Source organism: Triticum urartu, chromosome 6A, assembly GCF_056163025.1.
Source record: "Triticum urartu cultivar PI428250 chromosome 6A, HENAU_Tu73, whole genome shotgun sequence".
Taxonomy (NCBI): domain Eukaryota; kingdom Viridiplantae; phylum Streptophyta; class Magnoliopsida; order Poales; family Poaceae; genus Triticum; species Triticum urartu.
Window position 1 is genome coordinate 42040095 of NC_141878.1, and position 70651 is coordinate 42110745.

General features: G+C 46.5%; 7 protein-coding genes and 1 pseudogene across 8 annotated transcripts; 3 read left to right on the forward strand and 5 right to left on the reverse strand.

Annotated features, from left to right (window-relative positions):
• Positions 1-10483: 10483 nt before the first annotated feature.
• LOC147963706 (auxin-responsive protein SAUR71-like) lies at positions 10484-10795 on the reverse strand. Its single transcript, XM_087528735.1, has one exon. The coding sequence runs from the start codon at positions 10793-10795 to the stop codon at positions 10484-10486; it is 312 nt and encodes a 103-aa protein (XP_087384861.1).
• A 3467-nt stretch (positions 10796-14262) lies between these two features.
• LOC147963707 (putative F-box protein At2g02030) lies at positions 14263-15510 on the forward strand. The gene has a single exon (XM_087529669.1). The coding sequence runs from the start codon at positions 14263-14265 to the stop codon at positions 15508-15510; it is 1248 nt and encodes a 415-aa protein (XP_087385795.1).
• Positions 15511-20655: 5145 nt separating this feature from the next.
• On the forward strand, positions 20656-21438 carry LOC147963708 (uncharacterized). The gene has a single exon (XM_087529670.1). The coding sequence runs from the start codon at positions 20656-20658 to the stop codon at positions 21436-21438; it is 783 nt and encodes a 260-aa protein (XP_087385796.1).
• Positions 21439-32860: 11422 nt separating this feature from the next.
• On the reverse strand, positions 32861-40403 carry LOC147963709 (uncharacterized). The gene is made up of 8 exons (XM_087529671.1): positions 40364-40403; positions 34734-35647; positions 34487-34654; positions 34390-34425; positions 34177-34272; positions 34031-34095; positions 33507-33957; positions 32861-33151 (listed from the first exon to the last, which is right to left on the reverse strand). The coding sequence occupies exons 1-8, from the start codon at positions 40401-40403 to the stop codon at positions 32861-32863; spliced, it is 2061 nt and encodes a 686-aa protein (XP_087385797.1).
• On the reverse strand, positions 37625-37930 carry LOC147963710 (auxin-responsive protein SAUR40-like). The gene has a single exon (XM_087528749.1). The coding sequence runs from the start codon at positions 37928-37930 to the stop codon at positions 37625-37627; it is 306 nt and encodes a 101-aa protein (XP_087384875.1).
• Positions 40404-51311: 10908 nt separating the features above from the next.
• Positions 51312-51698, reverse strand: LOC147963711 (auxin-responsive protein SAUR71-like). Its single transcript, XM_087528249.1, has one exon. The coding sequence runs from the start codon at positions 51696-51698 to the stop codon at positions 51393-51395; it is 306 nt and encodes a 101-aa protein (XP_087384375.1). The 3' UTR covers positions 51312-51392.
• A 4660-nt stretch (positions 51699-56358) lies between these two features.
• Positions 56359-59403, forward strand: LOC125516469 (uncharacterized; annotated as a pseudogene).
• Positions 59404-60499: 1096 nt separating this feature from the next.
• LOC125515309 (protein NRT1/ PTR FAMILY 8.3) lies at positions 60500-65539 on the reverse strand. 2 transcript variants are annotated; one of them, XM_048680760.2, is made up of 3 exons: positions 65351-65539; positions 62327-62591; positions 60500-62233 (listed from the first exon to the last, which is right to left on the reverse strand). In XM_048680760.2, exons 1-3 carry the CDS (start codon positions 65456-65458, stop codon positions 60672-60674), a joined length of 1935 nt encoding a protein of 644 aa, XP_048536717.2. In that variant the 5' UTR covers positions 65459-65539; the 3' UTR covers positions 60500-60671. The 2 variants fall into 2 exon arrangements, with proteins under 2 accessions (XP_048536717.2, XP_048536715.2); XM_048680758.2 differs by lacking the exon at positions 65351-65539 and adding an exon at positions 63424-63753.
• Between the last annotated feature and the right edge of the window lie 5112 nt (positions 65540-70651).

Consider the following 70651-nt stretch of genomic DNA (forward strand, 5'->3'; position numbering starts at 1 on the left):
GCCCTAATGACTGCATCCTCTACCGCGGTGCATACAAGGATCTGAACGCATGCCCGGTATAAGATCAGACGAGATGACCCTGGTGATGTTGACGGCGAGCCCCTCAGGAAGAGGGTTCCTGCGAAGGTGATGTGGTATGCTCCTATAATACCACGGTTGAAACGTCTGTTTAGAAACGAAGAGCATGCCAAGTTGATGCGATGGCACAGTGAGAACCAAAAGAAAGATGGGAAGTTGAGAGCACCCGCTGACGGGTCGCAGTGGAGAAAAATCGAGAGAAAGTACTGGGATGAGTTTGCAAAGGACCCAAGGAATGTATGGTTTGCTTTAAGCGCGGATGGCATTAATCCTTTCGGGGAGCAGAGCAGCAATCACAGCACCTGTCCCGTGACTCTATGTATGTATAACCTTCCTCCTTGGATGTGCATGAAGCGGAAGTTCATTATGATGCCAGTTCTCATCCAAGGCCCTAAGCAACCCGGCAACGAAATTGATGTGTACCTAAGGCCATTAGTTGAAGAACTTTTATAGCTGTGGAATGGAAACGGTGTACGTACGTGGGATGAGCACAGACAGGAGGAATTTAACCTTAAGGCGTTTCTGTTCGTGACCATCAACGATTGGCCCGCTCTCAGTAACCTTTCAGGACAGACAAACAAAGGATACCACGCATGCACGCACTGTTTAGATGACACTGAAAGTATATACCTCGACAAATGCAGGAAGAATGTGTACCTGGGCCATCGTCGATTTCTTCCGACCAACCATCAATGTCGAAAGAAAGGCAAGCATTTCAAAGGCGAGGCAGATCACCGGAAGAAGCCCGCCATGCGCACCGGTGATCACGTGCTTGCTATGGTCAATGACTTACACTACGTAATCTTTGGAAAGGGTCCCGGTGGACTAGCTGTTCCGAATGATGCTGAGGGACACGCACCCATGTGGAAGAAGAAATCTATATTCTGGGACCTACCCTACTGGAAAGACCTAGAGGTCCGCTCCTCAATCGACGTGATGCACGTGACGAAGAACCTTTGCGTGAACCTGCTAGGCTTCTTGGGCGTGTATGGGAAGACAAAAGATACACCTGAGGCACGAGAGGACCTGCAACATTTGCACGAAAAAGACGGCATGCCTCCGAAGCAGTATAAAGGTCCTGCCAGCTACGCTCTTACGAAAGAAGAGAAAGAAATCTTCTTTGAATGCCTGCTCAGTATGAAGGTCACGAATGGCTTCTCGTCGAATATAAAGGGAATAATAAATATGCCAGAGAAAAAGTTTCAGAACCTAAAGTCTCATGACTGCCACGTGATTATGACGCAACTGCTTCTGGTTGCATTGAGGGGGCTTCTACCGGAAAACGTCCGATTAGCCATTGTGAAGCTATGTGCATTCCTCAATGCAATCTCTCAGAAGGTGATCGATCCAGGTTATGGTGTGGCACAGGTTATCTATGTGAAGGACATGTCTACCAAACCGAGAAAAAGATAAGATAAGGAAGCGAATACATCATACGATGAGCCAAAGCGCCACATAGTTCTTTCAGGAAAAAGGGACATCCTGGGAGTGGACGGCAAGACAGACATGTCTGAAGATTATGAAAAGTTTCATGAAATTCCTCCCTTCAATGTCAAGGCTGACCCAAGCATCCTGATAAACAATGAAGATTATCCATGGTTACGGCGCAATAAGCAAATGACACAAGCGAAGAAAAAGTGAAGACTTTCTCCCGCAACTATTATGATGATACCATGCCAAATTTGTAACAGACGAACATGCTACCATTGTCCGTTTTGTACATGCACATGCTATGTGGGTGAAATTATGATACCATCCCAACTTTCAACTTTTTCAGAGTTCATTTGAAATGCTTTCATGTCTTATGGTTTGAAACTTTGATACTTCGAAAGTGATTGTCCATTTTGTACACGAAGTGCATCAAGTTTTTGTCGTAACCCTCTCTACTTTTTGGAACAAACTATGTGGGTGAAATGATGATACCATGCCAACTTTCAACCTTTTCAGAGTTCATTTTGAAATGCTTTCCAATTTCAGAGTCATTTAGCTCACAGAATGAATTAATAGCAAACAGAATAAACTACAAAACTTTTATGAAAATAAAAACAATCAATTAAAATATTATGTTATGATCAACTAAAATAAAACTATAATATTCTTCAATAGCAAAAAGAATATAATTTTGTGACCTAAAATCAAACTATAAGTATTTAATTGTAAGTATAAATAAAAAATAAATAGCAAAGAAGAAAAAATTTCTAATTTTATAGTAAAGTTATCCATAAACTAGTGATTCACACAAATTTTTAAAAATTCAAATTTGAACTATTTAAAATTTAAAACTAATGGCACTAACAGAAAGTTTATAATTTTTGTGACCTAAAAGCAAAAAGAAATCACTAGAAAACTGTAAGTATTTAGTTGTAAGTAGAAATAAAAAATTAATAGAAAAAAAATTCTATTTTTATAGTAAAGTTATTCATAAACTAGTGATTCACACAAATTTTTAAAAATTCAGATTTAAACTATTTAAAATTTAAAACTAATGGCACTAACAGAAAGTTTATAATTTTTGTGACCTAAAAGCAAAAAGAAATCACTAAAAAACTGTAAGTATTTAGTTGTAAGTAGAAATAAAAAATAAATAGAAAACAATTCTATTTTTATAGTAAAGTTATTCATAAACTAGTGATTCACACAAATTTTTAAAAATTCAAATTTAAACTATTTAAAATTTAAAACTAATGGCACTAACAGAAAGTTTATAATTTTTGTGACCTAAAAGCAAAAAGAAATCACTAAAAAACTGTAAGTATTTAGTTTTAAGTAGAAATAAAAAAATAAAAAACCAAAAAAATATAGAAATAAAAAAGAAAAAACCAAAAAAATGCCTCCTACTGGGCCTCCATGGCCTGAATACGACTAGAAACCCTACATGGGCCAGGATTCAGGCCCGCAGAAGGCCCAATAGGCCCACAGGCAGTAGCAAGTTTAGGCCCGAAAGCCTGCATTAGAGAGGAGCTCGAATGGGTAGGAACACCAGCGCTTATAAACCAGTGCCGGCGCCCTTCAGCTAGTGATGTGGGACTAAACTTTTGGGCTCGGGGCAGCAAAGGGCATTGGTCCCGGTTGGTGGCACCAACCGGGACTAAAGGGGGCATTGGTCCCGGTTCGTGGCACCAACCGTGACGAATGCCCCCCTTTAGTCCCGGTTGGTGCCACCAACCGGGACCAAAGGCCGCCGCTTCCCGCCCTTTGGGCTGCCGAAAATTGGCCTTTGGTCCCGGTTGGTGGCACCAACCGGGACTAAAGGGTGCATTAGTCCCGGGTCGTAGCACCAACCGGGACCAATGCTTTTGGTATATAAGCTGGACTTGTGAAAATTTTACAACTTCACCGTCAGTTCGTGCCCGACGCCCCAGCGCTGCTCCTCGTCGCCGTCGCCATCATCGCCCCTGCCTCCGACGCCGTCGCCGCGCCGCCCTGCCCCCGACGCCGTCGCCGTGCCGCCCCTACCTCCGACGCCGTCGCCGCGCCGCCCCTGCCTCCGGTGCCGTCGTCGCGCCGCCCCTGCCGCCGACCACGTCGTCGCCGCGCCGGCCCCTGCCCCGCGGCCCGCCCCCGCCCGCCGACGCCGTCGCCATCATCGCCCCTGCCTCCCCCGCCGTCGCCATCGCCAGAGCCCCCGCTGTGAGCCGCCGCGCCCATCTGGCTCAAAGAATGTTTTTTATTAGATTAATTTCTTATTAGATTTATTACATTAATGTTTTTGTTCACAGCATGTTTTTGTTCATATATGTATTTTTTTGTTCATTTGTGTATTAATGTTTTTGTTGCATATATGTAATTTTTTTCAATGTATATATGTATGTGGTAGCTATATATGCATGATGAGGGGGGTGGGGGTCGATATACCCCCTCCACGATAATTTCAACATGAGCGGAGAGGTCGATATAGCCCCTCCCCGACAACATGAGAGAGGGACGAGGGGTCGAGAGAACTAAATAAGATGATGATGTTTATGATGTTTTTTTCCTGTTGATGATATGATGATGTTGATGATGTTTTTTTTCTGTTGATGATATATATGATGATGTTTTTTTTTCATATATGCATTTTTTCATATATATGATGATGTTAGTGGAGAGGAAAAAGTAAAATAAGGAAAAGGAAAATAAGTAGAGAAAGAAGGAGAAGAAGAAGGAGAAGACGAGGAGAGGAAGAAAAGGAAGAGGAGAAGAAGAAAGGAATAGAGGAGAAGAAGAGAAAATTAGAATATATATTCTATTTTCTCTTTTCTCCTCTATTCCTTTCTTCTTCTCTTCTTTTTTTTCTTCTTTTTTTTCTTCGACACATGGGGGGGGGGGGTCGAGAACGTCGGACATTCATGAGAGAGGTGAGGAAGAAGGGGAAGAAGAGGGAGAAGAAGAGGAGAGGAAGAAGAGGAAGTCTTCTCCTCTATTCTTTCTTTTCTTCTTTTTTCTTCTTCTTCTTCCTCTTTATTTTATCGGGAACGAGGGTCGTCGAGAGGTCGAGGAGCGGTAGAGGAGAAACCCTAAATAGAAAGTATCGTTGGTGTGAGATACATGTACCGTCGGTGTCGGACACTACATCCACATCCCACAAGTGGCGCGGGCTTCGACGCCCACGTAACTTGTGGGACGTGGATGTAGTGTCCGACACCGAAGGCCACATGTATCTCACACCCACGATACTTGCTAGCTATTTAGGGTTTCCTCTACCGAAAAGAAGAGGAGAAATAAATAAGAAGAAGAAAAAAGAAGAAAAAGAAGAGGAGAAGAAGAAAGGAATAGTGGAGAAGAAGAGAAAATAGAATATATTCTATTTTCTCTTTTCTCCACTATTCCTTTCTTCTTCTCCTCTTTTTTTTCTTCTTTTCTTCTTCTTCTTCTTCTTCTTCTTCTTCTTCTTCTTCTTCTTCTTCTTCTTCTTCTTCTTCTTCTTCTTCTTCTTCTTCTTCTTCTTCTTCTTCTTCTTCTTCTTCTTCTTCTTCTTCTTCTTATTCTTATTAGCCGGAAGTAGAGAGAGGTTTCCTAGTGTCAAAGTATTGAAGAAATCCATGCCTTCATCATTAGCCGGAAGTAACCAGGGCATGTTGGTACGATGTTCTGCAAAGTTGTTCTGGAATGGAGTCCCGGATAGAATAATCCGCATTTTGGTACGAATTCAGCAAAGGCCTTCCAAATAGAGATATTCGGAAGGCTCTTGCTGAACTTTGTACCAAAAAGCGAATTATCCTATCTGGGACTCCGTTCCAGAACAACTTTGAAGAGCTTCGTACCATCTTGCACATGTTACTTTCGCCTAATGATGAAGACATGGTTTTGTTGAATCCCTTGACACTAGGCAACCTCCCGACCCCTCGGCGATCCTATCGAACATGAGAGGAAGAAGAGGATAAAAAAAGAAGAGGAAGAAGAAAAATAAGAGGAGAAGAAAGAATAGAGGAGACTTCTCCTCTATTCTTTCTTCTCCTCTTATTTTTCTTCTTCTTCCTCTTTTTTTTATCGGGAACGAGGGTCGTCGAGGGACATAGATGTAGTGTCGTCGTTGTCGATATATACCCCCTCCCGATAGCTTACTATGATTAGGTAGCTAGTTCTACGTTTGGCACTAATATATCCATCTGTCATGTTTGAATAATAATTGCCATGTTGTAAATATTTGTAGAAACTATGGACACCGCCCTAGACGAAGTAACAAAAGAAGCGTTGTTGAGGGACATAATCGCAGAAGGAAGTGATGCCATCTCGTTGTTTCTCAACGAAACCGATGGTCTGGAAGGAGAGGGTGAACAAGCTGGCTACGGTGACCTAATGCCGGTGCAAGAAGAAGAACATGAGGACGGCTCCGGTGACCCAATGCCGGTGCAAGAAGGAGACCGTGATGACGGCTCCGGTGACCGAACCGAGTCCGGCCAGGTATATATATTAGTTAAGCCTATGCTGACTAGCTGATTGATGCATTCATTGTTTTGGTATGTACACATATTAATTAAGTCTTTGTTCTTTTTTCTAGCCCTCCGGATCGAGCACAACTTCGGTAAAGAGACGAGGCCCGAAGAAAAAGTTGAGCTCGGATGAAAAGTTTGAGATCATAGCAATCGCGCCCGACGGCCAACCTATTGAACCCCTCCGGACAAAGAGCGCATTTGTTGCTCAGTGCGGGGTTCTGGTTAGGGACAAGATCCCGATAAGCATCCAGCAATGGTTTAAGCCGGCTACAGAAGACCCTGAGGTCTCTTATGTCAATGATATGCAGAAAAATGATCTTTGGACTGAGCTGAAGTCAAATTTCACCCTACCGCCTGAGGATAATACAGAGAACCCAGTTAAAGAGAAATTAATCAAGTCTTTTGCTCTGAACAGGATGGCAGAACTATTCAGGAGGTGGAAGAAAGAGCTGAATAAGTTTGTCGAAAATAATGAGACACCAGAATTCAAGGGCAGATATGAGAAGATCAGAGATCATTGGCCCGCATTTGTGGCCCACAAGACATCGGAAAAGAGTAAGAAGATGTCGGCGACAAACAAGCAAAATGCTGTGAAGAAGAAGCTTCACCATCGCACGGGGTCAGGTGGCTACCTCGTAGCCCGGCCTAAGTGGTCCAAGACTGAGAATGATCTGGTTCATAAAGGGATCGAACCAGAGACAATTAACTGGCCAGACCGTTGCCGGACTTGGTTCTTCGGGGCTGGCGGAACACTGGACCCTGTAACAGGGAAGTGCATTTGGACGAACGATCAAATGGACATACCAGTCAGTAAGCTTAAGCAGTATATCGAAGCAGCACAGGAAGGGACGTTCTTTCCAGACAGAGAGAACGGCGAGCTCACAATGGCCCTCGGGAATCCTGAGCACCCTGGACGGACACGAGGCACGCCAGGCTCCATTCCGTGGAAGGTTGGGTTTCCGGACGCAGGCGGTTACAAATCCCATGAGAGGAGGAAAAAAGTGCAGCAGACCCAAATGCAGGCGCTGCAAGTAAGGGTAGACGCGATAGAGGAACGAGAAGCAAATCGCAGCAAACGTACTGCCGAAGCCTCCCCCGAAGCTACCCCGCCATCTCAGCGCAGAAGCAGCGTGGCTTCCACCGAGCTGCTTCAGCCGGAGCATGCCTTGACGGCTCCTGCCAGCTATCCCATGGATGCTATAACGGAGTCTCAAAATTGCCACCTTATGACGCAATGGATGAATTTGAAGGTCAAGGCGGCTGTTGGCTCTGTTTTTCCTACTGAACCCGGCACAACTTTTCACTGCCGGTCGATTCCAGAAGGATATGCTAGGGTGATGGTGGATGAGATAACGGAGGGATTTGAGGACCTCCAGCTTGACCACCCTACCGGTGAAGGGGAGACTCGGCTGGGGTCTGCTCTGAAGACTCCATGCCTATGGCGGAAGGAGCTCATCAACCTTCCGAACTGGACGCCACCGCCTCCTCCTCCTCCTCCGGCGAGTCAGGGCACTCCGCCTCCACCGTCTCCTCCTCCGGCGAGTGACGATCAGGGCCCACGGCCGGCTCCTTCTCCGGCGCGCGGCGGCACTCCGCCTCCTTCTCCGCCTGCGCCGACGCGCCCGAGCAGCCAGCCTCCTCCTTCTCCGCCTCGTCAGCAAGGGTGGAAGAGACCTGCCGCCGCTCCAGCTGCTCCGGCGCGTCGTAGTCCTTCTCCTCCGCCTCTTAAGCAAGTAAAGAAGACAACCGCTACGTCTGCTCGGTCGGCGTCTAGCAGTACAACCAGAGGCGAGAGGACATACAGATTTGGTCCTTCTCTGAAGACTCCAGAGAAGTTACCATATGAGAGGACCCTGGAGGAGAACGCCGAGATCGCGCGAGAAGAAGTGAGGAGCTTCTTTGAAGGGGTGAAAGCAAAGAAACATCCACCTCCGGAGGAGAAGGTAGATCGGGTGAAAGTGAAGCGCACTCTGGCTGCCTTGACAAAACCACCGAAGTCTGATCCGCCGAAAGGAAACTATGACCGCATTATTGGAAAGGAATTTGCCGAAGCCGAGCGGTCGGGAAGTACTGTCAGTGATCAAAGGCTGAAAGAACGACAAGCTGGGAAACAAATTGCCCAGCTCGGCGAACAAGCGAAGCAATCGTGCCCCCCGCTCAAGGTGCCTAGCCACAACGTCGATAATGATCCGAGGATGGTGCCCGGTTATAGCAATCTTGCAGATTACCTGCCCGACGAAGTACATTATGAACCCATGGAGGTGCAGATACAAAGATACGAGTACGGGAAGCCTCTCGTCAAAGATGAAAGATCTCTATCAACGATGATGCGAAGATTGCATGATTGGTACTTGAAAATCTGCAGAGACTCTGGGGGAAGGAGTACTTTGTATGTGAAAGTTAAAAAGGAGCATGACCTCGTTGGAATTGATCTGTTGCCTGTTCCATTTGAGGAGTTCTATCAGTTTTTCAATCAATTGGCCCTCGATAAAACAACGGTCGCCTGCTACTGTCCGTAAGTAGTACTCTTCTGTCATTAAGTTTCTCTATATAGCTTAGCTCTTTCATTGCATGTATTTATAATCATCCTCACTATATTATGCAGATTGAAGATCGCCGAATTGAAGAAAAGACAAGTCGGTGATATTGGGTTCATTAACACATATCTCATAGATGCAACTCAGGTTAAACTTCATGCCGCAGCTACCGAGGCCAGCTTGCTACGATCGTTCGTAATAAATCAAAACAAAGATATAATACTCTTTCCTTACAACTTCAGGTGAGTGTTACTGTCTTGTGCGTATTCGGTTTCCCTTATATATTAGTCAAGGTTATAGTAATGTAATTCATGAGTTATGCATGTGTGTGCAGTTTCCACTATATTCTCCTAAAGATTAAACTTGAGCAGGGAGTAGTAACCGTCTTGGACTCTAAACGAAAAGATCCCAAAGAGTATGCGGACATGACTGAAATCCTCAAGAAGTAAGTTAAATCGATCATTATCCACCATATCAGCAACTTTGTTCATTTCCTGATATCAAGTAATTGTTTTCTTTGTCCGGCAGGGTTTGGAGAAAATTCACCAAAACAGTTCCGGGACTGCCGAAGGAGCTGGAATTTAGACACCCGAAAGTAAGTACTATAGTAGCATGTTCCGCGCATCTCCTAGTGATTCAAGCGCTAGTTTCATCAATACCATTTAGCATTCTTGCTTATCAGTTTGATTGACCTCTATTTCTTGTAAAGTGGTTGTGGCAGGAACAAGGGAATGATTTCTGTGGATACTACATCTGCGAGTCCATCCGCCACACGACCTGTGAGCGGGGCGGGTACTCTAACGAACAATATGAAGTACGTAAATAACAACATTCACAATTTTATTTTATTACCATCATTTGTGTTGAGTTTCATTCATTTATATATATATGTATTGACCCCCTTCTTCAAATTAGATGTTTCGGAAGCGGGATGAACTGCTAGCACCAGCTCGCATGCGAGCAATTCAAGAGGAATTGGCGGCATTCTTTCTTGACCACGTGATCCCTGAAGACGGAGAATTCTATGTGGACCCTGAGTTCGTATGATTATATTTGTAAGAGATAATTATTGTATATATGTAGCCGGTAGTGTCAGATAGATATACGAGAACTTGTTGTTCGACCAATCTCTCGGAGAAGGAGAGGTGGTCGATATCACTTCTCTCTGTATATATGCATATATGTTCATGACGCTCTTCTGTTTCCTTCGTTTGCTTACTAGCTAGCTAGCGTGTCTAGTCCTCTCTATATACGTATGCATAGTACGTAGCGTCGACCAAACACGGACATAACAGAGGACACTTCTCTCTATTAATTATAACTAACACAATATATGAAACACCTAAAAATTAACCCCCCAAAACCCCCAACCCCCCCCCCCCCCCTTTCAAAAAAAATAAAACCCCAGCCACAGAAGTGCTGACGCGTGGATGCCTATTGGTCCCGGTTGGTGCCACCAATCGGGACCAAAGGGTCTCCTGACTGGGCTCTGCGCACTGCCCACGTGGAGGGCCTTAGAACTGGGACTAAAGGGGGGAGGTATTAGTACCGACACTTTAGTCCCAGTTCCGGAACCGGGACTAAAGGCCCTTACGAACCGGGACTATAGCCCTTTTTCTACCAGTGACCCTGTGCGAGAGTGCGCGCGCCTTCTATACTAGTCTACCCTTGAATCTGCATGGAGGCGGACACACAAACGTTCGACCTAGAACAAAACCAAAGTCAAACAATCAACGTAAAAGAGTAGCGAGTTCAATTTCAAACAAAAACTGCATATACAGAACCACCTCACTGAAAAAAAGACGGAATTCGTTGTCCATCAGCTATATGGAGAACACTACGAATTGTTCCTTCTCTATACCTAAATAGACCGGCCCAGAAACCATATCTAAACCGAGAGAACAATAGATTGGAAGATGGACGCACTGGCCACTAGGTCATAAAAAAACACAATCACCTAGCTATGTGGCTTTCCTCTTTGCTGCACATGGCCGCGACCATCAGTTGGAACTGCTGTGCGTCACAGGGGATCCTTAGGACGCCGGGCTGGCCGTAGCCGAACTGCTCCGCGGCCATCTCCAGCAGCGCCGCCATGCACGGCTCCTTGAGCCCGCCGATGCGCACCAGCACCCGCTCGTCGCCGTTCCCCTCCTCGCCCACCAGCGCCAGCGGGATGTACCCCTTTGGGACCTTCTTTCCTGTGTTGCCGGCATCAACGGCGAGGAAGTATGCTTCGGCCGTCTCCTTCCTTCGCCAGGCGGCCATTGCTGTTGCTATTCGGTGGGTTGTGCGTAGGTAGCTAGCACGGAGCTGAAGGTGCTAATGGTTTGATGACGGTCAATCGTGTGATGATGTCCAGATGATGATGCTGGAGAGATCCCTGCCATATGTTTTTATAGTGATGAGAGAGAAAGATCGTCCCGGGTTAATCGATCAGGATGTGGTTGTTGATCCAGCAGTAAGCGAGTTTGGAAAGGGGTTCAGTTAAGATAGTTAACGTAGGCTATGTGACAAGGTGTTGCGATGGTGACTGCGAGCGTGGACGATGGGCTCTGATTCCGGCCGTAGGTGATTACTAGTCATTAGTCAAACCATTTGCAAATGCTCCCAGTCAACAGAAAAAAAAGTACTACAATTCTCCCTCACATTAGTTGTACTATTACTAAAACTATACTACAATTTTGAGCAAAAAAAAAACTATACTACAATTAATATGGAGTGCGGCTTTGTTTTTTTTTTTTTTGAGGTGAAACTAGGGCTTTATTCATCAACCAAAACATGCGGAATACAAATGATGTCTGGTAAGTTACCTAGCCACACATGTCGACCAACAGGGAGTGTCGAGGCTGCCTTTGCCAAGGCATGTGCCTCAACATTTGCCTCCCTATTCTCAAAACGAAAAACAACTTTTTCAAAATCTAAAGTTCTAACTCTAATTTCGTCCAGAACAAAAGCATAAGAAGAAGATGCGCAGAACCATTAATATCTGAGACAACTTGCGAGCAATCCGAAGCTATTATCACATGTGGTTGTAGGAGATCTTGAGCAAGAGCGAGGGCCTCATTGCATGCTTGAACTTCCAAACTTGCTGCATCCACTAGGCCTTCAAATACCACCGCTGATGAGCCAATATAGCAGCCATTTTTATCCCTGCAAATTGCCGCGCTTGCCCCCGTCCTCCCTGAGCGGGAAACGGCTCCATCCACATTGATCTTTACCGCATCTTCACCGGCCGGAATCCATCTCCGGGCTCTTGGTTCTGCTGCACCTGCATGTGTTGTTGGTTCTCGCTTTGAAGCAATCTGAAGATCCTCGAGATACCTGTTAATAAAACACATAGTAGATAATGGACTCTGGAATTCATCATCATGGATCGCCCTTCTCCGCGCCCACCATATGGCCCACATGGTGATTAGAACCCTAGCAAGATCCTGCTGGTTCATAGATTCAAAAAGCCAGAAGAGCCATAGCCGTGCGTCTTCACTTCTGTTTGATATTATATGCTCAACAATTTCCTCATCACAGAGCGCCCATACACAGCGTGCCATTCTGCACTCAAACAGAGAGTGGCGCCACGAGTCATACTCCTCCTGGCAAAGGCCACACTCAGGGGACGTAGCCATATTGCGCTCATGACGGAGTGATCCAGTCGGTAGTGACATCTGGGCTAATCTCCAAACAAAGACCTTTACCTTTGACGGGATTTTCACTTTCCATAGTTGCGACCAGGACTTGCTTTCAGCTTCGGTATTAGAGTGAGTAGGCCTGTGCTCTAGCCAGTCCTCTCGCTGGTGTTTGATTCTGCTGATCATTCTATAAGCAGATTTAACCGTAAAGATTCCTCTTCTATCATAATGCCAGGCCCAGAAGTCGGGTTGCACCCTGAAACTCAGTGGTATGTTCTGAATAACAGTCACATCCGGTGCAATAAAATGCTCATTAAGCTTCTGTATGTTCCATGACCTGGATGTCTCGTCAATAAGCTCTGACACAAGCTGTGGGGGATCAACAGATAGAGGACATATGGAGTGCGGCTTTGTTTTACATGCTGATCTGGCGTGAGACGGGCTTTTGGGCTCGGCTCCGCCCAACAAGAACATAGGCCGAGCCGAGTTGATCTTATTTACTTTTTCTTAATCTTATTTATTACTTCTTTGTGCCTCCGAGACAAGCCCAGCTCGCCGCATTTGAACCCGTGCACTAATTAGATGAGCCGGCCTATGTAGCTATTTCTTTTCTTTCTGTTTTTCAGTGTTTTTCTTTTTGATTTGTTTCGTTTGTTCAGATTTTCTTTTTCATATTTTTCTTCTTCTTTTCTATTTTATGTTTTTAAAATGCTCCTTTTAAAATACATGAACACTTAAAAATGGCATTATAATTTATGAAAATGGGAACACTTTAATAAAATTAAATATTTTATAAAACCAGTAAATTTTTTTAAAAATAAATTTGTTTTGTAACATTGTGAACATTTTTAATATCCACAATAAAATTATTATTTGTAAATCCGCCAACGCTAAATCATTTTCTCCTAAACTAAAAACTGACGGGAAGACCGATGGAAAACCAGACAGAAGCCTAAAATGGGGTGGCTCATAATTGCTCGGGTGCTTGTGCCTATGCAATTTGTCTTAATTTGTCTTAGTATATTCTTAGCTTCTACGGATTTGGATGTAATTTTTATTATTTCTGGTGTTCGTTGTACTGTAATGTTTGAAGATGAATAGATTAAAAAAATTGTCGCAAAAAAAAGGTGGAGAATAGGATCACTCTGCTCACACCTTGCTAAGCACGAGCCACCTCACATGTTCTTCCCCGCACTCCTCACACGCGTCCTCCTCACTAGACTTGTGGTACCATTGCACCATCACACACCAACGTGTCGCCAACCCCCCTCCCGCCTTCCAATGTGGGCCCATGCTCACGCTCCACCACACGTTGCCCACGACGCGCACTGCAATCCTCACCACGCACACACTGTGCACCGGAACATGCCCAACACAGTGACACCTCTTTTGCTTCTTCTTTTGGCGAAGTGCTAGAGCACTGCCTCGGTGCATTTTCTTCCATGACGAGATACATGACTGGAAGTCAAAGACGACATGAAAAACTAGTTTGAACCACCTAAGAAATCAAATATATAACTTATTATCTTAATACATACATTTGGAAGCTTCAAGAAATGTATGTCGTCTAATTATTTGTCAACTAATCATTCAATATTGCTATCTCTGCTAACGTAGCTAAAAATCATGAATCCGTAACACCAACTTTGTTCAAATTTTATGAAACAATTTTTCATTTTATCACTTGTAGGAGAGGCATGTCGTGTGTGGCAAATTTGTTTCTACCAGGATTTTGAATTGAGTTATGTATATGGCATGTATCCAAACATGGGCCAGCCCGTTCCTCCGTGTGCAAGTTAGCTGCTCAAAGCCCAGTCGATTTTTCCAGCCCAGCAGTTCAGGAGGTTTTTATTTTTTTTGGCTAAAAAAAGAGGAGGTTTTTATTTTTTGCATTGAAGGAGTTCAGGAGTTTTGAGGTTGTGAAGGACTACAGAAGAGGAAACACAAACGTATTCCATTAGAATCTTATATAGAGATAAAGAAAGACAGAGATGAAATTGGTTTAAACCAACCAAAACTTGCCCTGTACTCCATCCAAGCATCTCCCCACGTTGTACGTACGTATTCAACGAGACGGCCTGCTTGCTGCTCAAACCAACGAGGATAATGGCGATGCTGCCGGAGGAGATGATTATGGAGGTGCTCGTGCGTCTGCCCGTGAAAGCCATCCTCAGATCCCGCGCCGTCTGCCGCCGCTGGGCCGCGCTGGTACCCTCCGAGGAGTTCTGCGCGGCGAAGGAGGCTGCCGGGTCGGCAACGGAGCCTGTTAAGCTGCTGTTCCTCTCACAGACCGCGAGATTCGACTCCACCGAGGTGCTCTCCAGCGACGACGACGGCGGCATGCCGCTGCTCACCCTCACCGGCATGCGCGGCGACAGCGCGCGCATAACGTCCACGCCGTGCCGCGGCCTCACCCTCCTGCACGACCCTGACAGCGGGTTCTACGTCCTGAATGCCACCACGCGAGCAGTCACCATGCTGCCGCCTTGCCAAGACAAGATCCTTCATTCGACAACGGCCGGCCTCGGCTTCGACGCCAAGACCAAGGAGTGCAAGGTCGTGCGGCTGTTTATCGGCGACGGTGAGACAACCCGGGAAGCATTTATCAGGGCCAGGTGCGAGGTGCACACCCTTGGGGGAGATCGCTGGAGGCCGATCTCTGTCGACGGCATGCCACGCAAGCTCGCCGGGGCCGCGCTGTTCGGGGGTGTGTGCCACAAACTGCCGGCGGTGTTCGCCGACGGGTGTCTGCACTGGCTCATCCACCCAAGATTTTATTTCGCCACAAGGCCGGCAGCCGCGGTGCTGTCTTTCTCCGTCGCGGACGAGACGTTCAGCTGGGTCCGGGCACCGCCCTTCGACTGGGAAGGAGCGCACCTGACGGAGCTTGACGGCGGGCTGTGCATGGTCCGGGAGGACCTCCTCCCTCGGGCTTCTGTTCTTAGTTGCCTGGAGATCTGGAAGGTCAGGGAAGATAATGGTGACTGGTCGCTGCAGCATCGCGTGGACTTGGTACGGCTTGGTTATAAAACAGGATATGTGCTGACTGTGCCACAGTATGTCAGAGTTGTTGGCAAACAAGGAAAGAAGATGATCCTTGCCACGTCCTTTGGCAGGGTTTTCGCCTATGATCTCATGTCTCAAACCCTAGAACTAATCCTTGGACTCGAAGGAATTTCTCGTTATGGAACTGAGCGACCTGTTGCAAGAATCTCTTTGTTTAAAGAGCGCCTTACTCCCGTGCAGAGGCACGGTGCTAAATTAACTGCAATGAATGCTGCACGGTATGAACAATCAACAACGGAACGTGTTGCCTATGCCTCGCCGGGCGGGACAAAGCCGGATCGGAGGTGATGGCAATCCGATTTCTGAGCTCTACGTGCGGTCTTAACTCCCCTTGCCTGGTGGAACTAGTCTTATTATTATTAGTATTAAGCATATAGGATTGGATCATGTTTAATTTGTTGCACGATGTCATAGCCGTGGAAAATATGAATCCCTAATATTCTTGTTGTGTCACTACTGTAATTTCTGAGTTTCCCGAGTACTAAGAAAACTCGGCAAAAGCCAATTCCCACTCGGCAACGTGTTTGCTGAGTGTACTTCTCGGCTCAGGGTATCCAACCCGAACCCTTCAGGCAAAATCCACTTTGGTGAGGACCACCCATCAGGGACTCGACAAATTCTACAGTTGTAATTTGAAGCCTAGATTTGTCAGCTCCACCAAATTTACAATTCGGAGTGAACTGTCATCAATTCCAGGTATACTACATCATTTATTTTCACCTTATTTTGGGAGAAGTTTTGAATGGCCATTTAAGGATTATATTATTCCATCAATACATCAAGTCTTTCCGCTTCATTCTTCCTAGATGTACATTGCCTGCAGATTGTCACATTCTCTCTAAGAGGAACTGTAAAGTGTTTGGAGCAAAGCTCTCACAGGAATTCCATCCTGATTACAGGTAAGCAAGGCTTTATATAGCCAGCCGGAAACAATGATAAAAGGAACAGGGCGACAAGTGAAATGGTGCAATAAAAGTACATAATGGTTCATTCAACAAGAGCATCGTGAGCAGTTGGTTCTTCTCGTGCGCATCAATCTTGGTTGTCCTTTAACTGAAGAATCGAACACTCCAGCTCCTTGTCGATGATCTCGTTGCAACTCAGGTCCACCGCCTTTGAGATTTCCATCTCCTCATCGATGATTGAGAACAAATTGATGGATCAACCTTGAAAAAAATCTGGTATAACAAGTAATTTATGTACTATTACAATTATCTAAACGGTATGTGTCATATGTGCTCGGATATAATATACTCCCTCCGTTCTGAATTACTTGTCGCAGGTATGGATGTATCTAGATGTATTTTAGTTCTAGATACATCCATTTCTGCGACGAGTAATTTGGAACGGAGGGAGTATTACACAATGTGGTAGGGAGGGGTGGGGGCATTGGCCCTCTACCTCTAACTTAGGGTGGCGGGTGGTAGGGCCCTGTACCCCTATCCTAACTAGCATATTTCATGATAGTCGCACATGCACACAGGGCCGGTCCTTTGGAGGGGCAGGGGGTGGCCGCCCCGGGCCCCCCAAGACCAGGGCCCCCTCCCAGGTTCGCTGGTAGCCCAAGGCACAAGGCCTGCTGGGGGCAGAGCACGCAAGCTCAGATCACACAGCAGCCAGCCTCATGGCCATTCCTAGTTTCTTTTCTTGCGATTGTAGAGGCCTCCTATGTACGAGTAGTAGCGAACAGCAGCCAGGCCGAGATAATGTGCTTGGCCCACTAGCGGCCTGTCTCGTTTTCCCCTCGTTTTATGCCCACGGAAAACTCCAGTCTCCAATCGCGGCAAGACCATTGGCACCGATGGGGCAGCGCCGAGGCAGCGGTGACTGAGAAGGAGTAAGCCTGTAGACTTGTCGTCAGGTTCGGGTAAGGATTGCTTTGCCTTTTCTTGACAGAATCCTGTGTCATGTGGGGATGTATGGATTTCGAGGTTTCTAGCCCTCCTTCCTTGCCCCCGGCAGAAAATATTGTAGCCACCATGAGCAGGATTTTTCACTTGCAATTACAAAATTATTAGGAGCTATGACATTATTGTTCAATTATAAAGTATTAACTACCGGCAATGCTTACTCCAGTAGCAAGTCAAGTACAAAGCCTAGCTATTAGGATGTGTTTACGAGGCACTTATGATGTACTGTAGCAAATGTTACTCCTTATGTCCGCGTCGGTCGTGTGTGTGTTTCTAGGTCATCAATTTGACTGACTTAATATGTCACCAAGAGCTTATCTTAGGATTCATCTCCAAATATAGTTTCCAAACATACTTTTAGTCGCACATGATACATATTCGCACATGATACATATTTGATTAATCAAATTGCCGAACGAAAAACACGCACACGCCCTATACTACTGGATGGAGGAAGTAGTAGCACATGATTTTGAGTAATAGACCATAATTTACACTTTGTAATTCAGAAACTAAAAAATTTAGGAAATGCAGAAAATGTTTGGAGAATTTACATAGTTGTGTTCTTTGAATATGAGATGATGTCTACTAATAGATGATTAACTAATAAACTACATAAATCTTTATGAACTTGTCTGTTTAATTCAATGATCAATTTAATGGTTTTGTAGTGATGCTGCAAAATCGTTATCTTCCTCATAGAATACTAGATCATGATGGCGCGCGTTGCCGCGCCCGTTCATTTTGTTAAGATTTTCAATAGGATTACAGGTATTCAAACAAATATGTGTATGAATAGTTTGTGATTGATTGAAAACAATTTTTTAGAATATAAGCGGTAGGGGTTTTGCCTTTTCACTAAGAAGGAAAAAACCAAGTGGTTACATGTTAACAGGGGGTTCAGTAGCCACATGCGGCGTCGGCTGTACATGGCTATCTCTCACGAAATGGGGAAACAACAAAGGGAGATCATCATTGCTCAGGCAAACTTAGAAAACAAAGTTAGCGGTTTGCAAAAATCATATCTTCTGTCTAAACCTTTGTTTTTTTCTCTAAACTCTCCAAACTTTCCTGAATGAAATAATTAAGAATGAAATGACACCATAATACCTCACAAAAAATGATATACATGATTAAAGGACAACATGCGTGGGAGGCTAACCTGAAGAATGAAACCTATTAAATATGATTATATGGTAATTTCACTATTCAATCTCCACATACAGTAATACTTTATTTACCTGTCTAACATGGCCAGGGTCAATACGCCAAAATCAACAGCCATTACCTTGTGACTGACCTGCAAAGAGTAGCGCAGAACCCGATTAGCATATATATGGAATCTCCTAAAGAAGTTCACTGGTTCATGTTTGACGTGGCACCTCTGACTCCATTAACATTTATTGGCAAGTGGCAACCCAAGAAGCCAACGCTTTCAGAAAGTATAACTTTATTAACGGTGATCCTAACCTGCAGATTTATTACAGTACAATGTAAATAAGTAATATGGATGTAAAAGTTTCAATCATATAGTACATGGAACTGAGAATTTGTCTTCTATGTGACATGTCAATTAATGAAAACCGGAGACACATAAATTTAATTAGGGAAGAAAGATCAATAAAAAGTTAAAAACAGGACTAACTCCTGTAAATAAAAGAAAAATCATGAAGTTGGTAACAGCTCAAAATGACAAATGTATAACAATAGAACCTTCTTAATTTGATAACAGAAAACATGATGGCATGAGGACTAAGACTGCCGATTCCCAGTCATCGACAAACAGCGCCATGGCGGCGGGAGGAGTGTCGGGTGTGGAAGCTCTGATAGGAAAACTAAATCTTTAGGAGAGGGAGGAGGATGATCTGAACATCAACGAGGAGTTCCCAGACGAGGTTGATGAGGCGGAGTTCATGGTGATCGCTAGGGTTCACACAACTAGGCCCTTTAGTCGCGGTGCGTTCTATGACTCCATGCGGATGGCTTGGAGCCTAGCACAAGGAGCGACCTTCAGCGCCCTTGGAAGCAACTTGTTCGTGATCACTGTCAATTGCTTGGGTGACTGGAGAAAGGTCACCGAAGGTGGTCCATGGTTATTCCGGGATCAAGGTGTGCTGATTGAGAGGTATGATGGATTCACAAAACAGAATGATGTCGTTCTCGACAAACTGTCAGTGTGGATTCAGATTGTTGATCTCCCCCCCTTGTACCGGAAAGATCACATCATTAAGTCCCTGACCAAGAAAGTAGGGAAGGTGGAGAACGTGATGCTTAACCCTAGATGGGGAAACGGCAGGATTGTGCGTGTTCGAGTGAAATTAGATGTTAATGAGCCTTTGATGCGTTCCGTATCCATAACTAAAAATCAGAAGGTCTATTTCTCAATACTTTATGAGAAAATTCCTGTTTTTTTGCTATGTATGTGGGTACATGGGTCATACACATCTGGAACATGGCAACGGCAAACACACGCCTGAGAGTATGGATCTGGGCGAGTGGATGCTAGCCCCTAGACCTGGTTCTCAACAACAAGGACAGGGAGGTATTCCAGTTCAGAGGGGAGACCCAGGTGGGGGTGTACAACGTGGCAAAAGCACTAATGATAATCTGCAGGATAACGCCAATAGCCCCGTGGAAAATCTGAGAGATGAGATTCTGGACAAGACAAATAGCCGAAAGAGGCTTAATTATGATGTAGCTGTGTCTGACCCGAATTCCATGCAACTGGTGATTAAGGAGAACGGAGTGCTTGTAGCAGATAACAACGCAATGGTTGTGGAAAAAAAGAATGATCCGGCGTTGACGGGTGACGTACAGGAAGATGATGATACTAATTCCCAGGGTTCGAAAAGGTCTAAGAAGGATAACACGGCTGTGATGGATGCCAGCCACAATTTATCGGCGAGTCCCGAGGAGGGGCTCGACCGGTCGCAATGAAAATCCTATGTTGGAACTGTCGTGGAATGAGGAAGCCCGCGGCAGTTCGTGCGCTCTTGGGGATCCAAGGGCGGGTAAGAGCAGATGTGATTTTTCTGTCTGAAGCACATTTGAACAAAGCTAAGGTAGAAAAGCTCAGGAGGCGTTTGGGTTTTGAGGCAATGGCGATTTCAGAAAGCGATGGTAGAAGTGGTGGTCTAGTTATGTTTTGGTACAATAAGTTGGGAGTAACGTCATCAGAAGTACATAACAACTACATTGACATCCGAATAAATGAAGGTTCCAACAATGCATGGCGGTTCACAGGCCTTTATGGTGAGCCAAGTGGAGAACAGAAACATTTGACGTGGGATTACATAAGGGAATTACATGCTATGTCAGACATGCCGCGGTTACTAGCTGGAGATTTCAATGAAATTTTACATACCCATGAAAAAGAAGGGGGTGCTGCACGGCCCCAACGCTCCATGCCCTCTCTGATTGTGGTCTGGACAACCTTGGTTACATTGGCGACATATTCTCATGGCGACGAGGAAACATACGAGAGCGTCTAGATCGTGCAACCAGTAACATTCGATGGGCGGACATGTTCCCTGGTTACGGTGTGTCGAATGAGGATTTCGATAAATCCGATCATCGGCCGGTTCTTATTGATACAGAATACCAGCTCGGAGTACAGATTAGAGGACCTTGCGGCCCTCGCAAATTCGAGGCACGCTGGCTGGCTGAGGAGGACGTCGAGACGATTGTTCAAGTGGCCTGGGACAGACGCAAGGCATCCGGGATAGCATCATTTGCAGAAAATACAGCGGAAGTTCATGGCGCACTACATCGTTGGGATAGAGAAGTATTAAAGGGCCCACGGCATAGGCTCAGAGAGCTGCAGAAACAGCTAAACGTAGTGTTGTCGGGTCCGCTGAGTGAAGCTTCTGCTGTTAGGCAGCACGAACTGCACCTGCAAATTGAGAAGTTACTTGAACAGGAAGAGATCTATTGGCTCCAACGTGGCCGGGCTGATTGGCTAACCCGGGGAGACCAAAATACAGATTTCTTTCACCGAGCTGCTAATGGACGACGAAAAAAGAATTTTATCAAGCGGATTCAGAAGGAGAATGGTGAATGGATGGAAGAAGAGACGCTCATCAAAGCTCACGCTGCAGCTTACTTTTCAGGGCTCTTTACATCTGGTGTTCTGGAACCGAATGCTCATGTCATAGAGAAAATCAAACCACGTGTTACTGAGGCGATGAATGCTGAACTAAACAGGGCCTATTCACGCGAGGAAGTGAAGAAAGCAATGTACAATATCGGCGACTTAAAAGCGCCTGGCCCGGACGGGTTACATGCTGTTTTTTATAAACGATTCTGACATATAATTGGTGAGGACTTGATTGATGAGGTGTTTCTGGCCATTAACACAAGGAAGATCCCTGAGGGGTGGAATAACACCACCATTGTTCTAATCCCGAAGGTTGAAAATCCGAATGTGATTACACAATTCCGTCCTAGCAGCCTATGTAACGTGGTATACAAGGTGATTTCTAAACTTTTAGCGAGCCGGCTTAAGTTTCTCTTGACAGATATTATTTCACCAAACCAAAGCACCTTTGTTCCGGGGCGGCTCATCACGGATAATTTTCTTGTGGCTTTTGAATCATATCATGCAATTAAGAGGAAAACAGTTGGTAAATATGGTACTTGTGCGGTGAAACTTGATATGCACAAGGCTTACGACCGGGTCGAGTGGTGTTTTCTGGAGAAGGTTTTACTAAGACTGGGGTTTAGGCCCAGCTGGGTGGCATTGATTATGGAGTGTGTAAAATCTGTAAGGTACCAAGTCCGAGTTAATAATGATTTATCTGACTATTTTGTTCCGTCCAGGGGTCTTAGACAGGGGGATCCGCTCTCGCCATACTTATTCTTGCTTTGTGCTGAAGGCCTTTCTAGCTTGATTATGCATGAAGAGGAGGCGGGTAATTTGCTTGGAGTTCGGGTTTGCCGGGACGCCCCACCGGTTTCACATCTACTGTTTGCCGATGACTCTCTTATCCTTATGAGGGCCGATGCAACAAATGCTAATGGTCTTCGGAGAGCACTGGATAATTACTGTGCTGCCTCGAGACAACTGGCGAGTGAAGCTAAATCGAGTATTTTCTTTAGCCCCTGTACCCCTGTTGAAACTCGAGTGAAGGTGTGCACAACTCTAAATATTATGGCGGAGGCGATCACGGACAAATATTTGGGACTACCCCCAATTGTGGGAATTGACAGGTCAGATTGTTTTCAACATCTTATTGACAGAGTTCTGTGCAGAATAAGGGGATGGAAAGAAAAATTGTTATCTGTGGGAGGTAGGGAGGTCTTGCTGAAGGCAGTGATACAGGCTATCCCGTCGTATGCTATGTCAGTTTTTAAATTGCCCAAACAGGTGTGCAATAGCATTACAACGGCCATGTCTAAATATTGGTGGGGCGATGATGATATAAAAAAACATATGCATTGGTTTGCATGGTGGAAGATGTGTGTTCCAAAAGAGAGAGGAGGCATGGGATTCAGAGACTTGCACTATTTTAATATGGCACTTTTGGCTAAGCAGTGTTGGAGGTTATTGTCTGAACCAGAATCACTTTGTGCGAGAGTGTTGAAGGCTAAATATTTTCCTGAGGGCGACCTTCTGAATTGTAGTCTTAAGAAGGGTAGTTCTTGTACATGGCAGAGCCTATGGAGTGGGATACAAACTTTCAAGAGAGGGCATATATGGAGAGTAGGTGATGGCTCTCAAATAAACATATGGGAGGATCCATGGATCCCAACCAGCCCTACACGGGGAGTAATGACCCCGAGGGGTAATATTGTTATCACACGTGTCTCTGAGTTGATAGATGAAGAGAATAGAGTTTGGGATGAGCAGTTGCTTAATGAATTATTTTGGCCAGTCGATGTACATCGTATTCTGAATATACCTCTGGCTATATGTATGATGAATGATTTTGTCTCTTGGCACTGCAATAAGAACGGTATTTTTTCTGTACGGTCAGCTTATCATGAAGAGTGGGAACGCCAACATGGACGAAAGTTGAGAATGACAAACTCAGTTCAATCCTCAAGTACTAGTCCTATTTGGAGTACCATTTGGAAATTAAGTGTACCAGCCAAGATAAAGATTCATGTGTGGAGAGCCTTACTTGGAGTCATCCCTTGTCTGGGGGTTCTAGCAAATAGACATATGATCACGAGTTCGCAATGTCCTATGTGTAGTATCGATTGTGAGAGTATTAAACATGCCCTATTCTTATGCCCACGAGTACAAGATGTGTGGCGCATCCTGGGTCTAGGACAATTGGTGGCTGAGGTATGTACTACACAACGTGAGGGAGGATCAGTACTAGCTGACATGTTTCTGTCCAAGAGCAGCCTACAGGCAACGGTGGCGGGAGTCCAACGCAATGCACTGGTGGCAACCCCTGTATGGTATGTGTGGTGGGAGCGTCGCCGCTACACCCACGAGGAGTTTCTACAGGACCCGTCCAGATCGGCGCAGGCTATTGCGGCTCTAGCTAAAAAATTCACGAGAGCTAGAAATAAGAACACAAAGATCAGGAGGCACGGCTGGGAGAGGCCACCTGAGGGAATTATAAAATTGAACGTCGACGCGGGATTTGAGATGGACAACGACTCTGGGAGTACAGGAGCTATCCTGCGAGATGACATGGGAAATTTTATAGCTGCTTCGTGCGGGGACATTCCCTTTGTGGAGGATGCGGCGACGGCAGAAGCAAGGGCTCTGAGAAATGGGTTGTTACTTGCTAATGATATGGGTTGCAACAAACTTTATGTCGAAGCGGACTGCATGGAGGTGATTGATGTTATGCAGAACGGGGGGAACTTCCTCGGACATGCGGCGGCAATCTATGAAGAATGTACTTTCTTAGCTCGTAATTTTAGTTGTATTGTTTTTAATCACTGTCCTAGAGAAGCCAATATGGCGGCCGATGTGTTGGCTAGGAATTCGGAGTCCTCTCGAACTATTGTTTGGAAGTCGGAGCCTACGGGTTTTCTAGTGGACATCCTATCAAACGATGTATCCTTATTTTCACATGAAATATAAACCGCCATGATGGCTTTCCCTCAAAAAAAAAAAGACTACCGATTCCCACATCGACCTATGAGAATACACAAATATATTTCGTGTCAACCCCAAGCCTAGCAGAATCAAAGTCGTGGTGTATGGTGGGGATAGTTAGAAGGGTGTCCAAGGAGATGTGGATGAGATTAGTATATACCTGTAAAGGTGCTAGCAGGGAGAGAACCATGGCAAGGAATGGCGACAGGTTCACAGCTATCCAGACAGCGGGTGGTGCCATGGACGCTGGGAGGGGTCACTTGCCGGAAGAGGCGGCACTGGCAGTGGCACGTATGTTAACGGACAGAAACAACATCGCTCTCGATCAGCACCTCGGCAGTGAGAGGACGGAGGTAGCGAGCGACGACAAGAGGCGGTGACACAAAAGAGTTGGAGGAGAGGATGGCTAATGGAGGAGGAGCAGATCGCTGAAATTCGCCTCGGTGAGGGAGAGAAGAGGTGTCATCGATCGATACTTGACCCAAACTCAGGGGCAGTTTTAGCGTACGGGCACCCTGGGCACGTGCCAGGCTCGACCTTGCCGTTTAGATGAACTATGGCGAGCTGCTCAAGCCGCCGGAATCGTTAGAAACGTTGAAATACGCTGGCAAATCGCGGAATATACTGCTGGAACGAACGTGCTCTCACTGGGCCAATTTAAACATTTTCTTGCCATTTGGTCCTTTCTCACTGCAAGCAGGACCCATTCGCTTGTTTCCTCACATGGGCCATACATAAGCCTTGTTTGCTGCAACCAGGAACCAGCTTGTGAAACGATTTAGAAGGCGAATAGATCACCCTGTCAATTCCGATTCCGATTACGGTGGCTCTAGTATTGTTGGGGATAGGGTTACGCAAATAGAGGTTCATCAGAAGCCCAAGAACAAGGCATGAAGATGGCGGTTCACTAAAAGGCTTAAAGGCCCACAGGAGACTCTGAGGCCTGTACAGATAAACCGCCATGATGGTATAATTTGTACTGTAAGGTAGAAGTAACTAGTCGCCGAGCCGGACACTGTTTATGAGCCGGCCGGGACTCTGTAGGCCGCGGGGCGTCAACCCGTGTATATAGGGGGACGGCCCGCCAGCGGCTTAGGGCAAGAAACAACTAATTGAGAGCTAGGCATAGCGTATCTCGCTCCCTGGTCATCGAAACCTCAAGCAATTCCAACCCAACTAGACGTAGGCCTTCCTTCACCGTAAGGGACTGAACTAGTATAAACCTCTCGTGTCCTTGTCCCGATTAACCCCTTTAAGCTTCCTAGTTGCGATGACTCCACAATTAAATCCTTACAAAAGGACATCTGCCGTGACAATTCCACGACAGTTGGCGCCCACCGTGGGGCCAGCGCACGGTAGATTTGAGTTCTTGAAGGGCAGCTTCGAAGGGCTCAAGGGATACACAGTTGGCCGGATGACCAAGAGTCGTCGCGGCAAGATCTACATCGATGACGAAGGCTGGGGCCCCGACGCCGGCTCAATTGAGTACGGGTACCGGGTCCCCTTTGGCGGAATTCACGTCTTCATCGGCCGGATTGGTGAGCCGGGCCCTGAGCCGGACACCTGCACCGACCTCGTCGAGACGGCTCAGCGTGCGAAACCCGCCCGAGCTCAACCCGTCGTGAAGCGTGCCTTTGTGGGTTGCATCCACGGAAGTGAATTTCCTGAAGGATCTGAAGGTGATGGTGTGCCGGCCGTCGTCTCTGACGGTGATTCGTCCGCCGGCTCAATAGATTCGCTGTATCAAGTTCAAGATGGTGTGCTTGGGGCTGTTCCGATGGCAGCACTATTCCGGACCCCTCAGAGTCGCCAAACTGGGCAGGAGTCTTCATGGCTGGTACTCAACCCGGCCAAAATTCTACGGCCTCAGCAGCGATAACGTCCGGGTTAGGAACAGCCGGGGCAGGAGGCCCTGTGCGCTCACCGGCTCGGGTGTTGATGGATCTCATGGATAAACTTACGGCCTTGTTAACTGCTACAGTCGTCCCGGTGAACCAATCTGAGCATGAGGCAGAGGTGGCACAGGTTCGCGATGAGATCGCCCGGGCCAGGGAAACCTTAGTAGCTGAAGATACTAGATTAGCCACAGTGCGGGCGGCTTTGGACGTACGGGCGCAGTGACTTCAGGCAGAGGCCTTTCAGCTCACGATGAGCTTGAATGCATCTAATGAGGTAATGAGGAGGAGACATCAGAAAACTCAGTCCCGTTTACCTCAGATTTATGATCCTCGGAATCTCTTTGCTACACCCAGGGCCGGCCCAAGTAACCCGCCAGGTGCAAACCAGTTTATGACATCCGGAGCGGGAGGTCCAGTCCAGCCTCCGGTGACGACGCCTCTTCACGGCAATATGGCACCACCCCATTACGTACCAATACCACAGGGTCACTTCTCCAACCCCATGGAGAACTTAATCGCAGCATCAGCACATTTGGCGGCTCTCCCAGTAGATGGTGATGATCCGACAGCGGTGGAAACCCGGAGGATCAGAGAACTTGTCCAAACAGCCCTGGCTCAGCAAGAGACCTACTCTTACAGCCGGGACATGATTCACTCAACTCCTCCGCCCTGGTTAGCTCCGCCTCGTCAAAACCGAAGCCCGAGTTACAGTAGACACATGGAGTCAGAGGCCTTGTCAAGTAGCGCTCAGCGCCGAAACCAGCCCGGCGGGTATAACCCGGTTCAGGATCGGATACGTCAGGAGGACGAGCGGCGGCTCAGCTAGCGGCTCAGCTAGCAGCCCAACAAGACTCACCGGCTTACCCGACGACTTCCGTTGAGGCGGGTGTTGCTACTAGAACCGGAGGAGTTCCTTGTCTGGTACGTAATGTACGTCTGCCCAAGGATTTCAAGGGACCTCGAAAGGTGCCGAATTATACGGGCGATTTACAGCCTGGGGCGTGGATTGAAAGTTACGAGATGGCCATGGAGTTGCTGGAGGTTAGTGATGAAGCGATGGCTAAATACTTCACCATGATGTTGGACGGAACGGCCCGTTCTTGGTTAAAGGGTTTGCCACCCAATTCCATTAGTTCATGGGCAGAGCTAAAGGCCCGTTTCATCCAGAACTTCAAGGACACTTGCAAGCAGTCTATGTCGATTGTGGACCTGACAAATTGTAAGCAGGAGGAAGGTGAATCTACGACTCATTGGGTGCGCCGGGTCAAAGATATAATACATTCGTCTGACAAGATGGATGCCGGCTCAGCAGTTCTCATGCTGGAGAAGAATTGCCGCTTTGAGCCTTTGAGACAGAAACTGGGGCGTCTTAAGCGTGATTGCAACGATATGGGGACGCTGATGGCGGCTTTAGTCAAGTATGCCGATTCTGATAGTGCCAAGGATCCTGCGTCTGATGAGGAAAAGACAGGGAAGGGAAAGAAGAATGGTAATGGAAAGGTCAGCAGCATAACCCGGTGAGTCAAGTAGGCAATAAGCGTAAGGCGGACGGTAACCCGGAATTTGTGGCCAACGCATAGGGTAACAATTAGAAGCGCAAAGGAAAGCCTTGCCCGAAACACGGCACTCAGGAACTCAGGAAAGCCTTGCACTCGGTTTGGCGGGTCAGGTCCGTCTCTTGAACAACTACTCAATGAGCCTTGCCCGAAACACGGCACTCAGGAACGACCAGCGACTCATTTATGGAAGGATCGTGCAATCATGAAGGCTTTCAAGAATTCTAATACGTTTGATGGCAATCAAGGCCCAGGCGGCGGCTCAGGAGCTGGCGACTTTCATGGCCCGGGCGGCAGTTCAGGATCCGGTTTTCAGGGAAGCCAGGGTGGTTATAATCAACAGCAGTCTGGTCAAGGAGGTCAGCAGCAGCAGAAGTCGGTTTATCAGAGTCATCCAAAACAGCTAAACAGTAGGCAGTATCACGTGTTCACCACAAGTTTGTGTAAACGTGATTAGAAAGTTCATAAGAGGGCTGTGAATTCTGTTGAGCCGGCAGTCCCTTGTTACTTGAGGTGGTCGGAACAGCCTATTGTCTGGAGCAGGGAGGATCACCCTCTCCGGGTTGATAATCCGGATCAACTGGCCCTGGTAGTGGCACCGCAGGTTGGTGGTTATAAATTTACTAAGGTGCTCATGGATGGAGGTAGCAGCATCAACATCCTCTATTACGAGACCTTTCGGCCCATGGGCTTAACCGACAAGAATTTAAAGACTTCCAACACCGTCTTCCATGGAGTGGTGCCTGGTAAGTCGGCGTATCCTGTGGGTAAGATTGAGCTAGAGGTGGCCTTTGGAGACGAGCATGATTCTAGGGCGGAAAGGTTAACTTTTGAAGTGGTCAAAATCAAGAGTCCATATCACGCTTTGTTCGGGCGGCCGGCTTATGCCAAGTTCATGGTGCGGCCGTGTTATGTTTATCTACAGCTCAAGATGCCGGGTTACAAGGGTACCATCATTGTGCATGGAAGCTGAAAGGTGGCCCTGGAGTGTTAAGAAGGCGATGCGGCTTACGCCGAGTCTGTCTATGCAGCAGAGGAGCTCAAATTTTATCAAGATAACGTTGACCCGGCGGATATGACCTACCTCAAGAAGCCGACTACGGAGCATGTCCCGGCCATGCAGTTTAAATCGGCTGCAAAGACTAAGCTTGTTGATTTTACTCCGGGTGGTTCGTCTAAGCAATTCAGCATCAGTGCCAACTTGGATCCTAAATAGGAAATCGCGCTCATCGAGTTCATCCATGAGAACCGGGACATCTTTGCATGGAAGCCTTCTGACATGCCGGGTGTACCGAGAGGACTCGCTGAGCACACTCTTAATATTGATCCGAAGTATAAGCCGGTCAGGCAGTTTCTGCGGCGATTCAATGAGGAACGACGAAAAGCTATAGGAGAAGAGGTCGCCCGGCTCTTGGCGGCTGGGTTCATTGTCGAAGTTTTTCACCCGGAGTGGTTGGCTAACCCGGTGCTCGTGCTCAAGAAAAACGGCACCTGGCGGATGTGTGTGGATTACACGGACTTAAATAAGGCTTGTCCGGCTGATCCTTTCGCTCTCCCCCGTATTGATCAAATCATTGATGCTACGGCGGGTTGTGCGCGTTTGAGCTTTTTGGATGCTTACTCTGGTTATCATTAGATCAAGATGGCAGTTAAGGACCAGGAGAAGACGTCTTTCATCACTCTATTTGGAGCCTTCTGCTATGTGTCTGTGCCTTTTGGGCTCAAGAGTGGCCAGGCGACTTATCAACGGTGTGTACAGAATTGTCTCCACAATCAGATCGGGCGCAATGTTCATGCTTATGTGGATGATATAGTGGTGAAATCCAGAGAGCCGGAAACCTTGATATCTGATCTCAGAGAAACCTTTGACAATCTTCGAGTTTACAAAATGATGCTTAACCCGGAGAAGTGTGTATTTGGTGTACCTGCAGGCAAGCTTTTGGGATTCTTGGTTTCAAACAGGGGTATCGAGGCTATCCGGAGAAGATTAAGGCAATCACTTCTTTGGCTAAACCGGCATGTATCAATGATGTTCAGCGACTGGCGGGTCGTGTTGCCGCTTTAAGCCGGTTCATAAGCCGGTTAGGTGAGAAGGCCCTACCGCTGTACCAACTGATGAAGAAGGCAGACACCTTTGTCTGGAGTAATGCTGCTAATGCTGCTTTTGAGGATTTGAAGAGGCAGTTATCTGAGCCGCCAGTTCTTGCAGCTCCCATTGACAAAGAGCCTTTGCTGTTATATGTGGCTGCTAATTCACGAGCCGTCAGTATGGCAATTGTGGTAGAGCGCAAGGAGGCTGGTAAGGAACATCCGATTCAACGGCCGGTTTATTATGTCAGTGATGTACTCATCGAGTCAAAACAAAGATATTCTCATTGGCAGAAACTTGTTTACGGGGTGTTCATGGCAAGCCGGAAGCTGAAGCAATACTTTCAAGGTCACCCTATCACTGTGGTAAGTTCTGCCCCCCTGGGAGACATTATTCAGAACAGAGAGGCTACAGGACGAGTAGCCAAGTGGGCCATCGAGCTCGGGCCTCATGGTCTGAAGTACGTACCACGCACTGCCATTAAGTCTCAAGCTTTGGTCGATTTCATCAACGACTGGACAGAGCTACAGGCACCTGAGGAGAAGCCCGATAACACTTATTGGACTATTCACTTTGATGGGTCCAGACAGTTGGAAGGCTCGGGGGCTGGAGTCGTGTTAACTTCCCCTCAAGGTGACAAATCTTGTTATGTGCTCCGGCTTATGTTTCCTTGTACTAACAATGCAGCTGAGTACGAGGCCCTACTCCATGGTCTCCGGATGGCCAAGGAGATGAACTTGAGCCGGGTAAGATGCTTGGGAGACTCAGACCTTGTGGCTCAACAGGTGTCAGGCAAGTGGGACTCTAAAGATCCCCTTATGGCGGCTTACCGTCGTGAAGTCGATGTTGTGGCTGGACATTTCAAGGGTTATGTGGTGGAACACATTGATCGAAGGAAGAACGAGGCGGCTGATGCCTTAAGCCGGCTGGGGTCTCAGCGTAAGCCGGTGCCGCCTAACACCTTTCTGGATGTTTTGCATAATCCTTCTGTTAAGTTACCTACAGAGGAAGATCTGGCAATACCAGACCTGGAGGCACAACTGGTGGCGGCTCTCCACGTTATCCCGGATTGGACAGTGCCTTATTTGGCTTACATGACCCGGGGAGAGTTGCCTGAAGATGAGACCTTGGCAAGACAAATCATCCGGCGGTCCAAGTCCATGACAATTGTTAATGGCGAGTTACATCACTGCAGCGTCACTGGAGCATTTCAACGTTGCGTGTCACCTACAGAGGGTCAGGAGATCCTTCGTGAGATTCATGAAGGCGATTGTGGTCATCACGCCGGCTCAAAATCTCTTGTGGCCAAAGCTTTCCGTCATGGGTTTTATTGGCTGACGGCTCATGCTGATGCAGAAGACCTGGTCAGTAAATGTGACGGATGTCAGAAATTCTCACGACGAGCCCATGTGCCGGCTCAAGAATTGAGGATGATTCCAATTACTTGGCCGTTTGCAGTCTGGGGGCTTGATATGGTCGGGCCTTTCAAAAGGTCTAAGGATAAAAAGACGCACCTCTTGGTGGCGGTCGACAAGTTCACAAAGTGGGTGGAGGCGAAGCTAGTCAGTAAGTGTGATGCAGCCACGGCGGTCCAGTTTATGAAAAAGGTGATTTTTCGCTTTGGTTTTCCACACAGCATTATAACTGATAATGGCACTAACCTTTCCAAAGGAGCTATGGAAGAGTTCTGTCAACGAGAGCATATCCGGCTTGACGTTTCAGCTGTGTCTCACCCTCAATCCAATGGTCAATCAGAACGAGCTAATCAAGAAATCTTGAGGGGTATCAAGCCCCGTCTCTTGGTCCCCTTGCTGCGGACGCCGGGTTGTTGGGTGGAGGAGTTACCTTCTGTACTTTGGAGCATCAATACTACACCTAACAGATCTACGGGTTACACGCCTTTGTTTATGGTGTATGGAGCAGAGGCGGTCCTGCCAAGTGACATCCATCATGACTCACCCCGTGTGGCGGCTTATGTTGAGGAAGACAATGAAAAAGCTCGGCAAGACGCACTTGACCTGTTGGATGAAGAGCGAGACTTGGCAATAGCCCGCTCGGCGATTTACCAACAAGACCTGCGCTGCTACCACAGCCGCCGGGTTAGGTCCAGAACCTTTCAGGAAGGCGACTTAGTGCTCCGACTCATCCAGGATCAATCTGACATGCACAAGCTATCCCCTCCTTGGGAAGGACCCTTTGTGGTCAGCAAGAATCTGAACAACGGATCATACTACCTTATAGACGTTCGGGAGCACAAGGACTCATGTAAGTCGGAGGAGGAGACCCGTCGGCCGTGGAATATCGCTCATCTTCGGCCTTATTATACTTGAGCCATCGGCTCTAATGTGTATATACTTATACTATGTATATTACATAAAGCAATAAAGCAGGACCTCTGTCCTTTTTTCCATTCCCAAAAAAGGTTTATGTGTTTTCTTTGTCAGGTGGTGGATAACCAAGGAGAAGCGGATCATATCTAAATCCGGCTTTCCTTTGGTCTGGCTTATGATCATATCTGAATCTAGCTGTGATCACTTGGGGGCTTCCTGTTCAAACATAGGTCGTATTCGAACCAAAGAGAACATAGCTGTCGATACCCACTTGATCGGCATACTGCCAAACCCACTTGGGGGCTTCTTGATCATATTTGAATCATATCTTAACCCCTTTGGGTCTGACGTGGATCGTATTCGAATCAGCGTCATTAAACAACTCTTATGGTCACTTGGGGGCTTCCTGTTCAAACATAGGTCGTATTCGAACCAAAGAGAACATAGCTGTCGATACCCACTTGATCGGCATCGCCACAGCCACTGGGGCCCGGCCACTCAAAGCGGCTATTGCTCCGGCTCTTGCTTGGGCCCGTCTCAACTCTTGAATCCACTGAGGAAGTACAGCAAGTCGTTGTAACACACCTTGCAAGAGGTAGGGCACATCATTTGATAAGGATACAACGGCCAAGGCACGTTGTGACCCGATGTACAGTTGCTCTACTAGAGTATACACCGCCTTCAATTTGATCAGCATATTCTGCTTGAGGTTTGTGCTCCTGGGGCTTGTATTGGTAAGTATAAGGTAAACCTCAGGTAACAATTGAAGGAATATTTACAATATTTAATGCTTGCTTAAGATAACTTACCAAAGATCGCTGAGACCATCCAAGATATCTGGCGTTGTAAGCCGGTCAGTTCGGCTGTTGCGTTTGCCAGCGACGCCTCTGCTGTCTCGGCCTGGGTCACCAGTCCGGCCTTTTTGTCAGTCCAAATTTTCTTCTCCGACTCAAATTTTTTCTTCAGCTTCTCTTGTTCAGAGACGCTGAATTCAAATTTGGAGTTGGCCTTTTGAAGTTCAATCTCCTGGGCTGCGAGGCGGTTCTTCAAGTCAGCGATCTCCGATTCAAATTGACTTATGGTGGCCTGCATTGCACCGGATAGTAGTCAAGATTACGGTAAATAATATTAAGTCCCAAGCACTTTGCAAGCAAAGATACTTGACACTTGGGGGCTAATGCATATCGAAGCTTTCTAAATTATTAAGTCGGTCCTGGATATTAAGTCCCAAATGCTTTGCAAGCAAAGATACTTGGCACTTGGGGGCTAATGTGTATCGCAAGTTAAAGGTATTGTGTTACATCCGGTTTAAATATTTTTCTTTAAGCCGGGCAAGCAGCTCTAACAATTTTTCTAAGTCTATAGCATATTTATTCATAAGCAATAGACTTGGGGGCTGGTACAGTAAGTATGATTGAAACTAAGGAAGCATAAGTCATACCTCAGATTTTTGCTGTATTTGCTTCACCATGTCAATTTCCAGGTCACAGCTGCTTTGCACCTGGTTGATATAGCCTGAGACGATCTCTCCAATACTCAAATGAGTATAGTCGGTGATATCCATCTTGGCTTTACGGCGTTCTAGCAGCTCCTCTTTAGCCGAGCATTTGGCAAGGACGGTGGGCCTGGCCGGCTCAACGAATTGAGCCTTGAGAAATTCCACTTCTGGGTCAGCCGTTTTGACTGGGCTAGGTGCCTCCGGGTTAACAGAATCATCAGGAATATCTTCAGCAGGAGGGTCAAAAGTTGGTGCTGCAATGTCTTGAGCCGGCTCAGGCGGCGGTTGATGTGTGGAAGAGTCGGGAGCAGCTATACCCTGTTCCGGTTCAGTCACCACAGGGGTTTGGGCCGGTTTATCCTTCTCGGTTTTCTTCTTGGACTTAACCTGCACGCTGTGGGCAAAGCAGAGAGATAAGTAAAGAAACATGAAGAAAGAAAAACATAAGGTGAATAAATTGATATTACCCAGGGGCAGTCTTAAAAGCCGGCATGTTTGATTGCATGGACTCTCCGGATGAAGGAGAGGTATCCTGGTAATTGGAGTCAGAGGAATTGAGAGGTTGACGGATTAGACCCGCCAAAGGTAAAAAAGGGTCTAAGTTGGAGATAACCTCAGTCCGACGCTTCCGGGTTGTGTCAGGCAAGCCGGAGGATAGCTCTGCATCCTTGCTGGTCCGGGTCTGCCTTCGGTTTTCAAATTGTTGTTGCTTCAAAAGAAAGTCAGGATCTTGGTAAGCCAAAGGGTGTGAAAATCTTACTTTCCGGCTTACTCTTCGAATTTTCTGACGCGGCTGAAGCTTGGAGTCGGAGGAGATTATAATTACCTCTTCCTCGACGGGTTGGTTGTTGCCCGTGTCTTCCTGAAAGAAGGTTAATATCAGTAAGGTAGTGATAAAGGGGAAAGGGAAATTAAAAAGTTACCTCTTCCTCGTTATCATCAGTATCATCAAGCTGAAACAGCTCAGAAGCGCTTGGCTTCCTTTTCCTTGAAGTGGTGGGCTTGGCGGTTTTCCTTTCGGCTCTCTTGGCCGCCCTGGCTTTCTTGGCCGCCTCATGATCATATTGGATTTTCCAGAAGTTATCATTTGCCTGTAAAAGGTTATAAAGGGTTATGCGTAAGAATACAGTATAACATGATAAAAAAATAACCCGACGGCTGGAAACTTACTGCAGGGGCCGGGTTCTTCTTGCAAAAAGGTAGTAAGCCGAAAGCGTTACTATTCACTGTGCCCTCTTTCAACAAAGACTGAGTTGTAGCTTCCACTATGTCAGCTGGTAAGTCATCGGGACTATGATGCCGAGGGTCATCTTTCTCACCTGAATAATTGCACATTAAGCCGGGGCGGCGGCTTAATGGAATTATTCTCCAAGCAACCCAGACTCGGGCCAGGTCAATGCCATCTAAGCCGTTCCCTAAAAGAGCTTTAATCTTCTTGATCGTAGGGGTGAGTGGCAGACGTTCAATAGCAGTCAACTTATCCGGCAGCGGGTGAGTAGGTTCGAGACGCAATGCACGGAAGCCGGGCAGCGGGTTTTCACCAGCCGGAGAAGTATCTTGGCAGTAGAACCATGTCTGGTTCCAGTCCTTTGGATGACTCGGCAATTCAGCATAAGGGAATAGGCAGTCTCTCCGCCTTTGAATCGATATGCCACCAAGCTCCAGACTGGGCCCGTTGGCCCGCTCATTCTGCCGGTTTAAATAGAACAATTCCCTGAACAAAGGTAGGCTGGGTTCTTCTCCAAGGTAGACCTCACAGAAAACTTGGAAGTTGCAGATATTTGACACGGAATTGGGCCCGATGTCTTGAGGCCTTAAATCAAAGAAGTGCAAAACGTCTCTAAAGAATTTTGAACCGGGAGGAGAAAATCCCCGGCACATGTGATCGGTAAAAATGATCACCTCCCCTTCCTTGGGTTGAGGTTTCTCTTCAGACGGGTCAGGAGCACGATAAGACATGACATCCTTCTTGGGCAGATGGCCAGACTTTACAAACTCGGACAGTTTGCTCTCTGTAACAATGGATGGGACCCAGTTGCAGGTAACCGGAGGTTTAACAGCTTTGGGTGACATTGGGTAAATTGAAACCTACAAAAAGATAAAGGAAATTTTCCGATTTATTATAACCCGGAGAATAAACATTATTGGGTTATTTAAGATGGCGGCTTAAGAAGGGGCCTAATGACATACAGGTAACTATGTAATAATGTTTAAACAACTGCAGGTACTAAAGATGATTAAGGTTTCCTTAAGTCGCCAGAGGCAAGCGGTGCTGACAGCCGGTATTATCTTAAACCAGTTACACGGACTACTATGGCTGAAACAGAGTCAACAGATACAGTTTTTGGCTAAGTGTGGAGCAAACAGGTTTCACAAATTGCAATTATTATTTTGGATCAAACAATGCTCTGGAAAGGAAAAATTTCTAGACCTAAAACAGTACAGGGAAGTTCATATACTCAAGGAGGGCTTCCAAAACAAGGAAATGAGATCTGTTTTCATATGGAATAAGCACACAACATCCTCCGCAGCAGTTCTATGTGGTTCTTACGATCTGAACAAGGTATTAGAGGTAAGAACTAATGGAGGTTGCGTCGGGCGACGATGAACGTCGACGAACTCAAGACAGTACTAATGTAGATCTGAGAAAGGGGGAAAGAAAACTCACCGATGTGGAAGAACTGCGGAGGGTTGCCATTGTTTCTCTGGTCAAAAAACAGGGTGATGCAGCGGCCTGAGTCGGTGAAGACGAGGTTTCCGACGGTGGCGGCGGCGGAGCTCGAGCGGCAGAAGAGGGAGTACGAGGAAGAAGACGACCGGAAGAAATGAAAAAGACCTAGATCGCGCCTATTTATAAGGAGGACCGACTGAGACGGCGCGAGAAACGAGGAGACCAAGACATCATTATCCAGCGGCCCCGACGCCTCGATTTTCGGGAGGGTCAGTAAAGGCAAAGATCCGTTGAAGATATGGTGAATTAAAATATAAGTTTTTTATTGAAGATGACGTCACGATGATTTAACCCGGAGCCAGAGGATGACGTCACACCGGGTTACAATTTTCACGCAAGACAGAAGACTAAAGGCCAGTTCATAAGGGTTTCAAAGATTGACATTAACAGGTTCAAATCAATCTGGGGCCTAATGTTGGGGATATGACTATTTGTGTAAGCCGTTCAGGAGGGGTCGGGTTACGCAAATAGAGGTTCATCAGAAGCCCAAGAACAAGGCATGAAGATGGCGGTTCACTAAAAGGCTTAAAGGCCCACAGGCGACTCTGAGGCCCGTACAGATAAACCGCCATGATGGTATAACTTGTACTGTAAGGTAGAAGTAACTAGTCGCCGAGCCGGACACTGTTTATGAGCCGGCCGGGACTCTGTAGGCCGCGGGACGTCAACCTGTGTATATAGGGGGACGGCCCGCCAGCGGCTTAGGGCAAGAAACAACTAATCGAGAGCCAGGCATAGCGTATCTCGCTCCCTGGTCATCGAAACCTCAAGCAATTCCAACCCAACTAGACGTAGGCCTTCCTTCACCGTAAGGGGCTGAACTAGTATAAACCTCTCGTGTCCTTGTCCTGATTAACCCCTTTAAGCTTCCTAGTTGCGATGGCTCCACGATTAAGTCCTTGCAAAAGGACATCTGCTGTGACAATTCCACGACAAGTATACTGTCGATTTTGATTTATCTGTCGAAACTGAATTTAGTTGTCAATTTGGGCGTTAAGTGACAAATGTTGATTTGCAATGTACGAAGAGAAGGAGCATGAACACGCCAATGGAGAAAAAATGAAATAGCTGCCTGAACAAATGTTGATTTGCACTGCACGAACGGTTCACTGAACAACCAAATTGACAGGAGCGCTATTCAGTTCGTAGCAAATTGAAGTGACAAATTCGCACGCGCGCAACCGCTCCCATGTTCAGACAGGAGCACACATGTTTAGACGACGCGCACTATGAATTGTTCCTTCTCTGACTAAATAAACCGGCCCCGAAAGCATATCGCAATGTTCACCGACCGATAAACCGATAGAATAGACAGATCACAGTCACCTAGTTACGTGGCTTTGGTCTTGCTGCACATGGCGCTGACCATTTGGTGGAACTGCTGTGCGTCGCAGGGGATCCTGAGGACGCCAGGCTGGCTGTAGCCAAACTGCTGCGCGGCCATCTCCAGCAGCGCCGCCATGCACGGCTCCTTGAGCGCATCGATCCGCACCAGCACCCGCTCATCGCCGTCTCCCTCCTCGCCCACCAGCGCCAGCGGGAGGTACCCCTTGGGGATCTTCTTCCCTCTGTCGCCCCCGGCATCGGCCGCGAGGTAGTATGCTTCGGCTGTCTCCTTCCTCAGCCAGGCGGCCATTGCTGCGGCTATGTTCTATTTATGTGTGTTGCGTTGCGTGGCTAGCTAGCATGGGAACTGAAGGTGTTGATGGTCGATGGCGTGGTGGTGTCGTGATGATTGCTGGAGAGATCCATGCCATATGCTTTATAGTGTGGGAGAGAGAGGAAGATCATCCGAAAGGGGTTCAGAGTTCAGACGTTCAGTTCAGATAGTAGGAAACGTAGGGTATGTGACAAGGCGTGGTGATGCTGAGTGCGTGCGTGGATGAAGGGTCCCTCCCATCCCGGCAGAGACTCGATCCCCCCACCCCCCCCCCAATGTCTGAAATCTCGAGTAAATTGCACAAAATCATCACTTTAAAGGTTAAGTTTGCAAAAAACACCACCGTTACATTTTTGTTGCAATAAACACCGTGTATACCGTAATATTTTTGCAAATAACACTGATCGGCGGATTTGTCTCCATTAAGCGTGTTTATGACAGATGGGGCCCGCTAGTCAAGGTGACGTGCCACAATTTAACATCCCACATGTAACGGCGAGGTTGGCTAACGTTGTCAGAACGTGTGGTTGTATGGGGTCCACCTGTCATTGGAAGAAAAAATAAAAAAATGGTTCGTGCTCGTGTTATCTTCCTCTCCGCCGCATAAAGAAAATCTCCCAAAATCCCAGCGCCGCCACCGCTTCTTCGGTGCTCCTGCCGCTGCTCTCTCGTGCCGCGCGCTGGATCCGGCCAGACCCACCTCACCTGCCCCACCCGACACCGGATCCGGCGAGATCCGTCCTCGTCCGGCTGCTGCTCCGACGTGGTCGCTGTCGCCCTCGGTGCTCGGTGGACGCTCTCCACACACGTCGATGCTGGAGAGGGTCGGCTGCGCAAGGGTGCTCGTGGGAGTGGGGCTAGCAGATGGGCTCGCCAACTGCGACTGCAAGCTCCAGTGCCTGCACATGCAGCGCCACCAGGAGCAGAACCTGCTACTGCTCGCATGCACCTGCGCCCCTACTACTGCTGCTGCTAGCGCACCTGCGCCCTTGATGCTGCTCGCGCGCACCGCACCAAAGGCCACAGCTCGCCCCGCTCCCGGCGAGGCATAGGCTATCGCCATCATTGAGCAGGGAAGCCCCTACCAGGCTTCGTCGATGGCGTGCACGCACGGCAATGGCGATGCCCAACGTGCCCTAGCCACCGTGAAGGTCATTGAGCAGGACGAATCTACTACCGGGAGGAGCTACAGCTGTCCGGGGCAAGCACATCGGGGGCGCGACCTGAAGGAAATATGCCCTAGAGGCAATAATAAAGTTATTATTTATTTCCTTATATCATGATAAATGTTTATTATTCATGCTAGAATTGTATTAACCGGAAACATAATACATGTGTGAATACATAGACAAACAGAGTGTCACTAGTATGCCTCTACTTGACTAGCTCATTGATCAAAGATGGTTATGTTTCCTAACCATAGACATGAGTTGTCATTTGATTAACGGGATCACATCATTAGGAGAATGATGTGATTGACTTGACCCATTCCGTTAGCTTAGCACTTGATCGTTTAGTTTGTTGCTATTGCTTTCTTCATGACTTATACATGTTCCTATGACTATGAGATTATGCAACTCCCATTTACCGGAGGAACACTTTGTGTGCCACCAAACGTCACAACATAACTGGGTGATTATAAAGGTGCTCTACAGGTGTCTCCGAAGGTACTTGTTGGGTTGGCGTATTTCGAGATTAGGATTTGTCACTCCGATTGTCGGAGAGGTATCTCTGGGCCCACTCGGTAATGCACATCACTATAAGCCTTGCACGCATTGCAACTAATGAGTTAGTTGCGGGATGATGTATTACGGAACGACTAAAGAGACTTTCCGGTAATGAGATTGAACTAGGTATTGAGATACCGACGATCGAATCTCGGGCAAGTAACATACCGATGACAAAGGGAACAACATATGTTGTTATGCGGTCTGACCGATAAAGATCTTCATAGAATATGTAGGAGCCAATATGGGCATCCAGGTCCCGCTATTGGTTATTGACCAGAAAGGTGTCTCGGTCATGTCTACATAGTTCTCAAACCCGTAGGGTCCGCACGCTTAACATTCGTTGACGATATAGTATTATATGAGTTATGTATGTTGGTGACTGAATGTTGTTCGGAGTCCCGGATGAGATCACGGACATGACGAGGAGGTCCGGAATGGTCCGGAGGTAAAGATTCATATATTGGATGATATGGTTTGGCCAAGGGGTCAGGCCCATGAGGCTATAAGTCGGTGCAAAAGGAGTTTTGCGGAGGCCAGGGGGCCAAACGCCGGAGACCCTGGCGTCTGGCCCTGGGCTAGACGTCGGGGCCCATGGCGTCTGGTCCAGACGCCAAGGATTGTGGCGTTTGGTCCTGGAGTCCGAGTGGGACTCTTGGCTTTCGGGCAAAACCGACTTTGAGGAGGCTTTTGCTCCAAGTTTTGACCCCAGGGTTCAACATATAAAAAGAGTGAAGGAAATATGCCCTAGAGGCAATAATAAAGTTATTATTTATTTCCTTATTTCATGATAAATGTTTATTATTCATGCTAGAATTGTATTAACCGGGAACATAATACATGTGTGAATACATAGACAAACAAAGTGTCACTAGTATGCCTCTACTTGACTAGCTTGTTGATCAAAGATGGTTATGTTTCCTAGCCATAGACATGAGTTGTCATTTGATTTACGGGATCACATCATTAGGAGAATGATATCATTTACTTGACCCATTCCGTTAGCATAGCACTTGATCGTTTAGTTTGTTGCTATTGCTTTCTTCATAACTTATACATGTTCCTATGACTATGAGATTATGCAAATCCTGTTTACCGGAGGAACACTTTGTGTGCTACCAAATGTCACAATGTAACTGGGTGATTATAAAGGTGCTCTACAGGTGTCTCCAAAGGTACTTGTTGGGTTGGCGTATTTCGAGATTAGGATTTGTCACTCCGATTGTTGGAGAGGTATCTCTGGGCCCTCTCGGTAATGCACATCACTATAAGCCTTGCAAGCATTGTGACTAATGAGTTAGTTGCGAAATGATGTATTAAGAAACGAGTAAAGAGACTTGCCGGTAACGAGATTGAACTAGGTATTGAGATACCCACGATCGAATCTCGGGCAAGTAACATACCGATGACAAAGGGAACAACGTATGTTGCTATGCGGTCTGACCGATAAAGATCTTCGTACAATATGTAGGACCCAATATGAGCATCCAGGTTCCGCTATTGGTTATTGACCGGAGACGTGTCTCGGTCATGTCTACATAGTTCACGAACCCGTAGGGTCCGCACGCTTAACGCTACGATGACAGTTATATTATGAGTTTATATGTTTTGATGTACCGAAGGAGTTCGGAGTCCCGGATGAGATCGGGGACATGACGAGGAGTCTCGAAATGGTCGAGAAGTAAAGATCGATATATTGGACGACTATATTCGGACTTCGGAAAGGTTCCGAGTGATTCGGGTATTTTTCGGAGTACCGGAGAGTTACGGGAATTCGCCGGGAAGTATATGGGCCTTATTGGGCCATACGGGAATAGAGGAGATAGGCCAAAAGGAAGGAGGCCTGCGCCGCCCCCCCCCCCTCTGGTCTGAATTGGACAAGGGGTGCAACCCCTTTTTCCTTCTCCTTCTCCTCCTCTTTCCTTCTCTCCGACTCCAACAAGGAAAGGAGGAGTCCTACTCCCGGTGGGAGTAGGACTCCCCCCTTGGTGCGCCCTCCTCCTAGGCCGGCCGCCTCCCCCCTTGCTCCTTTATATACGGGGGCAGGGGGCACCCCAAAGACACACAAGTTGATCAAGTTGATCGTCTCTTAGCCGTGTGCGGTGCCCCCCTCCACCATAGTCCACCTCGATAATACTTTAGCGGTGCTTAGGTGAAGCCCTGCGTTGGTAGAACCTCAACATCGTCACCACGCCGTCGTGTTGACGATACTCTCCCTCAACACTCGGCTGGATCGGAGTTCGAGGGACGTCATCGGGCTGAACGTGTGCTGAACTCGGAGGTGTCGTACGTTCGGTACTTGATCGGTCGGATCGTGAAGACGTACGACTACATCAACCGCGTTGTGCTAACGCTTCCGCTTTCGGTCTATGAGGGTACGTGGACAACACTCTCCCCTCTTGTTGCTATGCATCACCATGATCTTGCGTGTGCGTAGGAAATTTTTGAAATTACTACGTTCCCCAACATAGAGGGGCAGGGCTAGCACCAAAGACACATCAAGAAACACCAAGCCGTGTGCCGGCAACCCTGTCCCCTCTAGTTTATCCTCCGTCATAGTTTTCGTAGTGCTTAGCTGAAGCCCTGCGGAGATTGTTCTTCACTAATACCGTCACCACGATGTCGTGCTGCTGGAACTCATCTACTACTTCGCCCCTCTTGCTGGATCGAGAAGGCGAGGACGTCACCGAGCCGAACGTGTTCAGAACTCGGAGGTGCCGTGCTTTCGGTACTTGGATCGGTCGGATCGTGAAGACGTACGACTACATCAACCGCGTTGATATAACGCTTCCGCAAACGGTCTACGAAGGTATGTAGACAACACTCTCCCCTCTCGTTGCTATGCATCACCATGATCCTGCGTGTGCGTAGGAAATTTTTGAAATTACTACGTTCCCCAACAGTGGCATCCGAGCCAGGTTTTATGCGTTGATGTAATATGCACGAGTAGAACACAAGTGAGTTGTGGGCGATATAATTCATACTGCTTACCAGCATGTCACACTTTGGTTCGGCGGTATTGTTGGATGAAGCGGCCCGGACCGACATTACGCCTACGCTTACGCGAGCCTGGTTCTACCGACGTGCTTTGCACACAGGTGGCTGGCGGGTGTCAGTTTCTCCAACTTTAGTTGAACCGAGTGTGGCTACGCCCGGTCCTTGCTAAGGTTAAAACATCACCAATTTGACAAACTACCGTTGTGGTTTTGATGCGTAGGTAATAACGGTTCTTGCTCAGCCCGTAGCAGCCATGTAAAACTTGCGACAACAAAGTAGAGGACGTCTAACTTGTTTTTTGCAGGGCATGTTGTGATGTGATATGGTCAAGACATGATGAGATATAAGTTGTTGTATGAGATGATCATGTTTTGTTGAAGTTATCGGTAACTGGCAAAAGCCTTATGGTTATCTCTCTATTGCATAAGATGCAAGCGCCAAATAATTGCTTTACTTTATCGCTATGCGATAGCAATAGTTGCAAGAGCAATTGTTGGCGAGACAACCATGTGACGACACATTGATATAGATCAAGATGCTGGAGATCATGGTGTCATGCCGCTGACGATGGAGATCATGACGATGCTTTGTAGATGGAGATCAAAGGCACAAGATGATGATGGCCATATCATGTCACATATTATGATTGCATGTGATGTTTATCTTTTATACATCTTATTTTGCTTAGTTCGGCGGTAGCTTTATAAGATATTCTCTCACTAAATTATCAAGGTATAAGTGTTCTCCCTGAGTATGCACCGTTGCGAAAGTTCTTCGTGCTGAGACACCACGTGATGATCGGGTGTGATAGGCTCTACGTTCAAATACAACGGGTGCAAAACAGTTGCACACACGGAATACCCAAGTTAAACTTGACGAGCCTAGCATATAACAGATATGGCCTCGGAACACGGAGACCGAAAGGTCGAGCGTGAATCATATAGTAGATATGATCAACATAGTGATGTTCACCATTCAAACTACTCCATCTCACGTGATGATCGGACATGGTTTAGTTGATATGGATCACGTGATCACTTAGAAGATTAGAGGGATGTCTGTCTAAGTGGGAGTTCTTAAGTAATATGATTAATTGAACTTTAATTTATCATGAGCTTAGTCCTGGTAGTATTAGCATATCTATGTTGTAGATCAGTAGCTCGCGATGTTGCTCCCAGTTTATTGTGTTCCTAGAGAAAAATTATGTTGAAAAATGTTAGTAGCAATGATGCGGATTGGATCCGTGATCTGAGGATTATCCTCATCGCTGCACAGAAGAATTATGTCTTTGATGCACCGCTAGGTGATAGACCTATTGCAGGAGTAGATGCAGACGTTATGGACGTCTGGCTAGCTCAATATGATGACTACTTGATAGTTTAGTGCACCATGCTTAACGGCTTAGAATCGAAACTTCAAAGACGTTTTGAATGTCATGGACCATATGAGATGTTCCAGGAGTTGAAGTTAATATTTCAAGCAAATAATCGAGTTGAGAGATACGAAGTCTCCAACAAGTTCTATAGCTAAAAAGATGGAGGAGAATAGCTCAAGCAGTGAGCATGTGCTCAGATTGTCTGGGTACTACAATCGCTTGAATCAAGTGGGAGTTAATCTTCCAAATAAGATAGTGATTGACAGAATTCTCTAGTCACCATCACCAAGTTAGTAGAACTTCGTGATGAACTATGATATGCAAGGGATAATGGAAACGATTCCCAAGTTCTTCGTAATGCTGAAATCAACGAAGGTAGAAAGCAAGAAAAATATCAAGTGTTGATGATAGACAAGACCACTAGTTTCAAGAAAAGGGGAAAGGGAAGAAGGGGAACTTCAAGAAGAACGGCAAGCAAGTTGCTGCTCAAGTGAAGAAGCCCAAGTCTGGTCCTAAGCCTAAGACTAAGTGCTTCTACTGCAAAGGAACTGGTCATTGGAAGCGGAACTGCCCCAAGTATTTGGCGAATAAGAAGGATGGCAAAGTGAACAAAGGTATATTTGATATACAGATTATTGATGTGTATTTTACTAGTGTTCATAGCAACCCCTCGGTATTTGATACTGGTTCAGTTGCTAAGAGTAGTAACTCGAAACGGGAGTTGCAGAATGAACAGAGACTAGTTAAGGGTGAAGTGACGATGTGTGTTGGAAGTGGTTCCAAGATTGATATGATCATCATCGCACACTCCCTATACTTTCGGGATTAGTGTTGAACCTAAATAAGTATTATTTGGTGTTTGTGTTGAGCATGAATATGATTTGATCATGTTTATTGCAATACAGTTATTCATTTAAGTAAGAGAATAAATTGTTGTTTTGTTTACACGAATAAAACCTTATATGGTTACACACCCAATGAAAATGGTTCGTTGGATCTCGATCATAGTGATACACATATTCATAATATTGAAACCAAAAGATGCAAAGTTAATAATGATAGTGCAACTTATTTGTGGCACTGCCGTTTATGTCATATTGGTGTAAAGCGCATGAAGAAACTCCATGCTGATGGACTTTTGGAATCACTTGATTATGAATCACTTGATGATTTGCGAACCATGCTTCATGGGCAAGATGACTAAGACTCCGTTCTCCGGAACAATGGAGGGAGCAACTAACTTATTGGAAATAATACATACTGATGTATGCGGTCCGATGAGTGTTAAGGCTCACGGCAAGTGTCGTTATTCTCTGACCTTCACAGATGATTTGAGCAGATATGGGTATATCTACTTAATGAAACACAAGTCTGAAACATTTGAAAAGTTCAAAGAATTTCAGAGTGAAGTGGAGAATCATCGTAACAAGAAAATAAAAGTTTCTATGATATGATCGCAGAGGTAAAATATTTGAGTTAAGAGTTTGGCCTTCAGTTAAAACAATGTGAAATAGTTTCACTACTCACGCCACCTGGAACACCACAGTGTAATGGTGTGTCCGAACGTCATAACCGTACTTTATTAGATATGGTGCGATCTATGATGTCTCTTACCGATCTACCACTATCGTTTTGGGGTTATGCATTAGAGACAGCTGCATTCACGTTAAATATGGCACCATCTAAATCCGTTGAGACGACACCGTATGAACTATGGTTTGGCAAGAAACCTAAGTTGTCGTTTCTTAAAGTTTGAGGTTGCAATGCTTATGTGAAAAAGTTTCAACCTGATAAGCTCAAACCCAAATCGGAGAAGTGTGTCTTCATAGGATACCCAAAAGAAAATGTTGGGTACACCTTCTATCACAGATCCGAAGGCAAGATATTCGTTGCTGAGAATGGATCCTTTCTAGAGAAGGAGTTTCTCTCGAAAGAAGTGAGTGGGAGGAAAGTAGAACTTGATGAGGTAACTGTACCTGCTCCCTTATTGGAAAGTAGTTCATCACAGAAATATGTTCCTGTGACTACTACACCAATTAGTGAGGAAGCTAATAATGATGATCATGTAACTTTAGATCAAGTTGCTACCGAACCTTGTAGGTAAACCAGAGTGAGATCCGCACCAGAGTGGTACGGTAATCCTGTTCTGGAGGTCATGTTACTTGACCATGACGAGCCTACGAACTATGAGGAAGCGATGACGAGCCCAGATTCCACGAAATGGCTTGAGGCCATGAAATCTGAGATGAGATCCATGTATGAGAACAAAGTATGGACTTTGATTGACTTGCCCAATGATCGGCGAGCCATTGAGATTAAATGGATCTTCAAGAGGAAGACGGACGCTGATAGTAGTGTTACTATCTACAAAGCTAGAATTGTCGCAAAAAGGTTTTCGACAACTTTAAGGTGTTGACTACGATGAGAGTTTCTCACTCGTATCTATGCTTAAGTCTGTCCAAATCATGTTAGCAATTGCCGCATTTTATGAAATCTGGCAAATGGATAAACAAAACTGCATTCCTTAATGGATTTATTAAAAAAGAGTTGTATATGATGCAACTAGAAGGTTTTGTCAATCCTAAAGGTACTAACAAAATATGCAAGCTCCAGCGATCCATCTATGGACTGGTGCAAGCATCTCGGAGTTGGAATATACGCTTTGATAAGTTGATCAAAGCATATAGTTTTTATACAGACTTGCGGTGAAGCCTGTATTTACAACAAAGTGAGTGGGAGCACTACAACATTTCTGAAAGTATATGTGAATGACATATTGTTGATGGGAGATAATGTAGAATTATTCTGCAAAGCATAAAGGAATGTTTGAAAGGAGTTTTTCAAAGAAAGACCTCGGTGAAGCTGCTTACATATTGAGCATCAAGATCTATAGAGATAGATCAAGACGCTTGATAAGTTTTTCAATGAGTACATACCTTGACAAGATTTTGAAGTAGTTCAAAATGGAACAGTCAAAGAAGGAGTTCTTGCCTGTGTTACAAGGTGTGAAGTTGAGTAAGACTCAAAACCCGACCACGGCAGAAGATAGAGAGAGAATGAAAGGCATTCCCTATGCCTCAGCCATAGGTTCTATAAAGTATGCCATGCTGTGTACCAGACCTATCGTATACCCTGCCCTGAGTTTGGCAAGGGAGTACAATAGTGATCTAGGAGTAGATCACTGGACATTGGTCAAAATTATCCTTAGTGGAATAAGGATATGTTTCTCGATTATGGAGGTGACAAAAGGTTTGTCGTAAAGGGTTACATCGATGCAAGTTTTGACACTGATCCAGATGACTCAAAGTCTCAATCTGGATAGATATTGAAAGTGGGAGCAATTAGCTAGAGTAGCTCCGTGCAGAGCATTGTTGACATAGAAATTTGCAAAATACATACGGATCTGAATGTAGCAGACCCGTTGACTAAACATCCCTCACAAGCAAAACATGACCACACCATAGTACTCTTTGGGTATTAATCACATAGCGATGTGAACTAGATTATTGACTCTAGTAAACCCTTTGGGTGTTGGTCACATGACGATGTGAACTATGGGTGTTAATCACATGGTGATGTGAACTATTGATGTTAAATCACATGGCGATGTGAACTAGATTATTGACTCTAGTGCAAGTGGGAGACTGAAGGAAATATGCCCTAGAGGCAATAATAAAGTTATTATTTATTTCCATATATCATGATAAATGTTTATTATTCATGCTAGAATTATATTAACCGGAAACATAATACATGTGTGAATACATAGACAAACAGAGTGTCACTAGTATGCCTCTACTTGACTAGCTCGTTGATCAAAGATGGTTATGTTTCCTAACCATAGACATGAGTTGTCATTTGATTAACGGGATCACATCATTAGGAGAATGATGTGATTGACTTGACCCATTCCGTTAGCTTAGCACTTGATCGTTTAGCTTGTTGCTATTGCTTTCTTCATGACTTATACATGTTCCTATGACTATGAGATTATGCAACTCCCGTTTACCCGAGGAACACTTTGTGTGCCACCAAACGTCACAACGTAACTAGGTGATTATAAAGGTGCTCTACAGGTGTCTCCGAAGGTACTTGTTGGGTTGGCGTATTTCGAGATTAGGATTTGTCACTCCGATTGTCGGAGAGGTATCTCTGGGCCCTCTCAGTAATGCACATCACTATAAGCCTTGCACGCATTGCAACTAATGAGTTAGTTGCGGGATGATGTATTACGGAACGACTAAAGAGACTTGTCGGTAACGAGATTGAACTAGGTATTGAGATACCGATGATCGAATCTCGGGCAAGTAACATACCGATGACAAAGGGAACAACATATGTTGTTATGCGGTCTGACCGATAAAGATCTTCGTAGAATATGTAGAAGCCAATATGGGCATCCAGGTCCCGCTATTCGTTATTGAGCAGAGAGGTGTCTCGGTCATGTCTACATAGTTCTCGAACCCGTAGGGTCCGCACGCTTAACGTTCGTTGACGATATAGTATTATATGAGTTATGTATGTTGGTGACCGAATGTTGTTCGGAGTCCCGGATGAGATCACGGACATGACGAGGAGCTCCGGAATGGTCCGGAGGTAAACATTCATATATTGGATGATATGGTTTGGCCAAGGGGTCAAACCCATGAGGCTATAAGTCGGTGCAAAATGAGTTTTGCGGAGGCCAGGGAGCCAAACGCCGGAGACCCTGGTGTCTGGCCCTGGGCCAGACGCCGGGGCCCATGGCGTCTGGGCCAGACGCCAAGGATTGTGGCGTTTGGTCCTGGAGTCCGAGTGGGACTCTTGGCTTTCGGGCAAAACCGACTTTGAGGAGGCTTTTGCTCCATGTTTCGACCCCAGGGGTCAACATATAAATAGAGGAGCAGGGATAGCACCAAAGACACATCAAGAAACATCAAACCGTGTGTCGGCAACCCCGTCCCCTCTAGTTTATCCTCCGTCATAGTTTTCGTAGTGCTTAGGCGAAGCCCTGCGGAGATTGTTCTTCACCAACACCGTCACCACGCCGTCGTGCTGCCGGAACTCATCTACTACTTTGCCCCTCTTGCTAGATCGAGAAAGCGAGGACGTCACCGAGCCGAACGTGTGCAGAACTCGGAGGTGCCGTGCTTTCGGTACTTGGATCGGTCGGATCGTGAAGACGTATGACTACATCAACCGCGTTGATATAACGCTTCCACGAACGGTCTACGAGGGTATGTAGACAACACTCTCCCCTCTCGTTGTTATGCATCACCATGATCCTGCGTGTGCGTAGGAAATTTTTGAAATTACTACGTTCCCAACACGACCGAGGTGGCGAGGATGGAGGAGGAGGGGATCTCAAGGCCCTGCTCCAGGGGCAGTCGCAGACTCGCGGGCTGCGCCGACATGGGGTTCGTCATGTGCAGGGACTCCAACGGCAGCCGCAAGGTTTGCTTCGACAGTGAGCGGAAGGAGACGGTCCGGTGCGGTAGGTGCAACGAGAACGACATGTGTGCTGCATGCAAGCTGCTCGATGAAATGCTCAATATAGAGGGTTACACTGAGAAGCAGGTCCCATGTCCAGCAAAACGATTCAACTTAACGGTGTGAGAAATTTGTGCCACGTCAGCATGACTAACGGGCCCCATCTTTCATAAACACACTCAATGAAGGCAAATTCGCCGATCAGTGTTATTTGCAAAAAAGATTACGGTAGACACGGTGTTTATTGCAGCAAAAATGTAACATAGTGTTTGCTGCAAACATAGCCTTCAAAGTAGCGGTTTTGTGCAATTTACTCTAAAATCTCCAAAACCGGATGAATTTGCCCCTTGAGCGGTTTTGCTACAATTTTGGTGGTTTGGGGGGGGGGGGTGACATGCAGTGTTTGCTTTGCGTTGGGTTGCATAGTGGACAGAAGGTGGCTGGCGGCGGGCTAGTGCGGCGGCAAGCTAGGGAAAATCCATGCGGGAATCAAGCTAGGCTGAGAGAGGGCTTTGGGCAAACTGAGGCAAACAAGGAGTTCACCCTAGCCTCGCATGCTAGGTCGAGGAGGAGGACAGCGATGCAATGGATGGTTGCGGCAGCTACCGGAGCACAACATCACGAAGGAAGAAACTCGGGGTCGATGGGCTTGCTGGAAGGCGTCAACAGCGCCGGGAACACCAGAGGGATCTCAGGGGAGGCATAGGGGCTCCTCGGAGCTAGGGAATCAGGTCCGTCGGCGACAAATCCGAAACAAGGAAGACGGCGTTCCCGCTGTAATTTGGGGGGTGGCTCGCACAAATTACTTTGGCAGAGGAGGCGAGGGAGGCGTGGCAGAGAAGCTTGACATGGAGTTGGGGCTTGAGGTTGCCGGTGGGCGTGTGTGCGGGAACGGCGGTGGCGCTGGCTGTAGCACGCGATTCCCGCCGCGAGAGGGTGAGAGAAGGGTGGGAGGGGAAGGAGAGTTGGGCATGTGGGGCGACGTTGTACCACCTCGGTGGGGAGCATCGACGGCCATGGCGGTCGATGAATGACACAGAGGAGAGAGGAGAGAGAGGAAGAAGATGACATTTTCTCCCAAAACCACCAAAATAATAACAAAAACGCTCTAGTGTTTGATTTATCTGGTTTTTAGAACGGTTAAAATTGTATCAAAATAGACTTTAGGGAGGTATTTGTCCATTGAGGCACACTTGAGGGTGAAAAATGAATTTCTTTCTTATTAGTCTAATCGTCCACAAATGGTCACTGTCAAGAGAAACAATCGTGCTTGGTTAATTTGTGGGGTCCATATGTATAGATCTCGACCTATGGATAAGGCCGGACTAGCAGAGCCGGCTTTTGCGCTAGGCTCGACCCGACTGCCTCGTCTTTGACGCCCTGTCTCTGACCTTGGTCATTCTGAAATAAGAGCTCTGAATACCCGAAGACTGAAGCAACGACGACAAGCCTTACCTAATTAATGTAAGAGCTCTGAATCTTTGATGACCTCACTCTGAAGTCAAGCAATCAATATAAAAGAAAAGAGGGCTCAACGCAAGCAAGATAATACTGTTTCAAAATATAAGTCCTTTTAGAGATTTCAATACGAACTATATACAGATGTATATAGACATATTTTAAAGTCTACATTCACTCATCTTGCTCCGTACAGGAAGGGAGTGCATAGAAGCTCCTCGATGAAAGCACACCATCTGCTGTTCATGAGTTATCTGGACTCTCCACAATACGAACGGTTCCTTCTCTGACTAGATATATCGATGTAGAAAACATGCGCATTTGAGGTGATTGTAATTTGTCTACGGGTCTTCCAATCTATGTTTCTCCTAGGTGGACGATGTGCAGTAATAATCACTACTTAATACCTATCCTATGTGGCGTTGCCCTTGTTGCACATGGCGCTGACCATCTGGTGGAACTGCTGTGCGTCACAGGGGATCCTGAGGACGCCGGGCTGGCCGTAGCCGAACTGCTGCGCGGCCATCTCCAGCAGCGCCGCCATGCACGGCTCCTTGAGCGCCTCGATCCGCACCAGCACACGCTCGTCGCCGTCTCCCTCCTCGCCCACCAGCGCCAGCGGGAGGTACCCCTTGGGGACCTTCTTCCCTCTGTCGCCCCGGGCATCGGCCGCGAGGTAGTATGCTTCGGCTGTCTCCTTCCTCAGCCAGGCGGCCATTGCTGCTGCTGTTTATGCGCGCTGCGTTGCGTTGCGTGGCTAGCTAGCACGGGAATCGAAGGTGTTGATGGTCGATGGTGTGATGGTGTCGTGATGATTGCTGGAGAGATCCATGCCGTATGCTTTTTATAGTGTGAGAGACGAGAGAGGAAGATGATCCAAGATGACGAGAGCAGTGAGTGAGTTTGGAAAGGGGTTCAGAGTTCAGACGTTCAGTTCAGATAGTAGGAAACGTAGGGTATGTGACAAGGCGTCGTGATGGCGACTGCGTGCGTGGAGGATGGGGTCTGATGTCCAGACAATTTGGGATTAGTCAAATCGTCCGCAAATGGTCGCTGTCAAGCAAAACAGAGGCAGCGGGTTAATTTGCGGGGTCCGTACGGTTTTGTACAGTCGTACTACATACAGATCTCTACATCTGGACGTGGAAGATTGAAACAAATTTAAGTAGAGCAAGCTCATTTGCGCCGGTGGGAGGCTTCGCTCACTCTAAAAGGTTTTTTTTTCTTATTATAGAAGGGGTCTTTGGAAATTAAACTATTCCAGAGCCAAATTTCTGGACTAAATAGCATAAAACTATCATAATTGGGGTTAGGCCAAAGAGAAACTACTCCACAGCCTTTAATTTATTTGTTGAATACCTATTACTTCTTTCTAATCCACAAAAAAAATATTGATGATTGTGTTAGTTAATTTAAACCCCATTTGGATAGGTTGGGCCCACATGTGGCCTAGGGTGGAGACTTGGATAAAACGGCCATTACCTAGCACGGTGAGCTCACGGTACCAGCATGGGTCCATGCCAAGCTCATGAATCATCACCAACTCCCCCGAGGACTCCGCTTGGGGCTATGCTACAATCAGGCCTGGCAATTGGAAACCCGGCCCGACCCGACCAGGTCTTGCCCACGCATCAGGCCTGGGCCTAAGGTTTTAGCCCAAAGGCTGGGACGGGCCTGGGCCTAAGGTTTTAGCCCAAAGACTGGGACAGGCCGAGCTTGGACTTACTAATTTTGTGTTTGAAGGAAGAGGCCTGATTGGCTTTTCCACTGATCGGCCTGGCTTGGGCCTGAAATCTAGGCCCGAAGGCCCGGCCGGGCCCGGGCCTAGGTTTTCTCTAGCAGCCTTTCTTAGGCCTGGCCCGACTTATGGACAGGTCTAGCTGCAGTGCGCCACCTCGCTCCGACAACCAGCATCCCCAACAACCGAAATCACTAAGTGGTTTTATTATTGTTTTGCATTGCTTTCTATCTTTAGTAATGGGTAGAAAACACAAATTACCAAAAAAAAGTTGTAACCACTAGTAGTACGTTGAGGGACCACCTAAAATCCTCACTGCTAAAAGTTTCTACTTGAATATGTTCATGGTAGTGCCGAACACTCAACTAGTTTAGTATGAGAAAAAAAGTTAGAAGAGCATGAAACTTTTGTGAAAACACCGCTTGTCTCAACTCTTTATGGCAGCTAATTGAAGATGTTAAGTATATTAAGACTGCGACTTATGCTATACTTGATTATTGTTATAAGAATTTCAGTAGTAATACTTATATCAGTAATCATTTTGAGAAAGCCTCCACTGCCCATGAAGAGGCTAATGTTTTGCAAATAGCAATGAAAGAAGAAACTGTTGAATGCTCATTAGATGGAAAATACTAAGAGGAGAGTGAAGTACAAAATGAGGAAGAGTGGATTAGCTATCCTTTCCCACCTTCCTAGTCCTATGAGAGTAACTTTTACTCATACATTGCTTGATTAACCTCCATACTTACCGAAGAATGAAAACTATGGTGCTGAAATTTGTGATCCTTTGAACTTCTTAGATGAAAAATCTCGTTTGATGACTTCAACACTTATGACCATGATGATCTTTTGAAAGATGCTTGTGGAGATGAACTTGCTATTGTTCCTTATAATAAAAATACAATGTTAATGTTATACCCGCACTTGATAGTCCTATCATGCATCTTTTTGAACTCTCCAAACTACACCATACATGAGAAGTTTGCTCTTAATAAGGATTGCCATGCATTGGTCTTTACATCGTGTTCATGATTTGTTCTCTTATTACATGCTAATGCATATGAAGAGGGTTATATTTCGTTGTTACATGCTCTATGTTACTTTGTGCTCACTACTTAGATTGAAATATTTGTTAACTAAAATTGGCTACCTTGGGATCCTGGTGGAATAATTATTGAGCACCTTAATCCTAGATATATGACTTTGTAGAAAGTGATGCTTGGGAGGCAAGCAATAAGTTCTAGAGAGTATTTTACTACTGTTTTCTCCCAACAAACTTTTCAAAAACAAAAAAAGATAGAGAGAAGAGCCTAATTTATTTTTCAAAAAGATTAGTGATTAGAAAGGTATGCATTGAAGAAGTGAGTATCATCCTTGAACACTTGTGTCATACTCGTCAAAACAATGTAAAAAATTTCCAGCTGGGGGAAGTCGGAGCCATCGTCATCACCAACACTCCATTCCTTATGGGTATCATCATCACGAGCTCCATCTTCATCGACCCCATCTCCAACATCATCGTCACCTCCATCTTTTCTCTACCTTTGGACTATTGTGTCCGCTATGTTGTTTCCATCGTGGCGTCATCTTGTCACATGGAGTGTCAAGTAGAATGACATGCTCTATATGTTTATGCTCCCACTTAACAGCAGTTTCTCATTCTTTTCTTCCGTCTCTTTCCTCCTCCACAAGAAAGCTTTTCTCCTCCTATCATCGTCGCCGCTGGTCCGCCCCATCTCCGATGGCCTCTAGGCCATGGAGGTGCGGAGGATCTCGGCCCCCAGCCCACTGGACCCCGTTCTCATTCTTGTTAGGTTCAATGTCTTGGTTGGGGTTGTGTGGCGGTGGCGATATCCCTTAGTAGTATGAATAATGTCTCCCACGTGCTATCCCCACCCCGATGGTGTATACAGCATCGTCGGAGGGTGTGTGAAGGTTTGTCTCCGTCGGATCTCGTGGGATTCGGTCGGTGCTGGTCTTCAGTGGATCTGTTGGGATTCGGTCTTCATTCGTCTTCATTTGAGTTTTTAAATGTCTGATCCTTCTAATCTATGACTTTCTTCATCGGTGATGGTTGCTACTCCGGTGCGCTGGTCCTATGGGGCCTTAGCATGGCGACTTCCCGACTGTCTACTACAACAAGGTTTGCCCGACTCCGTGAGGAAGGGGCGATGACGGCGGCGCGCCTTCGGCTCTTTCCAGTGCTTGTAGTCGTAGCTAGATGGTCCACGGACATGGTTATAATTTGTATTACCTCTGTTGTTCTTTGTACTGCCATGATTGAAGATGAATAGATTGAAAGTTTCTCCCCAAAAAAAGAACACATGTTAGTCTCGTTCATGAATATAGGCTTGAAGAAAAAAAGCATGCCACTGTTGCTCCCAGCGGGGTGGTAGGAGCAGGAAAAATATCTGGTGCACTGGAGCTTGTGGTGCTACCGGTGCACCAAACTCACATTATGCTTTAAAATTTTAAAAAAAATTCTGAAAAATAGTTAGCACACTCATACAACATCAACGTAGGTTGTCACAAAATTTAAAGTCAAAATTCGAAACACAACTCGAAAAACAAAAATGACATTTCAACATTGAATAGTATGTAACATAACTTGGCCTTTAGATTTGGCCCATTATCACACTGATGTCAAATTTGTCATTTTTTTATCTCAAAATATATTTCAAATTTTTACACGAAATTTTATGACTTCATACATTAATGTCAACAGCTCCTTGCAAGTTGTTGACATTGCGGCCCTAGAGTCCCCTTATTTTGTCCTTTTTTCTTTATTTGTGTTTTGTTTGTGTGCATTTTAATTATGCAAAGGCCGAATATGAGGTTTTTGTATCCCTTCATGTGAATTTTGTGTCAATAATAAACGCCTTTTATTAAAAAAAATGTCGCTTCTTGGTCATATGTGATCCAATGCAAGGTCTTGCTTATCAGGTGATAAGTTTGGTTACCACCTAGTAACAGTGAATCTCCTTTCCCCATGAGAAATCACCTTGCCGAGCAAAAAAAATGAAAATTGAATTTGACTGAATTTTGTTCAAATTCAAAATTCATTAAAAACCATTCGGTCCGCCGGTATTTTCCGGTTACCAATCCAAAACCTTGGTCCAATGCATGGTATGGTGAACTTTTTTTGGGACAGAACTAGAACAATTCGATCCAAGAGATTATTAAAAAAAGGTCTGAACTCTGAGATTTCTTCAGTTCCGGAGGATACTTTTGCACTGGGTGTTTGTTTTAGAGAAAATTGCTTCTATACCATCGACAACCTCTGCAATAGCTCATTTGCCATCCAACAAAGCTGCAGTGCTTATATACCAAACGCAAACAAATTCTATTGCCTATATACCACTGCTGTTAGTACGCCATTACACTATCTTCTTTTTTCCGTCAGTTTTCTCACAAATTCCGATTGTACCCTCACATTAGATAAAAAAAGAAAATTCAACTCACGCACGCCCCCGGCCCTCCTCATCCCCGCCACTCCACGCACGCACCCGACCTCCCACCACCACTCCACGCACGTACCCTCACATTATCTCTCTTTGATATAATTTCTTGGATTATCTCTCTTTTTGCTACAATTTTCGGTAGGAGAATGCGCAATTGACATGCTTTGCTCATCCACAGGATGATCCAGTCTTGTACTTACACAGTAGAGGTGAAGGTTTGTTGCAGTGGAGCCAAAATCGATGGGGATTCTACACTCAGTTGGCAGATTATTGAAGGTACCAGGACAAGTATGAAGGATTTGCTGGCGTCTATTGCTGGAACCTTTTCTTTTGCTTTATGCTTAGAGGATAATATATTTCTTGAGTATGTTGACTGCACTAGTGGAAAAAATATCTCTATGTCAAATGATGAAGAATGCATGAAAATGTTTGATTGTTTTGATCAGAATAGAAGTGGCCATTTGATCATCAAATATTCTAAGAGAAGTGATAATGTTGATGTTCCATGTACTCCTTCGAACCAAACACCATCTATAGCACTACCTAGTCAACCAAGTAATGTCATGGATGAAGCTAGTGTATGCCCAACAGATACATATCTTGACAATCCCCATGAAGAATATGAACATGTTGGTGTAGATGAGGAGGACCAATACTCAATTGGCAGTGTTGGCTCCGATAGTGATGATGAGGTCGGAGAAAAAGATATACCAAATGCTGATTATGTTGAGAATAGCAGTGATGATGAGGAATGGGTTGCGGAAGATGCTAGACCGGATGCCATTCCAGAAATTGCCTATGACAAAGAAAACCCGCCAATGCATGTTGGCGCAAAGTACCCCAACATTGAAGAGTTTAGGTTGGCAATTGCTACATATGCTGTAAAGAAAGAGTTCGAATTTAAGGTTGAAAAAAGTGAACCTACTCGATTCAGGGCTTATTGTCGTCGGGCGAATAAGACAAGTTGTAAATGGAGAATTCATGTTGGGAGATTGGATGACCGAGAAACTATGGAGGTATTTTGGTTGCATAATTTTGTTGAATGATGTCTTGTTATAAAATGGAGTTGACTGACACTAGTTTTTTCCATTGTTTGTTTAATGCAGGTCAAAGTTCATGTGCAGGAGCACACATGTTCTAGCACAAAGAAGAAAAAGAAGCAGAAAAATGCTTCAAAGGCATGGGTATGTGAGAAAGTCATGGACTGGGTAAAAGAAGATCCTAGTGTTCGGCCGATGGAATTACGCAGGAGGCTACATGACAAGTACAAGATCAAGGTCCAATACACAAAAGTATTCCGTGGCAAAGGGCTAGCAATGGCTAAGTTGTTTGGTAATTGGGATGATTCTTTTGACAAGCTATATGCTTGGAAAGCTGAGGTTGAGAAGAGGTCTCCTGGAAGTATAGTTGCGATTGACCACATGGAGTACGATCAAAAAATATATTTCATACGGATGTTTGTTGGGCTGAAGCCTTTGTGCGATGGATTCTTGGCTGGCTGCAGACCTTACTTGGTGATAGATAGCACCCATTTGACATGCAAGTATAGAGGCCAATTAGCTACTGCTTGTGCTATTGATGGGCACAATTGGTTGTACCCTGTAGTCTATGGAGTTATTGACTCGAAAACTACTGAAAGTTGGGTTTGGTTTTTGGAGAAGCTTCGTGATGCTATTGGCTCTCCCCCGGTCTAGCTATATATTCAGATGCAGGAAAAGGGATTGACACTGCAATCGAACATGTATTTGGGTATGCAGAACATAGAGAATGCATGCGACACTTGGTTGTGAACTTCAAGAAAAAATTTCATGGTAAAGTTTGTATGATCATTTGTGGCCAGCTGCTTATTCATGGACTCCTCGAGGGTTTGACTATCACATGGCAGCCATAGAGGAGAAAAAGGCTGCTGCAATAGCATACTTAAACAAGTACCACACCAGGCTATGGTCAAGGAGCAAATATTCAACCTCCTCAAAAGTGGATTATGTGACAAATAATTTGGCCGAGTGTTTCAATAACTGGATCCGCAAGCACAAAGGTTTAATGTTGTTTCAGCTCATGGACAAGATCAGGAGAAAGATTATGGTGAAGTTTGAGAAGAGGAGAAGGGTAGCTAGAAAATTTCAAGGTCGGCGTATACTTCCAAGTGTCATGAAGGAGTTGAATGACATAAGCAGGGGGCTGGACATTGAATATGAGAGAATAGATGACATGATTGCAGAGGTGAGTGAGAGTGTTGCGCTAGGTGGCAAGCGCCATGTCACTGATCCAGCAAATAGGACATGCACATGCAGGGCATTTCAAGTCTCCAGGAAGCCTTGCAAACATGCAATTAGCTTTATTACTGAATTAGGAGGGTCACAATAGAAGACTTCGTTGATGATTGTTACAGCGTTGCCAAGTTCGCTGCAGCTTATGCTCCTATTCTTCCTGGCCTAACCGACATGTCTCAATGGCCAAGTGTGAACAAAGAATTCTTCTTGAACCCCCCAATCCTTAGGAGGGCCCCTGGGAGACCAAAGGTACAGAGGCACAAAAGTGGTGCCGAGAATAGCAAGGGGAAGGGAAAGAAAGGCCAACACCAATGTCCAATTTGCAAAGCTTATGGACATAGATGGCAAAGCTGCAAAGATGCTGCTCCTGAAGCACTAGAAGCCTATGCAGAGGTAGCAAAGCAAAAAAGGTACTTGCTATTTCAATATGAGATTTCTGTTCCACCTTACTCTTGTCTTAATTAAGCTATAATATGTGAAACTCATGCAGGGACAAAAGAAAGAAAAAACTCATTACAAAAGCTATTTGTACAACATCAGATCAAGCAACCAATGGTACACTACCTCTACTTCCGTGTCCAAGTGAAAATGAAACTACACTGGCTCTACTTTCATGTCCAAGTGATGCAATTCAAGACGATGTTGCCAAGTCTACATCATCGAAGACTACCTCGAAATCTAGAAGGTATGAAAACTGCACCAATTACTTATATTCTGTGAGTGTACCTCTAAATCTAGAAGGTATAAAGACTGCACCAAATTTACTTATATTCTGTGAGTGTACCTCTACATCATCGAAGACTACCTCTAAATCTAGTATGTAATCAAATTTTTTGATGTAGATCAAAGGTCATATCTGCTGCGCCTGACAGCCCTGCAATGGGAACTCGAAGCAAGAAGAGAGTTGCGCCTAACAGCCAAGCAATGGCCAGTCGAAGCAAAAACAGTTGAAGCTGTGAAATTCTTAAAAATCTCGCGTATTATCTGTATCGCAACTCTTCATGTGTATGCTATTTTATTTAGAGACTTGCTTGTGTGAACAAGATATTTCGGTTGTGGTATTTTGGTTCTGGACGATGTGAACTTGCTACTGATTGTGCGAGATTTAATATGGTGTTTCCTGAATCTCTTCTAAATGATGTGAATTTTCTTGAGTATATTACTCTATTGCTGGAATACTGAAAATAGAGAAGGAGTGCTGTCATTTTTTTTTTCTGGACATGTTTTAGAGTTGTTTGCTTATTTGCCATTGAGGGCAGGACGGTCATTTTGGCCACTTACCAGATTGAGGAAACACTAAACTAACTGCTAGTGGTATATAGGCAATAGAATTCATTTGCGTTTGGTATATAAGCACTGCAGCTTTGTTGGATGGCAAATGAGCTATTGCAGAGGTTGTCGATGGTATAGAAGCAATTTTCTCTTTGTTTTACTTCGATCTTCGGATCTTGAGCATTGCCTAGGTGCCCTTGAGGTTATCTGTTTCCTGTAAATGCCCTTGAGCTTATATGTTTCCTGTATATGTACATGATGCTTGGATACTATATATATATATATATATATATATATATATATATATATATATATATATATATATATATATATATATATATATATATACACTCGCCATTGCGCGGTGTAATCAAATATTATAAAGAAAATGTCGCTTATTGCTCATACGTGATCCAAATGCAAGGTCTTGCTTACCGCGCGATAAGTTCAGTTACCGCGAATCTTGGTACCCCATGAAATTGCCTTACCTTGTAAAAAAAACCAAAAAAAAAAAATCTAATTTGAAAGATTCAAAATGCATTAAAAAAATGTTCGGTAACCGCCCGGTATTTCTGGTTACCGTCCAGAATCCAAAACCTTGGTCCAATGCACGGCCTGGTGAACTTTTTCATGGGGCAGAACTGAACAATTCGATGCAAAAGATTAAAAAGAAAAAGACTGAACTCTGAGATTACTTCAGTTCCGGAGGATACTTTTGCATTGGGTATTTGTTTTACATGGATCTTGAGCACTGCCCTTGAGGATACATACAAACTCATCCTGTAAATGCCCTTGAGCTTATATATGTTTCCTGTATATGTACATGATGCTTGGATACAGTAATATATACTCGCCATTGTGCGGTGTGTGTAATCAAATACTCAAGTATATGAAGGACCAAAAAGCAAAAAAAAGAAGGACCAAAAAGCAGAGCAAACAAACAGAGATCACGAGAGGACCGTCTTGAGCTTGTAGTTCCTGGCGAACGCGCTGTACACCAAGAAGTTGATCATGGAGATGGCGGCCATGATCCAGAAGAAGTAGTCGAGGTGCCCCTGGTTGAGGTCGTCGGCGATCCAGCCTGGGCTGTCGGCCGTCGCCGTGAGCAGCTCAATGACGGCGTATATGAAGGAGCTCAGGTAGCTGCCGAGCGCGATGGTGAGCAGCGCCAGCGAGGTGCACATGCTCTTCATGGTGTCCGGCGCCTCGTTGTAGAAGAACTCCAGCTGCGCGATGTAGCAGAACACCTCCCCGCCGGCGAGGAAGAAGTACTGCGGCAGCTGCCACGCGATGCTCATCTGCTCGCCGCGCGCGGAGCTGGCGAGCCGGCTCGTCTCCACGAGCGCCGCGATCGCCATGGAGACCGCCATGAGGACGCGCCCCGCGCCCATCCGCTGCAGCTGCGACGGCTCCCCGCCCGAGGAGATGGAGAACTTGCTCAGCGCCGGCACGATGACCCAGCTGTAGAGGAGCACCCAGGTGAGCACGCAGAGCACCTCGAAGGAGAGCAGCGACGCCGCCGGTATGGAGAGGGACAGCACGTTGATGTCCATGGCGCTGCCCTGCTGGATGAAGGTGGTGTTCATCTGGGAGTATGCCACGGAGACGATGATGCTGGTCGTCCAGACGGGCAGGAGCCGGAGCAGGATCTTGAGCTCCTCGACCTGCGTGACGGTGCAGAGCTTCCAGGACGAGCCCGGCTCGCCGTCGATCCTCTCGGCCAGGTCCAGCTCCGAGTAGACGGCCGCCCTGTCGAAGAAGCTGAACTCGGCGGTGTGCGCGATTCTGGGCTCGTCGTCCTTGTCGCTGGCCTCGTGGAGGAGGCCGGCGTCAGAGGGCAGGCAGAGGCTGACCTTCCTGCAGGCGGCGACGACGACCTGGCAGAGGCTCTTGAGCGGCGAGCCGGTGGGCATGGTGCGCTTGTACATGGGCGTGGCGAGCAGGAAGGCGGCGTAGGCGGCCGCGATGCAGGCGGTGGCGATCGCGAAGCCGAGCGCCCAGCTGACGTTCTGCTGGATGTAGACGATGAGGAGGCCGGAGACGATGGGCCCGAAGTCGACGCAGAGGTAGAAGAGGCTGAAGAAGGCCGCCTTGCCCTCCCGGTCCGCCACCACCGCGTCGTCGAACTGCTCCGCACCGAACGGGAGCAGCGAGGACCGCACCCCGCCGCTCCCGATGGCCACCAGGTAGAGCCCCACGAACGCCAGCGTCTTTGCGCTGAGGAAGCCGGACGCGCCGGCGACGGCCGCGACCGGGGGCAGGAGGGCCGAGGAGGTGACGAGGATCATGCCGAGCAGGTAGAAGGCGAGGGAGACGAGGATGGTGTTGTAGTTGCCCCAGTAGGTGTCGGCGACGACGGCGCCGAAGATGGGCGTCAGGTAGCTGGTGCCGATCCACGTGGTGACGCTGGAGGCGCTCGCCAGGTTGCTCCCGTGCAGCACCGTCTCCAGGTACACCACCAGGTTCGTCGAGATGCCGTTGAACGCCGTGCTCTCCAGGCACTCAAACCCTACATGCACCACCACCATTGCATCATTCAAGCTCGTCAGTGATCACTCAAGATTTCTCGAGAGACGTGCATGGAGATGGAGATGGAGCTGACCTAGCACCACGAATGGCGCCTTGCTGCTGGGTCTGTTGTGGTCGTCGAGAAGCGGCGGTAGCGAGGTCTCCTCTTGGATCGTCGGCGAGGGAATGGCGAGCAGGGTCTCGTGTTCATTGATCCTCGGGGAAGGCAGGACCCTGGGCCTGGGGGAGGCCAAGTAGGAGAAGGAAGGGGACGCCGAGAAGGAGGGTGAGGCCGAGAAGGAGGGGGAGGCGAGGCCGCTCTTGGATCGTTTGAACGACGGAGACGAACGGTAGGTGAGCTGCCCATGATTCCAATCCAAGAAGAAACAGAGTGAGAAAGCCGAATAATCCAAGGAACATCAGAGGAATAATAGCAGTAGGAGTATGACACTGGATAAATTGCATAACTTGTAAATTACTACTAGCTGGCATGCAGAAATGAACGAATCTCTGATTATAATTTTATGTAGCACGTGTTAGACTGGAAGGATCATAATTTTAATAGGCAGTATGATGATGAAAGTAGAGCCAAATTGCAGAGAGTGTTAGCCGCCATGATGCGCATAGTTTAATTAACAGAGACAAACTGTAAAGCATGCGTACTTAGTTGTCAGCCTTTGGACCGATGCACCGCTGGCTGTACTTGTTTTTGTGTTTGTTGTCTAGCTGCTGCTGCTACCGTGCGATCCTACGTACATAGTACCCAACATTGATGCCTCAATGCATCCACCAACCGATCGTGATGTGTATCTAATGTGTATGCACATGGTCAACTAATCTTGATCGTGATCAGCTTTAGACATTAGACTCAGTCCATGGTTGCTACATTTCAACTGCCCGTAAAAAAACTGCATACTGATTAAGTTCGGGCGCGCGCCATTGACAGTCATGGATTGATTGAACCAGTCGTACAAACTCATCCCCAATCTCAAGATGCTCATGAGTTGACCATCGACCGAATCGATCCGTCGGAGCAATTCAATCAAGCTGATCAAAAGTTCAAAACGCCGCCGGCGATCGATGCCCGGCCTGGTTCGTTCTAGATGCAAGATAGCTAAGAAGGAGGGATCGATCGAGATGGACGACCCGCGGAGCTGTAAAGCCGACGGCGTGGGGGCGGAGCGTGCGTACCTGCCGCAGGAGCGGCGCGCGCACCGCGAAGCCTCGCTCCGCCTCCTCGCCGGCGTCGAGGACGACGTACGGCCGCGGCGACGGCACCAGGATGGTGTGCTTCTTCATCGCTGCTCTCTGCGGGTCGCGCCTGATAGACTGTGGCGCCGGACCCCTCCTCTAGCTTCTACCTAGCTCCCCGCTCTCTCACGGAGACCAGGGCACAACAACCACGCTGGCTATATAGCGGGCGCGCGCGTCGTCGGTCAAGTTAGCTCTCCATGGCGCGGGCAGGCAGCATGTGATGGATGGAGCAGGAGCAGGGGTAGGTGGGTCGATCGCCGTCTCGCCGGGAATAGACTAGTTCCACTGGGTCTGGGTGGCTGGCCAGTGGCGCCTAATAATTAATGGCGCCAGAACGCTTCAAACGCCACGGGTTGTTATTTTACTCAAAAAATACTTACTACTAGTAGTACTCGGCCTTACCAGTTCAAAAATGAAAACGCAATCTCACACTACAGCTGTTCGCAAAAAACGTATTCTACTGCATGATGTTTGAGAAAGCTTTTCATACTCTCTGTTTCATAATGTTGTACATGTAGTTTTTCTAAAAAGTCAAGCATCACAAATTTTGATCAGATCTCTAGAGAAAAACATTTACATCTAGAATGCCATATATCATTAGCTTCACTATAAGATGAACCTTCGTGCTTTACATATTTGGTATTGTAGACATATGAGGGAAGGTACCATATTCTGGCTGGATCCATGTGTTGGTGGCGGGGTACTTCGGTTGGGCTTTCCTAGTCTGTTTTGCTATCTGCACTGACCCGAGGATTCGGTTTCCACGGCCTCCTGGAATGGGCAATGGAACATCTTGTTCCATCACATATTTGGGCAGGAGGAAATTGTTGAGTGGGCTAGAATGCGGGTAGTCCTCCCGCCGGTGTTACCAGATTCTCTGGGCACTGTTTACTGGAGTCTCTCACCTTTGGGTGAGTTCTTCGTCAGTTCGGCATATCACGCATTATGCCGTTTGCCCACTGTTTTGTGAATTTCCCTCTGTCGAAGGCCCATTGCCTTTAAAGATCAAGATCTTTGTGTGACAACTACTACATGACCGCCTACCCTCTAGGACTGAGGTGCTTGAGCTGCATGGCCCGGGTAATGGCTAGTGCTACCTGCGCGATGTCCCGAAAGTGGGACCCACATCTTTTTCTCATGCACGGCGGTGCGGGCCCTCTGGAGTTTCATACGCGAGACACTAGGGAACGACTGGGAGGCCCTGGACTTTGAGGAGTTCCTTGAGACTAGGCCTACCCAGACCGGCTGAAATCGCCGCCTATTCTGGCTAATCTTTGCGCCAATGCCGTGGACATTATGAACCACTCGTAATAAAATGATGACTAAGTAGGTTTTTTTGTGGCAGGCCTCTAACTCGTCAAATTCCTTACTTTCTTGAAGCATTGGCACCCGCTTTCTTGGCAGCGTAGTCGTGACCGGCTTGGGCTCATGACGGATGCGCTTCTGGCTACCGTGCGCATTTATCCTCTTCGTAGGGCCACTTGGTTTTTCTCTATCTTTTTTGTTAATGTCTTTTGGGTGTGATTATGTTGTTGCCCGAGCTGTGTTATTTGCTATAACTCTGAGAACTTGGTTGCATGGATGTTTGCTTTATCTATAAAATTGGATGAAAACCTGTTTTAAGATGACTACACTCTGAAGTATGAACACACATGCAAGCTAAGAAGAAGGGATTGACATGGAGGAGGATGAACTTGTTGGCGTCTGCTGGCTTGAATGTTCGCATTCATCATTAGCTCTTTGTAATTATCTTTCTGTCTTCTATAAAATTATGATACGCTATTGACGTACTCTCAGAAAAAAAAACATGAAGGAGAGGATGACGGAGCTAGCTAGCCCACGTCGGGGGGCGTCGCGTATGTACCTGGCGAAGGAGCGGCGCGCGCACGGCGACGCCTCCCTCCGGGTCCTCTCCGGCGTCGAGGAGGTGGTACGGCCGCGGCGACGGCACTTGGATGGTGTGCTTCTTCATCCTTGCTCTCTGCACATCGAGCCTGATAGATTATATTGTGGCGCCTGCCTCTTCCTCTCACAGACACACCCCAACAACCGCTCTGATTATGGTTATATAGAAGGCGGGCGCGTCGTCGGTCGCGAGACCCGGCAAGCCAGCCTTCCATGGCGCGGGCGGCCAGCATGTGATGGATCCAGCAGGAGCAGGAGTAGGAGTAGGTGAGTCGCCGTCTCGCCGATAGTATACTAGTCACACCGGGTCTTGGTGGCTGGCCAGTGGCGCCTAATCAATGGCACGAGAACGCTTCAAACAGCACACGGGTTGTGTAATTGTGTTACTAAAGAAAAACTTACTACTAATACTCAATCTTATCGGTTCACAAAATAAAAACTCAATCTTACACAACAACAGCTGTTTCAAAATATTATAGTATGATGTTTGAGAAAGTCGTGTAGTCGATTGTACTTAATTGTTGACCCCTAACCATATGAAGCTCGAGTCTCCCTGAAAATTGCAAAACGGTCGAGGTGCTCTTCGCACCGGCCGGTTAGGTAAAATTAGTTTTTTCTTATGTTCAGAGTTGTTCCACTAAGCCTCAACCTCCCCCCTCCGGCCGCCCCTTCCATTCTGTTGATAATGAAACGGCAACGTCCAAGACTTGCCTTTTTTTGTCGGAAGCAAAGACTTGCCATCTTGATTAATTGAGGCATGGTGTGGCGTGACAAACGTGGCTCGGGTACCTTTTTTCCTCGTGCAGAGAGTTTCTCTTCATGCCGGGATGCCCTCGAAGCTGAACTTGGTGCATGCATGCATGGAGGGTCTCTCGTGAGCACTGCTTCGGACTGAGTTGCTGGTGGCAATAGAGATGGATTCTCTGGTGGCAACTAAGACGATTCAAGCAGAGATCGGTGTACTCATCATTGGTAAAAGAGATCAAATACCTGATGAGACTTCATAGAACTAGCTAGTATTACTCTTGTTAGTCGACCTCGAAAGAAAGTTAGTGACACTTTGGCAAACTATGCTCGCTTAGGCTGTCCGCAATGGAAGTATTATAGGTAGTATCATGCATGTCAACTAAGCAATTTTCATAAGGTGACATAGAATTAAATGAAGAAAAAAAGGCTCGAGTATCATATCATATTAAATGATCTGCTACTTTGTGTCATGCATGATAATAAATATAGTCCTCTATGATACTAACATATAATACTATGCATTAATGATGTACTAGTATATGATACTCCCCATTACAACCAGCCTTAGAGGGAAGAACTATGACCTCGCTTGGGTCTGGCCCTAAGTAGCCATCGGTCTTAACGCCGTTGATTGTAATTTATGATATGAGCAATACAAGTTTTTACCACCAAAAAATAGATTAATTAAGGAAGAGGTTTTGGACGTCGATGACCATCTTGGTGCCGCCGGTGCTTTGGCAACGGTGGTTCCCTGGTATAAAGGCCCCGGTCTGGTGCTGACGCTTCCCTCGGGTTGAAGTGGAGACCTTAGTACGTTGATGTGGTGCGGGTGGGATTCTGAACGAAAGCTCCGCGCTTCGACGTCAGCACCTGCGACACCCATAGGTGTCGCATCCCTCTTGACCACGTCGTTGTGGTACTAATCCCCACGCCAAGGCACCAGGTGAAAACTCTAGTCCATCCCCGCGCCAGGGCATCAGGTGCAAACTCTAGTACATTGTTTCGGTCTTTGCCACGGCGCCTCGACTTGGATATCCAGAAAACTTCCGTAGTGATGCTCTAGTCCATCCCCTCTTGGGGGCGTCGTCATGGAATACAACGCCAAAGTCCAAATACCAAGCCTGCGCCTCGACTCGGATATCCAGAAAACTGCTCTAGTGACGGAATTTTGTGAAGCAGTCACTGGGGCGCTCATGCTGGTGCAGATGAAGATGCATCAGTCAGGCGAGTGAAGTCTGTTTTAAACTTCGAGTTTGTAGAGCTCGTCGCAAATGAACCCCCACCTCTGAAACCCTGAAGTCTACACCCTATACTCATCGATCCTGGTGAATCTTAACCTTACACCTGTTTGGCGCACCTGGAAAAATATATCCCGGCTGGGATCACAGGCTACTCCCACTGACATGTCAACCCTGCACGGCATATTTATCTTCATCTACCACTCTGCCGTCCTCGTCTGCCATGGATTCTTTTTTTTTGCGAGGAGCATCTAAGATCGAACCGATGACCGTGGCAAGTGTTCCAGGTCACAGCCCTGTTACCACAGCCGCAAGACAGACGCGTTGTTCTTGTCGACCGACTGACCAGGCAGTAGCGGAGCTACATCAAAATGACTGAGTGGGCCAGCTTGAGAAAAGCCCAACGTTTTTTTCCTCCATGACCCATTTCTGCCTAAAGGCTCATTGGTTTGCAGCCACAGCCCAGTTTTGCTTGCACTAAGCTCCGCTAGTGCGACCAGGTCCGAGAAGGCCTCGACCGCCTACGATAGCAGCAGGCAGACGAGGCCAGCGACTATGGCTGCAATGTTAAATCCTCTGAAACAAACCAAACAGTAGCTAGCTCCATGTATTTATATGCCCATGAGCTCTCGGCATTAATAAATCGTAGTGTGCCTGCAATGAATTGGACATGCTAACTTGCTCCAATACACCAGTGATGTGTGGTGTATCCGTATATGAAAGCAGAGGAGTCGTGGTGAGCTCCGCTGAGTCCTGATGCTATCTCGTTTGCTGCGCCAGGCAGTACGTCACCGCGAGGGTCGAAGGGAGGAGCCGACGCCGACGCCGACACGGGCGTCACGAGCGTGAGAGTGCGACCTCAGACACCTCGCTCGTCTCCGACGTAGTGCTACCATGCTACCTAAGGACCTCCCGTAGCGGCCACCATTCCGTCGAACAGTTTGTGTGCGTGCACTCTTCGGCAGCTCAACATGCCTCCGAGCTAGCTACGACAACCCATGTGGCTCCCCATGACTCGTGTTCGTATTCCCGCCTCCCTGGATGGGCACCAGTCACTCCCTCTCCCTCGATTTCTTCATCCAATGCCCGCGCTAGGTCGCTGCTCTGCCGCCTGAGCATACCAGGCCGAAATGAAGCCAGTTTAATTGGTGCAGCGAGCGAAGTTGACAGCTCCGCTCGGTTCTTCCTCCAGCCAGCGACCAAGTGTGAGGGCCTAACATCGTCGCGATCAATGGTTTTGTAAGTGGTATAAAACGATCTTTTCTCGCCGTTGGCGGTCGTAATTGCGTCTTAGTGACGGACCGTGTCGTGTCATTAATTAAGAAATCACTTGTTAATCAGGAACACCAGTGCATGCTGCACATGCGTACATACATGCATGCTCATCGTCGACGGTGACACCGTCGATTTGGTCGCCTCACGCCAACCGGGAGGCAGCCGGTGCGCGGAGACGACTGGTTCGTCCGAAAACAAAAAAGCTGTTTGTATACGTACATTGCTAAATCTAACTAAGTTCCTCTTTTTTTAAAAAAAAACTAAGGTCCTCTTCGAGTAGAGGGGAAACACTAAGGTCGGATTCCTTGGATCGGATGGGGACGGCGTCACGCTGTCGTTCTCCTTCATAAATGCACTATTTTGCTCGCTCGCGGCGTCCGCCTGTATTGGCTTTTAGCGATGTTGGACGTCATGTTGGTTCGGCCCGCCTGTGTAGTTTCGGGCTTGGTAGATTTTGCTGTGGTGTTTGCTCCGTTTGGGCCGAGAATCATTTGTTCCTCTGCTCCGAGCATCATATTCACGCTTTCTTGCATATGTGTCATGTGTTGTATTCCGATTTGTACTCGTTTCTCTCTCTTACGAATGTATGAATGCATGTTGATATCCACATATGTTTTTTTTTGTTGACATTTTGACCATAGTTGTGTATCAAGATACCCAAGTGTATGTATATACCTAATGAAACAAAAAGGGTACCTATATACTCTCTGATTCTTTTAAGGTATTTGATACGTTTGAAGAATACAAAACATCGTCCCAAAAGTTTATATGTATAACTAGGACATTCTTATGTATTTTTGTAATGTTTTATTTTCAAGGTACTATCTAGTATTTTAAATAAAATTATGGCCGGTCACACTTTTAGCGACTAATTTTCCTATACAAATGAAGGTGACCGAATAGCATAAAATGTGATCTTAGTTATTTTTTACTTTGTGATGTGTATACCTCGCCCCGCGAGATGAATATTATTCAGCAATATTGTGAAACGATCCTGACATACTCCCTTCGTTTCTAAATATAAGTCTTTTTAGAAATTTCAACGCAAACTACATACGAAGTAAAACGAGTGAATCTACAATCTAAAATATGTCAATATACATCCGTATATAGTCCTTATTGTAATCTCTAACAAGACTTATATTTAAGAACGGAGGGAGTACCTAAAATCGTCCTCACTTTTTGCATTAGTTTTTTATAATCACTAACGACCATACATGACAATGGGTATGAAAAACTAATTAATTATGACTGTCTCACGCAAGAGCCAATTAATGGCATGCATCAATTACTAAATTTGACCCTTTCCATAGCATAAGCCATATACACCAATCTTTGGAAGGTCAACAATTAGCACGCATTAATTTTTTGGAATGCCATCAATGCTTGTATGTGGATATACAAAGTATGGAAAGTCTTTTTGTTGCCCTTATAGGTATGCATGCAGTCATCACAACAACAAATCAGGATACGATCCAACGGTATCTAGACAAGGTGCTTGGGCATCTAGGTGTCCCAAACTGTTGTCCTATATATGGCACATGATTATTAGTTTATGGACTAATATACGACAACAAGATTATTAGTTTATGGACTGTGATATTTGGCACATGTGTGCCATATAAGCAAAACTGCCACACCTCTACTTCCTTCACTTTAAATACATGCATAAATTAGCATTCTTTCTCCTTTCAGGTGCATTTCTCCTTCTAATTATATGCATACACTAGAGGACAAAAAAGCTGATGTCATTCTAGATTCTCTTTATTCCAAACATTTAAAATGTTTTGTAGCTCAAACCATTGGTTCGATGTAAAAACCGTTTTTATATAAAAGGTTCGTCGCGATGAGATCTTCGAAACTAGATCCCATGTTGGCATGTTCCGATGACTTTTTTGAGCCAAAATTTATCACGCCTAGACTACATAAGTTACCATGCCCTTTATATGCAAGTTACCCTGCTATTTCCACATAAGTTATCGAAGGCATAAAAAAGGTTC

What these genes read in the sequence shown, in the direction of transcription:
- LOC147963706 (XM_087528735.1), bottom strand. Translation starts at nt 10,795, where the DNA reads ATGGCCGCCTGGCGAAGGAAGGAGACGGCCGAAGCATACTTCCTCGCC.
- LOC147963707 (XM_087529669.1), top strand. Translation starts at nt 14,263, where the DNA reads ATGGCGATGCTGCCGGAGGAGATGATTATGGAGGTGCTCGTGCGTCTG.
- LOC147963708 (XM_087529670.1), top strand. Translation starts at nt 20,656, where the DNA reads ATGTTCCCTGGTTACGGTGTGTCGAATGAGGATTTCGATAAATCCGAT.
- LOC147963710 (XM_087528749.1), bottom strand. Translation starts at nt 37,930, where the DNA reads ATGGCCGCCTGGCTGAGGAAGGAGACAGCCGAAGCATACTACCTCGCG.
- LOC147963709 (XM_087529671.1), bottom strand. Translation starts at nt 40,403, where the DNA reads ATGTTGAACCCTGGGGTCAAAACTTGGAGCAAAAGCCTCC. An exon ending in AACTTGGAGCAAAAGCCTCC is followed by an intron (nt 35,648 to 40,363) that starts TCAAAGTCGGTT and finishes TTTTGTAGGTTT; the next exon opens with CAATTTACCCAATGTCACCC. An exon ending in AAATACAGCAAAAATCTGAG is followed by an intron (nt 33,152 to 33,506) that starts GTATGACTTATG and finishes GGTGCAATGCAG; the next exon opens with GCCACCATAAGTCAATTTGA.
- LOC147963711 (XM_087528249.1), bottom strand. Translation starts at nt 51,698, where the DNA reads ATGGCCGCCTGGCTGAGGAAGGAGACAGCCGAAGCATACTACCTCGCG.
- LOC125515309 (XM_048680760.2), bottom strand. Translation starts at nt 65,458, where the DNA reads ATGAAGAAGCACACCATCCAAGTGCCGTCGCCGCGGCCGTACCACCTC. An exon ending in GCGCGCCGCTCCTTCGCCAG is followed by an intron (nt 62,592 to 65,350) that starts GTACATACGCGA and finishes AATCATGGGCAG; the next exon opens with CTCACCTACCGTTCGTCTCC. An exon ending in GGCGCCATTCGTGGTGCTAG is followed by an intron (nt 62,234 to 62,326) that starts GTCAGCTCCATC and finishes TGGTGCATGTAG; the next exon opens with GGTTTGAGTGCCTGGAGAGC.